The sequence below is a fragment of the Citrus clementina genome, unplaced genomic scaffold, assembly GCF_000493195.1.
Source record: "Citrus clementina cultivar Clemenules unplaced genomic scaffold, Citrus_clementina_v1.0 scaffold_8, whole genome shotgun sequence".
Lineage (NCBI taxonomy): Eukaryota > Viridiplantae > Streptophyta > Magnoliopsida > Sapindales > Rutaceae > Citrus > Citrus x clementina.
In genome coordinates, this window is record NW_006262022.1 from 6662306 (window position 1) to 6714817 (window position 52512).

The window sequence follows — 52512 nt, forward strand, 5'->3', positions numbered from 1 at the left end:
CTACAATGCAAAAAGAAGTTGTTGCTTGTAAGTTGAGTGACACATGTATCATTTGGCTTGTTTCCTAGTTTAGGAAGAAATGATGCTTTGATGCTTAGGAGAAGCAAAAGCTTCTTTTAGTTCAAATGGTCCACGATGTATTAAATGATTTATTCCACACACACAATAAACCCAAAATGTGCTATGGGGGTAATTATATAAAATGATGCCAAATTCGTCTCCAACAAGTTTCTGAGTCAAGTTATTTTAATTAATCTAGTATCAAAGTTAAGCCTCTCATAGAATTTTAGCGAATTATATATTTTCAATTAGCTTTCTTAAACACACTATCGGAGTTTGAATTATAAGAGAAGTAATTAACGAACTAAGAAATCAACTTCAGCTTTTCCCTTACAATTATAAAAAATAAAATTAAACCAAGACCTTGTGTTTTGAATAAATTCATATTTAGCTCAACTAATTAATTTTAAACCTATTAGATTTAAGTTTTTACCAAAGCATGTAGGTGCTTCTTCTCTCGGCCTTATGTACATATATATTTTATAAAGCAAATTTTATTTTTGAAAATTTTATGTGATGGATATGAAGGATACGTACTAGTTTAGACTTCATCAACTATAGTTTTACGTACTAAATATATATATATATATATATATCAAATTGCGTGCGATACTTGAAATTGTGAACCTATCGAAATCTTGTACGATCAAGATTGTAGTGAATGTGATGGTGATTAACTATGGTTTCCACTTACTAATTTTATACTCAATTAATTAAGCGATGATGCCGTATCCAGAGCCAACAATGAAAAGAAATATTATTCTTTGTCGACGCAGCAAGCTAAGTTTTGATTGTTGTGCACTACTGATGGAAGTGTCTTCCAAGAATCTGCAATCATCAAAGCGCAGTGGGATTGGGTCATCAAGTTACTTGAAACGATGGCAAAGTCATATCCACTCCCAGCAAAGAGAACTGTGTGTCAAAAAAGTTTCCTAAAGTTTTCCATTAATTGCTCCCTTACTTACAGGTCAAAGTTTATGCTTTACTCATCAACATATACATGCTGCCACACTATCAACCAATATACAGTTACAAAGAATTAATACTTTTTTAAATAAAAAATGAAAAGCATGATCAACCCATGTACAGTTGCAAAAGCGAAAGGAAAAAGAGATTTATTACTTCGTCAAAATAATGAATTGAAAACAGCTTCTGCAATTACACTCTTTATCCTCGCCCTTTCTACTTAGATTTATGATTTGATATTCAAGTTTTTTTATTTTGTAGCCGCAATATATATATATATATATATTCTAATCCAGAATCTTGGACTTTATTACTTTAACAAATCGTGCATCTTGAACCAAATCAATACTCTATACACACACATTTCCTTTTTCTTTTTCTTGTAAACAATTCGGACCATTGGAAAGACTTTTACAAGACGTCTCAATGAAGCAATATAATGAAAACATTATGCATGTTTTAAATTTTTTTATATTATTTTTATATATTGTCATAATTATTCAATTTCAAAGTCAAATACACGTGACAATATATAAAGTACGTGCAAGTAATAATTCAATTGATCTATCCAACTCCGAGCTAAGTCGTTCTTTGATGACAACATATATTAGTTTGAGAACTTGTTTTACACGATCAAGAGGGAGATAGAATAAGAAATAAATTCAATAATATCTCAAAACTTTTAAGGTCGTGTTTGGATGTTAGGATTAAATATGGGATTGGACTAATTTTGGAATTAAATTCTTATCCCATGTTTGGCAAGCTTAGTTGGATTGGACTAAGGGGACTAAATTTAAATTTAATCTTAAAATCATCGGATTAATAATCCTAATTTACACATGGGTTTAGTTGGGATAAGATTAAAGAAAAAAAAAGTCATCCATTTATGAGATTTTTATTTGTATCTTTTTTTTTATTTACACCTAATATTGATTGATTAATTAACTAATTAATTAATTAACTAATTTTTTATTAATTATGATTTACTTAAATTTTATTTTTATTTATTATATATGATCTAATTAAATTGGTACTTTTACTTCTACCAACTCTTGAGATTAAATTTTCATTACTTGTATATTTAATAATTAATCAATAAAATTAAACGTTTAATTATTTATTGCATTATTTGATTGTCTTAAATTTAATAATTACTAATATAATATTAAAAATAATCATGAAAATTAATAATACCATTAGTTAATTGATTTTATATAATATTTTTAAATATTTGATAAAATTTAATTAAATATTTAAATTTTTATTTATTTTTATTTGTTTGTTATATTGTGGCTACCCAATAACTTATTTGCAATATATTTAATTTTCCTAGTAATTACTTTTAAAATTTATTTTAATTATGATTATAAAATTCCATGGATAATTGTTATTTATATTAAAATACCAACTTAAATGCTATTCGATATTATTTAAATATAATTTAAAATAGTCTAATTTGGTATTGTACCAAATATAAGACTATATAATATAATTGTTGGTTAATTTTATACTAATGCTATTGGTGTCAATGTGCAAGTGTACACAACAAGTAATAAAGTGATGAGTATTCAAGATCGTCTCCACAGGGATTGATGTTATCAGATTTGCTACAGCAATCTTAACAGTGCATATTTTGTGTCTAAATTAAGATAAACAATTGATGAAACTAATTTACTGATTAAAATAAAAACACAATAAATAAAATGCAACAAAGTAAATTATCATGTCAATCTCAAGGATAAAAGCAATGGGAATATAAAGTAGTTGAGTGAATAAACTCTCTTAATGGTCTTGACTATTTTCTAATGGTTGGCTCGGTTGCTGCAGTATTTGCTATAGAACTGGGCATAATCCTTATGTATCCTCAGTCGTCTCATGTTGGATATCTTATATCTATATGCAACATAACAATGATCAGTTGCTATGCCAACATAAGATATAGCATTACACGCTTAGGTTCTATTTACCCTACAATGTGAATCACTATGTCTAGTTCATCACTAATCTTAAATCAAGCATGACCCTTTTGGGACTCAAGTAAAACTCAATCCGGGAAACTCAATTTAAGATCAAGTATTGTTCTGATATGTTCCACTAAGATAGGTCATTTTGCGGCTCTCTCCTAACTTGTATCATTAAATGGGTGATCAACCGAAATAATGAATAAAAATAAATATTATCAAAACAAACTGCTACAACAAACATGCAGCAACACATAAATTCTATCAATAAACCATCAAGATTGTTTATCACTCAACCACAAATAAATTTAGTTCATGGTTTGTAAAAGAAAAATAAAGAACAAAGTTTCAGCCATGAAACACATCCCCATAAATAAATAGAAAACGAGAAAGCAAGAGAAGAATAAGAATGTTTGAGCTCCCAATTGATCTCTGCAATTTTTCCTCTTGTTTAGCCTTCAATCTCTCTCTTGAATCTTGTTTTTCTTTTGTTTCTTTGTGTTTTTCTCCTTGGGTGACGGCTCCCTTTAATCCTTATGATGTGTGCTTCTTTTATAGTTGAAAATTAGGGTAAACGGAAGCCTAGGGCCGCATAAGTCAGATTAGGAAATTACATATCGCAATTATGCAAGTATCCCGCACGGAATTTTCTCTGTCGTTGTTCTAGGATTGCTACAGTAACGGCTACAGCAATGGTTGCTACAACAACGACTACAGTAACTGCACTGTTCCAAATTTATTTCAATTCTTTTATAGCCATGTTTTTTCCTTATTTTTGCAAGCCTATTGCATAGCATTCCTTCCATGAGTTATAAGCTTCTGGAAACCTACAATTATGCACACAATTTGAGCACAAATTACTTTAAATCGAGCAAAACTTATTAAGATTGACTAAAATGATTATTTATGCAAAATGTAACAAAAATGCAATAGAAATACATAATTTACTCTCTAAGTAGTATTGATCTAAATATAAAAGTGCCATGATAACTCTCATTTCATAGAGTTATCAGTAATCTAACTTAATCCAATTCAATATAATGCAATCCAATCCTAATAATTTAAGAGTTCGACTATTGGCACCCCTTCATTAATCTCACAAAACCCCTGTTATATTACAATCACTTTTAATGACAAATATAAATAGAATTAAGCAATTTATATTTTCTCTCTCTTTAATTTTATTTTCCTTACACAATATAATTTTTTTATTATCATTAAAATAATCTAAATTTAAGAAGTAATCCTCTAACCCAAAATAAAATTCTTGTAATTAAATATAACAACTTAATTAAGATACAACACAATGAAAAAACTAAACTAAATAAAATTTTATCCCATTGTAAATAATTTTTTAAGGATTCTCAAACTAATTGCTAAATCCAAAATTTATAGGTAGGATAGAATTGTATGTAGGATAGAAATGTATTAGACCCATAAAATATTCATTATTTTCTAAGTATAATGCTCTTCTTGCTTTTTTTCATTTAGATTTTTTTCTTTAGAAATTAAATAATAAAAAATGTTTGAAGAGAGGAATACAAATATTAAGTATGAAAGAGTGAGAAAATTATTAGAAACTGAAAATTCATAAATGAAAAGAGTGTTCATTTAGAAAAAAAAACATATTTTTGGTATTAAATAGGATATAATTAAAACAGGGGTTTTAATAGGAATCATAGGATCTTAGAGGGTGCTAATAGCCGAACTCATAATTTAATTCAATTTAATTATGCGTGCCAAATGTAATCTAACTTAAAAAACAATACAAAAATTAGAGTAATAATATAGTCATAAATTCTTGTACAAATTTATTTTATATAAATTGATGTGACATGAAAATATTTGTTGAATCACTTGGTCCACATGATTTGTTTTTATTATTTTATATTTTTATTCAACCAATGAATTAATGTCATGTTAATTTATACAAAATAAATTTATACAAAAATTTATAACTGTATCGTTACTCTAAAAATTATTAGGAGGACTTAATTGTTTACCATGCGGAGAATACAACAAGGGCAAAGCCATACGTCATACCTACTCCCAACGAAAAATTGTGCCAAAAAGTTTCATTAAGTTTTCAATTACAGCTCAATGTTTATACTTTACAGCCTTTGCTCGTCAACATATGCATGCTGCCAAAGCATCAACCAATATAACAATAAGAACGAATAAATATTTTTTAAAAAAATAAAAAATGAAAAGGATGGTCAACCTATGTACAGTTACAAAAGCAAAAAGGCCATAAAGAGATGTTTATTACTTTGTCAATAATAAAAGGGTTTTTCTATGATGCTGTAATTTTTTTACAGCATCAATAATATTTTTAATTGTGTACTATTGGATTTAATCAATGGTACACAATATTCGTAGTAAAAATAAAAAAAATAAAAAAATAATGGTAAACGGTTAACAAACGTGTAAGGGGTGGAGAATTCTATAAAATAACTATGAACATCCTTAGAGTTTGAAACAAGTTCACTTAAATAACATATTTTATTTAAAATTATTTTTCAATCCTCCTTTAAATTTGAAATGTGATAATCTTTTTTAAATAAATCTTCCAAAATCTATTACCATTAAGTATAAAATATAATGGTATGTTATTTAACACAAATCAAATAAATAAGTTGCAATTGTAAAATTTATATATGATATAATAGTAATAAATAACACAACTAAGTACATATACTTAAGTAAATGTCATAGTTACATCAATAAACTCATTGTTAAAATTGCTTGTAACATAAAAATTACTTGATCTCACATGTTTTAATAAAATTTAATATCGTATATTAAAATACTCATTATTTTATATAATATTAAGGGTCATTGTATAATTGATCATGAAGTATGTATTATTTTTATCACCCATTTAACATACTTATTCTCTAAACTTTATATTTATCTAACCATTAATATCCTTGCATGATAGGAATTTTAAGTTTTATAAGCCTATATGTTTTCATTTTATTTTCAAATATCACTTTGTTAATTTCACAAAAGTTAAATCTAATATATATTCCTAATGAGCTTTAGTTTATGAACCGTGAAAGATTATTTTATTGATATCCTTTGATTGTAATTATAAAATTTTATGTTATTAAGAATCATTATCTTTGTTATGATAATTAATAGTGACAATAAATAAAATATTGCCTCCCATAATATTTACGTGGAAAAAAAAGTGTAAGAAAATCATTTATATTTTTAGATTTTTATTGACATAGTAGGAAATTATCTCAGCCTTATAAAATTTAACTTTCACAAGCTTGTTTTCATTTTATTTTCAAATGTCACTTTGTTAATTTCATAAAAGTTAAATCTAACACATATTCCTAATTAACTTTAGTTTATGAATCATGAAAGATAATTTTATTATTATTCTTTGATAGTAATTATAAAAATTTTATGCTACAAAGAGTCATTACTTTTATTATGATAATGAATAATGACAATAAATAAAATATTACATCAAAAAATATTTAATGGACAAAATGAGGAAAAAAAATCATTGTATGTTTTTATATTTCCATTATAAAGATATGGTTTGGGATACTTTAACTTAAAATTTGGTACAATATTTGAGCCACTAATATCTCATAGTCTAATGGTTGATATTGAAGGTCAAAGCAACATTTCATAATGTTATATCCTTCACCATTGAATTGCATGAAATAAATAGTTTATTTTTTTGATAAAAATTTAAATCAAAATATTTCTCACTCTATAGTTATATAGACATATATATTTTTCAATAATAATTAGTGAATAAAATATTTCTCATTTGTTGTGACTCATATAGTATTATTAATAAAACACATATAAAATAGTTTATTGCAATACTTTCTATTATCATTAATGTTTAGGTGTTAATGGTTTGTAATTAAATTCATACAATACAAATTATTACAAGACTTTGTGTTAAATAACCTACTTGATATTATATTTTATACTTAATGGTAACTGATTTTGGAAGATTTATTTAAAAGAGATTATCATATTATAAATTTAAAGGAGGACTGAAAAGTAATTTTAAATAAATATACTATTTAAGTGAAATTGTTTCAAACTCTAAGGGTGGTTACAATTATTTTACAAAAATTATCCACACACTTAAACAATTACCATTGTTTTTTTAGTACAAATATTGTATACCATTGATTAGATCTAATGGTTCACAATTAATACATTATTGATGCTGTAAAAAACTTTACAGCATCATAGAGGAATCCATAATAAAATCATAAAACAAAATTTATATTAAAGTTTATAATCAAATGTAGTCATGCAAATTTAAAAAATTTAATAGAATGATTTAATTAATTAAATGAAAAAAAAATTATTAATTTATATTTTTAAAAATGTTGTGAACTCATTAGAATTATTTTTTAGAAGTGGGATTGTTGGGGGGACTTAGCATAAGATTTCTAGGTATCCAACCCAAAAGACTAGCCTTTTAGGTGGAGTGACCTACCACCTTATAAACCCAAGCATCTCCCCTTTACTAGCCAATGTGGGACACAACTCAACAATCCCCCCCTCGGACGAAACCACCGCCGGACTCCGGTCCTTTTGTCCGACACACCTGAGTTGTTCCACCACCACATCCCGGCTACTAGGGTCTAGCTCTGATACCACTTGTTGGGGGGACTTAGCATAAGATTTCTAGGTATCCAACCCAAAAGACTAGCCTTTTAGGTGGAGTGACCTACCACCTTATAAACTCAAGCATCTCCCCTTTACTAGCCAATGTGGGACACAACTCAACAAGGATAAATTTACAAAAATAGTGGGTGGAAATATTCCCACCCAAACTTTAAACTTAAGTTTTTTTAATTTTAAAAGATTATCAGTCGTCCACTAAAATGCCCTATTATAAAAAGGGTTCCTCTATGATGTTGTAATTTTTTTACAGCATCAATAATGTTTTAATTGTGTACCATTGGATTTAATCAATGGTACACAATATTTGTAGTAAAGAAAAATAAATAATTTAAAAATTATAGTGAACAGTTTGTTAAGCGTGTAAGGGGTGGAGAATTTTCTAAAATAACTATAATCACCCTTAGAGCTTGAAACAATTTCACTTAAGTAGCATATTTTATTTAAAATTATTTTTCAATCATCCTTTAAATTTGAAATGTGATAATCTTTTTTAAATAAATCTTCCAAAATCTATTACCATTAAGTATAAAATATAATGGTAGGTTATTTAACACAAATCAAATAAATAAATTGCAATTGCAAAATTTATATATGATATAACACTAATAAATAACACAACTAAGTATATATACTTAAGTAAATGTCATAGTTACATCAATAAACTTATTGGTGAGATTGCTTGTAATATAAAAAATACTTGATCACACATGTTTTAATAAAATTTAATATCGGATATTAAAATACTCATTATTTTATATGATATTGAGGGCCATTGTATAATTGATCATGAACTATATATATTTTTAATACTCATTTAACGTACTTAGTCTCTAAACTTTATGTTTATCTTACAATTAATATTCTTACATGGTATGAATTTTAAGTTTTACAAGCCTATAGATTTTCATTTTATTTTCAAGCATCACTTTGTTAATTTCATAAAAGTTAAATCCAATATATATTCCTAATGAGCTTTAGTTTATGAATCATGAAAGATTATTTTATTGATATCCTTCGATTGTAATTATAAAATTTTATGTTATTAAAAGTCATTACTTTTGTTATTATAGTTAATAGTGACAATAAATAAAATATTGCCTCCAATGATATTTACGTGGGAAAAAATGTGAAAGAAAATCTTTTATATTTTTATATTTTTATTGACATGGTAGGAAATTATTTGAACCTTATAAAATTTAACTTTCACAAGTTTGTTTTCATTTTATTTTCAAATGTTACTTTGTTAATTTCATAAAAGTTAAACCTAACACATATTTCTAATCAACTTTAGTTTATGAATCATGAAAGATTATTTTATTGTTATTCTTTGATAGTAATTATAAAAATTTTATATTACGAAGAGTAATAACTTTTATTATGATAATTAATAGTGACAATAAATAAAATATTACATCAAATAATATTTAATGGACAAAATGAGGAAAAAATCATTGTATGTTTTTATATTTCCATTATAGAGACATGGTTTGGGATATTTTAACTTAAAATTTTGACACAATATTTGAGCCACTAATATCTCATAATCTAATGGTTGATATTGAAAGTTAAAGCAACATTTCATAATGTTATATCCTCCACCATTGAATTACATTAAATAAATAATTTAATTTTTTGTTAAAAATTTAAATCAAAATATTTTTCACTCTACAGTTATATAGACACATATATATTTTTCAATAATAATTGGTGAATAACATATTTCTCATTTATTGTGACTCATATAGTATTATTAATAAAACACATATAAAAAAATTTATTGCAATGCCTTCTATTATCATTATTGTTTAGGTATTAATGGTTTGTAATTAAATTCATACAATACAAATTATTATAAGACTTTGTGTTAAATAACCTACTTGATATTATATTTTATACTTAATGGTAATTTATTTTGGAAGATTTATTTAAAAAAAATTATCATATTAAAAATTTAAAGGAGGGTTGAAAAATAATTTTAAATAAAATATGCTATTTAAGTGAAATTATTTCAAACTCTAAGGGTGGTGACTGTTATTTTACAAAAATTCTCCATACCATTATTTTTAATTTTTTTTTACAAATATTGTATGTCATTGATTAAATCTAATTGTATACAATTAATACATTATTAATACAGTAAAAAAATTACAGCATCATAGAGGAACCCTTATAAAAAATATTATAAAAATTTAAATTTATTCCTATTTGCCCTTATAATTTATCATGTATGCAACCGGCTACCGAAAATTCAAAATTACTCTTATACACCACCGCTGTAATTTATGTTTTTTTCAATAGAATGTCGATAAAAATTACGTACTCGTAAGTAGGCGGCTGATAATTTCCCATTGATTTTTAAGAATTTATGGCTGCATTTGATACATTACCTTTCAATGAACAATGTATAAGAAACAAAAATGTTACAAGTAGAAGGACCGTCTCTTATCATGCTTTAATTCAATATTTTTTTATGTAGCTTCTGCCCCGGACAAGAAGATAAGAATATTACTATTATCTATCAATTTCCTGGTCATCATTCGTCCCCCGCCCACTTTTGGGAATCCTGACCACTGCTAGTCTATTAGCTTACAAAAGCACTCTTATCAAAGCACTTTTACTTATTTATTTATTTCTTTTTTCCCCTCCCGTGAGCAGCTACCCTTCCCTCCACGCTTTTGCGACAGACCCTGTGCTGCTGGCTGCTGCAACTTGGCATCGGTTACCAGGTTACAAACGCCAAGACAAATGAGTCGTTTTTCGTTGCACCAAGAATTGATATTACACCAAACAGTGAACAGTTGACACCACTGATGTTTGGATTAAAAACTCTTTCCGGATCTGCTCATTTATCTAAATAAATATACTCATGTAACTGGTAATTGATAAATAAAAATATAATTAATAAGTTTGAATATGATCAGATCATAAAAAAATCATTTTCTCCGATTTTGTACTAAGTTTATCTCAAATAAATGGTCCTCTCGTTCTTACAGATTAAATAAATTATTTAGTTATTTTCTTTTTATTTTTATTTTTTCAAAAATTATTCTAAATATCCCTATTTGTTTCTTTTGTAGTTAATAGTTTAATTTTTAAGGGTTAGTTATATTTTTGCCTAATTAAATTGAAATTTTAAATAAATATAGCATTTGACAAGTGAAAAAAATGATAATTACATAATTTTTTAATGAAAACAGATAACAAAGATTTTTTAGTAACTGATAAAAAATAAAACTTGAAAAGTAATTTTTCAATAAATTAAAATAGTAATTAACAGTAATTACACAATTGAATGAATGGTATACGAGATTTTACTAGGTAAAGTCTCAGTACATTTAAATATTACTAAAACATATTCTTATTCTCATTTTGTATTACTAATTGTTTGGGGTATAGAAATATGGCTACTGGATATTGATGTCGTGAAGGTAATATGAAACATCAAGGAGAAATCTGATTGGTCGCACAAGCACGACCAGAATCCTTCGAGGAGACCAAAATTAGGCCGTTCGATCTTAAGGTCTTGGTTAATTCTCAGATCATTGAACTCCACTTGGAAATTCAGCCATAACGTTCAAGCACGTCTGGAAGTTATAACTGTAGCCCAATAACTACATAAAAACGGATACATTAACTCCTAATTCAAGCGGCACATTTAATCTAATAACGGCTACACATTGAAGAATATGCGATAATCACGAGTGCCTATAATAACCCTGAAAGATCCTGAAAATGGGACTTTTTTCAAAAAAAAAAAAGCTCTCTAAGAAAAGAAAAAGAGAGAAAGAGAGATCCATTAAAAACTAAAAAATAATAATTAAAATCATAAGAGGAGTAACATTAGTTCTTTACCAGAAACCCAATTACTGACTTGAGTGTCAGAGGAGTTTACCTAGAAAAATCCAGTGCCCCATGACAGTTCTCTGTTGCTGTAGATAATAACGAAGTTAGGGATGGCAAAATAACCCGGACCCAGCCCGGACCCGCACAAACCCGGATAATCCGAACCGGGTTCAACCCGCACCGGATACAAAAAAATCTGGAATCCGACAGTAATTTAATAAACCCGGATGTATCCGGGTCTGGATCCGGAATAGGCCAACCTGCATGTCCGGAACCCGGACCCGGATGTCTTTATTCTTAATATTATATTTTTAATTTTTTTAAAATATAAATAGAAAAGCAAAAAGTCAAAAATAAAAAGGAAACCCTAGTTTACACTTTACAACTTTTGCACTTTACAACTTTCTCTCCATACAGCCGCTACCCATTTTCTTCTTCTCTTCATCAATTCAACACAACCCCCAACTATTGACTTTTTCGTCATCGTCATCTTGCTGCTTTGCTGCCACCGCGGCTGTGTTGATCATTATCATCATCAGCTGCCATTCAATTTGTTGATTAGTGCCAAACTGGATTCAAGTGTGGTATCAATTACCAGCCTCCAACTGTTCGAGTGGTGATCTCGCGAAGGTGCAAAGGGCTGTGCGCATGACAGCGAACTCAACTAGTATTGCTAAGGTATTTTCTCGCATTGACGAAAAATTTGATTTGATGTAATGCTAAGAGGGCATAGAGAAAGGTGAGTTATTTGAAACCCGTGAGGATTTTGCAGCTTTGGAGAAGGATTATGAGGAGGTTGGTGCTGAATTTGACGAGGGTGAAAATGGATATGAAGGAGATGATCTGTGTTTGTAATTTTTTAGGCTTGTGTTCTTTTGATTGCTTCTTTGATGTAAGGTTAGATTCTAGTTGCATTCGTTCTCATTCTGTTGCTTTTACTTTTTTGGTTGGCTATGCAGCTGTGTATTTTTTTCCATTGTATCCATAGCCTGTTAGAGAATTGGAAAAGGGCAAAAAAATACAGACATCCGGGTTTGAAACCCACAATCCGAAAACCTGGATTTTTTCGGGTTAAACCCGGTCCGGACCCAGAGATAAATTATCCGGGTTTATATCCGGATCCGGAATACCAAATTAACATCCGGGTCCGGAACCGGAACGGCTAAACCCGGACCCAGCCCAGAATTTTCCATCCCTAAACGAAGTAAGATGACAATTTTGGTTCTATCAGAATAGCAGTTCCCTATCAAAACAAATCCAAGTGTTGATGAGGCAACCTCGTCAGTATAAAAAGCTCGACCGAATTTCGACATTAGCACTTTGGCGTCGTCTGTGGGATCGAACTAAAAGCTGCTGTTAACTAAATAAATTGAATACATAACAAACAAAATGAATACTGGAGGACAGCGGAGCCCGCATCATTGATTCTAGAGTAATTGAGCTTTCTGTTTCACGAAGGACAACAAATGAGGAAATGGAGAAGTTGACGTACAAGCGAATAGAGCAAATGGAAAAATAGATGATGGCTCTTACTGTTGTCCTTCAAGAGTTGAGGAAAGGGCAGAGCGGAGTTAAGGAGAAATCTCAGGTGGAGAACCCCGGTCTCTCTAGCCCTAGTAGTAGAGTTACTTGAGGAGAACAAAGTCAAGAGAAAGGAATTCGGCTCTATAGTGATCAGAATATTTGGGTGGAAGACCAGTTAGGAGGGGACTACGGATAATTAAACATTAAGGGAGGAGTAGGTTCTTAGAAAGGAGAATTGAGACAATAGTTGAATGATATTGAGCGAGAATGTGATCAGGTTGTAGCACGAGACCCTAATCGGATCATAGAGTTAGAGGGCGAGATGCGTAGATTAGCTCAGGTGATCGACGAGCTACAAGGGCAGCGAAAGGCATCAAGTTGGAGAATTATATTAGATAACAAGTCGCCTCTTTCAGAGGAGATCATGAGCACAAGAATCCCGTGGGATTTTTGGTTCCTTGACCTCAAATATTCAGGGAAGACTAATCCCTTAGTTCATATTGAGCATTTTAATAATATTAAGGTGATGCAAGGTTTAACGCATGCCCAGAGATGTAGAGTGTTTCCATTGACTTTGGACGAACGTGCGCAAGAGTGGTACTGAAAATTACCCTGAATAAGTATCCGAAGTTTCGAGTAGATGTGCTTGAACTTAGATTTGTTAGCTGAAAAAAGGAAATTAACCTTAAGAAGAGTAGTAGAATATCAACAAAGGGTTGCTCATTATTATAATCAAAATGTGCGAGTACGAAAATTCAAAATAGGCGATTGGGTGCCCAGGAAGGTAAATCAAAGCACGAAAGATCCCAACGACAGAGTGTTTGGTCTTAATTGGGAGGGACCATATAGAGTCTTGCGAGCAATTGGACTAGGGGCATACAAGTTAATTTACGTGAATGGACGAGAAGTGAAGAGGTCCTGGAATGCCGAGCATTTGATGAAGTATTTCCAGTAAGCTTCTTTATAAGGATTCAATTATTCTCTTAGCAGTATAAATTATAAAAAATTTATGGTATGTGATTTGTCAATTATGGATGAAGTTTAAGCATGGAAATCATATTTCTCAATTTACTTGCAATAAGAAATTATTTTATTAAAAGATTTAAAATCTCAAAGTCCACCCAAGGGGAGATAAGAATCAAAGACTGTTCGTGTCTGAATGAAAGACGCCAAGCAAACATCATCAAAAACTCGCATAGCAGATAAAAGGCACAAAGTCTCAAAGCCTGCTCCAGGCAAGGTGAAGGTCAAAGTATGCTCGTATCAGCTCGACTAAACGAAGTTGGGCAAGTAAAAGTTTGATCAGGTTAAATCAAGTAAGCGAACGAGTCAACGAAAATTATCTAAGTAAAAGACTCAAAGTTTCAAAACTTGTTCGAGGTAGCACAAGGTCAAGTTTATCAAAGATAATATCAATCAAAGACAACTTAGATTGGGTAATGACTAACAACTTATTATTAACATAAGTACTTCTTAACAAAGAAAAAGATAATAAGTAAGGCAAAAACAGAAGCCTTTAAACCGAAGTCTGTGGCCAAAAATATAATCTAGGCAAAGCCTTAAGGAGTCTTCGCAAGAAGGTCCACATCTGCTCCTTAGGACTTCCCCTCACCAGAATGGGCTGCATCTGTTGTAGTCTAAAGAGGCTCCTCTATTTCTCCACTTTTTTTATTCTGCTCGTCCATGTAAGCATTGACGCCAACATCGAGCTTGTTCATGTCCAGCTCTGGATATTTCTACTTTAGCACGAATATGATTCAGTCATAGCAGAATGATAGCCCTGAGTTGTACTCGTCAACATTATGCTTTTCTAAGGAATCAATCCTGCTTTGAAAGCGAGATGTTTCAACTTTAAGATGTTGCTCGAAAGCAAACCTCTGAGTGTTAAGATCTTTTATGGAGTTGATCAGCTCATCTCTTATCCTTGACAGTTCACACTAGAGCTGCGATGCTTTGAACTTAGATAGGGGAATCTTCTCCTCGAGCCTGTCAATCACAGTATTGAGTTTGGTTGACTACTCTTTCTCTTGCTCCAACTCATTCTTTAAGTTTTGATTTTCTACCCTCAACTTCGTATCATAGTTGGCAACTCTAGACCTGTAGATTGTAGAAGTAGTAAAAAGTTGGTATACACACCATTAGCTGGTAGTAAATAGCTTAGGTAGGCTACGGTCGTTCAGGCCGTCAAGAAACGTGTGTTTCATGTGCTTTACATAGTCCCTCTAGAAGGGGCTCAGAAGATCAGCCTCTTCGCTCTGTTGAAAAGGTCTCGATCGACTCTTTAAAAGAGCATAGACTACTAGGTCTTAAAGTTGAAGATTTCTCAACCAAGCCCTTAGACTCACTAGAATGATGAGGAATATGAAGAGCTCGAATGGGAAAAGTAACCTTAGTAACACCAGGCTTCTTAGGAGGATCAGATGAACTGCTCGGAGCACAGTCAGTACGACTGCATTTCTTCATCCGGCAAGAATGCTACTCATATCCTCAACCACATATATAAGATGGGAGTTAATTAAATAATCAATGGACAACAAATCTCTGTACGAGCTCACGTTAACCAAAGTCGTCTCAACCTGCAACTTTTGCTTATCTTTTATCTCGTATACCACACTTTAGGAAGTTGAAACACAAAAAGACATATTAGAAAGATAGTAAAAGCTATAAAAGAAAAAAGTAATGGATAGTGAGCAACCTCGAGTGCAAAAGGGAGAATGAACTCGAATTTCTCCTTTGGATGTAGAGACTATTTGACCCTAATTACCCCCAACAAAAAAAAAAATTGTTCCTCCAGTTACCCCATGAGGTGGGGAGATCTATAATGGATTTTGTTTACTTTGAGCTGCTCATGAAGTAGTACCAGCCAGCATCTTTCAGGCTACTTCTTGGCTGTATAGGTTCTTTATTTCCTCCATAGAGGGTTCACCTATTTCACATCTCTGAGTACATACAAACCAAAGAACTCTCTATCTATTGGGATTAAGTTGGCCGATGATACGTTTAACTTTCCCAATATCTTGGCGAAGTAAGGCTAAAGTGGCAGTTTAACACCAAGTTTAAAACACTCTAAATATAAGGTTACATATACCCTTAGAGGTCGGCTAGGAGTATTGACTTTACAAGGTATCCTAAGGTCGATATCATCAGGAATACCATATAATGCCCTAAGGTTGTCTAAGTCTTCCTAAGTGGTTTCATAATCCATGAGTAAAACTCGGCTTCAACCCTATAATTGGTTTTGGCTTTTTTCGTTGGTCGAGATTCTTCAGGAGAACTCTCTCCGCTACTCTCATCCTTACCAGCGCTCAGTGCTACATTAACACCAACACTCTGGTCCGGAACTGGATTCCTCCTCACCAACTTCCTTGTGGGATCTATCTTCTCTAGTTAAGGAAGAGATTTTCGAGGACAGTCTCCTAGGGTTTTCTCTAATCCTAGGTGGTCCAACCTCTTCTATATGAATTTGAGGATTAAGGTTTGACCTTTTAGAACGGTCGGGTAAAGCACCCAATTCCTCTCTATTATCAAGGTCTATTGTTGTGTGTTTTCCCTTAGGCACTACAGCAACAAGAACAAAAAATCCAAAAAAAAAAAAAACAGCAGCACGAAAAACAACTAAGTAAGATTAGGGCAACGAGTTTGGGAAAAAGTACCTAAAAATATTTGGAACCGGTAAGATAAGTACCGCAATGGTGGCAACAAATGGGGAGGCTCTTATTTGGAGATTAAAGATAGATCTTAGTCGAAGAATGAGGAAATAAGAGAAAGAAAAGAAAACGAAGAGAGAGATTATGAATTTATAAAAGAGAAAAAAGTGTGACATCGCGGCGATTTGAAGAGACGTGCTGAGAGAAACCAAAAGCCGCTACTTCGAAGTTTAAACGCTTGGCCAAGGTTTAGCCACATCACACATATTTAATGGGACAAGATGGAAGGTCAGATCATTGAGAATTCGTGAAGTTAAAGCCATCTCTTCTTAACTAAATTTATAGTTTCTAGTTTTATTTCATTTTACTTCAAATACTAGAAATTAGGGACTAGTGTTTGAGGTATAGAAATATAGCTACTGGATATTGATGTTGTGAAGGTAATATGAAACATCAAGAAGAAATCTGACTAGTCGTGTGTGCAAGTACGACCAGAATCCTGCGTGGAGACCATAATCAAGTCATTAAATCATGAGGTCTTGGTTAATTCTCGGATCGTTGAACTCCACCTAGAAATTCGACCATAACGTCCAAGCACATCCAGGCGTTATAACTGCAGCCTAATAACTACACAGAAACGGATACATTAACTCCTAATTCAAGCAATGCATTCAATCTTGTAACAGCCGCACATTGAAGAGTACGCGATAATCAAAAGTGCCTATAAGAACCTTGAAAAATCCTGAAAAGGGGACTTTTCTCTATAAAAAAAAAAAAGCTCTCTAAGAAAAGAAAAAGAGAGAGATCCATTAAAAACTAAAAAATAATAATTAAAATCACAAGAGGAGCAACATTGGTTCTTTACAAGAAAACCTAATTACTAACTTGAGCGTCGGAGGATTTTTGCCGGAAAAAATTCTGCCCCCTGAGAGTTCTCTGTTACTATAGGTAATAACGAAGCAAGGTGACAATTTCGGTTCTATTAGAATAGCAGTTAGCAGTTCCCCATTAAAATAAATTCAAATGTTGACGAGACAATATGGTCGCTATAATAAACTCGACTGGATTTCAGCATTAATACTAATTACCAATCAAAAATTTGTTTCGGTTCCGATTAAAGTTAAATGAAACCGGATCTTGGTCTTTTAAAAGAAGATAATTGAGATTAAAATAGAGAAGTTTTGTGGGCGTTTGTCCTATATCTTAATTAGCTTGGAATTAGCAAGAATAATTCTGCTCATGTGTCACATGTGAAACAATGAACAAGCATATTATCACAAGTTTATGTTTGGTAGTTGATTTTATAACATTACATGCAAAAGATGCCTAGATTCGAGAAGAAAAAAAGGACCACCATATGTAGAAATATGACATTTGATAGGGATAATTAGGATGAGGCAATTTGACTAAACTTTTGTCTTAACGTCATGTGGAATTGTGAATTAATGCAAGCATGATTTGTAAACTATGGTTGTTTAAAATATTAAAATATAATTATTCTAATAAATTAATTGATTGTATAAAATAAAATTGAACTAAAATAAATATTGATTTCTATTAAGAGAATTGTGAGGCAAAGGCTTTGTTGTCTCGAGTACAGAAAATTTATTGCTGTCCGTGTCTGTTGTGGGAGAGGTGAAAACCGTTTATAGTATTAATTGTATGTGGATAGATGTTGAATTTACTGGGATCCTTAGCATTATATTATATTCTAAAAAGTTGTATATTTTTCAAATTATTTTATTTCTAAACCATTATTTATTAGTGTAAGACATTTTCATCTTACTAGAAAATACCAAATTAGAATGGAAAATAAGTTCTCTTATATTTTTATTCGATAATAGTTAAAATTCTAATATAGTACTACACATTTAAAATTTTTTATTCTAAAAAAAATTACAAAATAATGTGATATTTATCAATTAATCGATAAGATAATATAATTAATTAACTTTAATTTTTAAAAAAATTATAAACTACTTATTAAATAACACATTATTTAAAATGAAAAATTTAAAATAACTATCAAAACTCTTTAATCTTATATCCCAACACAGAGGAGTAATGTCATAACCGACGAAATATTTATTGGACGCCTAATAAATGCACAACACATCAGTAAAAAAAAATAATAAATGAATAAAAAAGGGCGAACTTAATATCTGTATGCGGATTCAGATGGCATGAGAGATTGTCCTCGATTTCTACATGCCTCGAGTCTCAACTGCCCGCTCACTGAACCTAATACAAAAACAAACAATATAATGCACAGTAGTACTCAGTCTCAGCTCCCACTTTTCGATCACCAATTGGCTCATTTTTTGCAGGACCCCACCCCCAGTCCACCCCAGTCTCTCGATTTTGTCGAAGCATCGCTTCTATTTTCTAACTCTCTGTCTGTTAATTTGTGCACTCACATTTGAGCTTGCATGTGAAGTCTTTAACTGACAAACCACTTTCCACTATAAGTAGTGTGTCGGCACCACCCCTCCCTCCCCATTCCTTAGTGACACCCCCCGTCTCTTAAACACCCACAAGACCCACCGGCCACCATGAAGAAGAAGCTCCGATTTTCATTTCTATTGCCTACTCTACTCATCGCGGCTGTTGTTGGCCACGACTACGGCGACGCATTGTCCAAGTCGATCCTCTTCTTCGAAGGCCAGCGCTCGGGTTACCTGCCGCAGGACCAGCGCCTCGCTTGGCGTGGCAATTCCGGCCTCAGCGATGGCTGGACGTACAACACCGACCTGGTTGGCGGCTACTACGACGCCGGCGATAACGTCAAGTTCAATTTCCCCATGTCATTCACCACCACTCTCTTATCTTGGAGCATCATCGAATTCGGAGACTCCATGCCTCCCCATGAGCTGAGAAATGCACTCGTCGCTGTCCGCTGGGCCACTGATTATCTCCTCAAGATCGTTTCTCAGCCTAATCGGATTTTTGTCCAGGTCAGTCGCACTTTTGGATCGTTTTGTAATGTTTGTGAAATACTAGGGGTATTCTCGGGATTCTATCAGCCGTAGTTCAACTAATCCTACTTGTCACTTTGGACCGCATGCTGTAAATACTTTGTCTGTTTGATAATTCGATAAGCTCTTATTGGCTATTTTTTAGTGGAATTTTTGAAGATTAAATTAGTTATTTTGTAAAAATTTAAATTTTAAAGTAGAGGTTAAAAAGTATTATTTTAATGTTAAAATATTTAAAATATTTTTAATTTATTAAATTATTTTATTTTATTTTTTATAACACAATTTTAAAAAAATTAACGTGTTAAAGTAATTTTATGACTTTTAATAAAAATTTATATTAACAATTAAATAATTAAAATTTTTTAGATAAAAATTCTACTTAAAATAAAAATTCTACTAAGATAAATTCTAAATGAAAAGCAATGCGAAATGGAACCTTATGCGTCTCTTTATTTTTTTTAATAGATGTCAAGTACTTTAGCAAAGCAGAACATGTGAGTCTGAGTGAGATTGGAACATTTATACACTTTTTTTTTTCTCTCTCTTATATAAAGTCCGTGAGGCACATGGGGTCTACAAATTGTCCCTATCAATTTTAAACTAAATTTTAATCCACTGTAATTTTAAATTAATTTTAGGTGGGGGATCCTAATATTGATCACAACTGTTGGGAGAGACCAGAGGATATGGACACAGAAAGGACTGTGTATGCAGTTGATGCACCAAATGCAGCTTCTGATGTAGCTGGCGAGACTGCAGCCGCTCTAGCAGCTGCATCCATGGCGTTCCGGTCTTCGGACTCGGGATACGCAGAGACATTGCTGAGAAATGCTGTCAAGGCGTTTCAATTTGCAGACAGTTACAGGGGAGCTTATAGTGACAACCCTAATATCAGAGATGGTGCCTGCCCATTTTACTGTGACTTTGATGGATACCAAGTATGTTGTTGATACATTAAATTAAGTTTAATTGATGTAATGTAATGTAATTCAAAGTCTAATAATGTTTCAATTGGTTCTGTTCTGCAGGATGAGTTGCTTTGGGGAGCAGCTTGGTTAAGAAGAGCTTCTCAGGATGACACTTACCTTAATTACATTGAAATGAATGGCAAAACACTTGGTGCTGATGAGAATATTAATGAATTTGGCTGGGACAATAAGCATGCTGGCATAAATGTTCTAGTCTCCAAGGTCAGATAATCACGTTCTGCATATATATATATATATATATATAGCGCAGATTTTATTCATCAAAATGGTTTAATTTTCACGAAATTTAACATTTTTGGATTTTTTTTTTATGCTTTTTTCTTGTTCCAGGAAGTACTAGAAGCTAACAAGTACACTCTGCAATCATACAAAGCCTCAGCTGATAGCTTCATGTGCACGTTAGTCCCGGAATCATCCTCCTCCCACATCGATTACAGCCCCGGTGGCCTAATCTACAAGCCTGGTGGCAGCAATCTGCAGCATGCCACAACCATTTCGTTTCTGCTTCTGGTTTATGCAAATTACTTAGCCAAAACTTCACAATCTGTTAACTGCGGCAACCTTTATGTTACACCAGCTTCGCTTCGCTTGCAAGCCAAGAAGCAAGTTGATTACATACTAGGTAGTAACCCATTGGGATTGTCATACATGGTTGGTTACAGTAACAATTTTCCTCAACGTATTCATCATCGGGGATCATCCTTACCATCGATCAAAGATCATCCTCAGTTTATAGCGTGCAAAGAGGGTTCGATTTACTTTAATTCAACGAATCCTAACCCAAATGTGTTAGTTGGAGCTGTGGTTGGGGGTCCTGGGAAAGATGATGCATATAATGATGATAGAGTTGATTTTCGAAAATCCGAGCCCACGACATACATTAATGCACCGTTTGTTGGTGTGCTTGCTTACTTTGCTGCCAACCCTAATCCTAGCTAGCAGAAAGGTAAAGCTTAAATTGTATATAGATCAGCAAAAATTGTCTCTCATCTTGGGTGAAATTATTAACCGAGAGGGAAGAGGCTCAAAGTTTTAGTTAAGATTGGACAAAAACTCATTGTCACATTTTAGGAATTTTTTGGGATTAAGATGCTTAGAATTTTAAGGTGTAAAATCCCAAAATGGGTTCAAATTGATGAAAGCAAATGAGAATTTCAATATCCTTTCTTTCACGTGATCCAAAAGCTAATTAATCCAGATCACAACGACAGTTTTGGGAAATTGTTGCCTGTGGCATTCATTTTATATATGGGAGACATTCTGTTTTCAAATTAGAATTAATTAAGAGAACTATAATCCCTTCCGTGACTGCCTCTAAATCACAAATTACTTTCAATTTGCTCATTTGCACTAAGATAATTTTTTTTTTTTGAAACCTCTCTCAATAGTTTTCACTTGAGACAACAGAGTGTCGAACGCCACAAAAAATTTCGACTCTTAATACTATGCACCAATTGCCAATCAATTAAGATGATAGTCTCCAATCCTAGCTAAAAAGTGTCCAACCTCACATGTTACAATCAACGAACATTAAACCACTTGGGCTAAAGAGCCACTCCCTCACATATGCGAGGGAAGTGGTTCGAGCCTCCGCAGACGCATTACAGGGGTTTAATTTAAATGTCCTTTCTTGGAGTCTCAGAGCTTGAGTGAAGACAGTCTTTCTCCTAGGCTGGGAGTTTGACGTCCCTCGAATATTTGAGAGGGTTAAAAAATTTGAGCGGTGTCATATCAGCATTAATGTCAACAGGTCTCAGTATATATATATATATGATTGTACATATCAGTTATACTCTCATGTAATATGAGTTGTAATTTAAAAAATAATCTCATATCATCAAAAAAAAAATCAACGAACATTAGATATATTTATTAAACTAACCATAAATGATAAATTATGTCACCAAATTAGCTTTCAAAGACAGAGTAGTGACAGCGCAAGGAGGGGACTCTAATAAATCAACCAACACTTCCCTCTCGCTCAAGCAGTTGGCCAAACGTCATCACATTGATTTTCGGTCACCGGCCATAAATTTTGAAGGGCAAGCACAGTAATTTCACCTACCAAAATTTAATGGTTTCGTGAGCTCCGGCGCCGTATAAATCCGTAATCGGTGACATTTTTGTCACCTACTGGTACCAGCTAAAGTTTTAGTGGTTTACAATCATGATGGCCAAATCCAATCAAGGCAATGACTGACAATTTAATATTGCAACCTCCTTCTACTTCTTGTCATGTGACCTGTGTCTACTGTCAAAATTTCTAATTTGTGGGGGCACTTACCTATTTGTCTCCTTTGTAAATTTTAATTCCTCAAATTTGGAAGATTTCAAGTTTTGGGAGATTGATTTGTGGGGAAAAAAAAAATCTGTCGCTGCATCAGATAGAATGATTGAATCTAGTAGTGGATTAAAATGAATGATAATCATATTAAAATGAGTGTTCCTAACTCTTAAAAAGCCTAACCCTTCAAACTAAGGGTCAAGTTAGGGCTTTATCTAAGCCCATCCATAATTTTTTTACCTTTTTTTCTTAAATTTTTATATGCTTTTTTTGGAACATGAAAAGTCACTCTTTCGTGTTTTCTAAAATCTACTGTAAGATGTGGTCATTTAAAAAAAAATAATCAAGTACTAAAAATTTGTGCTTTTATTAAAAATACTGTAATATTTGAAGGGTATATCAATCGTCCACCTTATATTGTTAAAAGTTATCTGTCGACCACTAAATCGTTAGCTGCCTTTTGAAAGTTAATGGAATTATAGCAAATTGACAATTTTACTCTTAAAAATTATCACTTGTATACCCTTAAAATCTTTTATTATCACTTATATACCCTTAAATTATTACTTGTATAATATGAAAAGACCAGATTACTTTTCTGACGTCATCATATTTAAACAGCAACTAACGGTTTGGTAGAGCGCATGTACATTTTGTCAACTTAGGGTGGACAACTGGTATACCTGAAAGTATTGTAGTAAATTTAATAATAGAGTAAACTAAATGTATACAATTGATAATTTCTCATACTCAATTGTTTATGATCCCACAAATATGGATGGATATAATTTTTTTTCCTCAAATGTTAGTGGGAGCAAAATTTTGACTTTATCTCAGGAGAACTCTAGGTTGTTTATAATTATATTTATATTTTCATTAAATTTCATATTAAAGTATTAGCAGTTAGTAACAAATATTTTTTTAAAAAAGAAAACTAAGCAGGCTTAGTTGAATAAATAAGTTTGTAAATGTAATTGGTTCTATTATTCATTAGTTGATATTGCTTATAAAGACCGACTCTCATATTTATTGTACATCGTACGAATGATTTCTTATCTTATGTGTAGAGATATATTATTTATAACATAAAATTTCATATTCCCTAAAATTTTAAGTTCTAGGTTTGGAAAATAACGAAAATTGGTCTTAGAACTTCCGATTCCTCTCTTATTAAGAGTATTTTCATTGATAACTTCTGTTAGTAATTAATAAATAAAATTTTCCATTTTAGCCACGAATCCGTTGTAGTCTAGTTGGTCAGGATATTCGGCTCTCACCCGAAAGACCCGGGTTCAAGTCCCGGCAACGGAATTGCGCTTTTCCAGTTTTAATGATTTTATCGAACCTATTTTGCCAACCTCAATTTCAGACGTTGCCGTTTAAGCAATTCCCACGAAAGTTCTTATCCCCGAATTCAATCTATCAAATATCCAATACTCTGCGTGTTCAATCAAAATCTTCCCTTTTCGTCTCCAACAGGCACTGAAATTGAAATTAGGGTCTCAAATTTGAAAATAGGTACTCTTCTCTTTCTCACTCTCTTATTTTATCTATCAGTGTTTGGTTGCTTCGATTTTTTTATTCGCCCTCCCCCCCCCCCCCCCCCCCCCCTCCTCTCTCGATTTGCTTCCAGTTGTTGCTTTTTGAATTTCAATTTGGCAAATTTTTTACGAAAATTATTTTTATTAATTATTATTATTATTATTTTATCGGAAGTACTTTAGTCTTCGAATGATCACATGTAATTGTTCGTGTTATGTGTAGCTGAGTAACTTTGCCTGTATCATGCTTAAGTAGCAAAATGGTATTTTCGTATTTTGTCACTTCCTATGCTCTCATTGATTCCGAGAACATCGTTAATCCTGTTAAGTTTGGATGCCTCAAAACCTTGCCAGGGTAACTGCTGCAGTGTTTCCTCTTGGTGTGTATTGTGTCGCTTATTTCAATTATCTATTGGGCATTATGCTTCAGGCTCTTTTCTATTATGGGCTAATGGATTTTCAATAGAAAAGTTCCCAGTTTAGGATTTGTGTTTCTTTGTTATTATTGAGCTTGAAGTCTCGCTAACTTGCACGCGTATGAATGTTAGTGAGTTGTAGCCCCTGGTTTTCTGAATAGAGACAAGGAGAGAACTTTTGACTTTTGAGAGAGGGCCCATGCTGAATGATATGATATGTTTAATCTGGTTATATAGGTGGTAACTCTAACCCAAGCTTTCTGAAAGAATGAAAAATATAATGCAACAGGGTAGTATGATTTTCGTGGTTATCATTTGGGTTGAGGATGATTTGTCATCTCGCCAGTGAGGCATTTGCTTTTAATCTAGTGAGACATGAGAAGCTGTTATCTGGATGTCAGGCATAGGAAAATTACATGCGGTCTGTGTGTACATTTTATTTTAATGCATTATAGCCCTATGAATGGAGCTCAGAAATATTGAAATGTTTAAGTAAATATGTCAGAGGTATTACATGTGACTGATATATTTGGCCAACCTATTTACATTGCTTGTTCCGTATGGTATCCCTGCATTAGAATGCTTCTTGTGAATATTTTTGTGTTTTATCTGTTGTTTCTATTACGTGGACCCTGTGGTTTGTTTACTGGCCACGTTCAGTGGTATACTTTGATAAACCTCATTGATTTGCTGTAATGTGATTAGCTTGGATCACTTCCAGCTGCCCATTAGTAATTAATGATGAGGTTCTAGTTATTCTTTATTTGTGTTCTTTTGAAACAAAAATAAAGGTAAAAGTCTTACAAGTAATGGCCGGGTTGATGAACGTAACCTGTGTGTTTTTGTAAAAACATTGAATTTTGATACACGACACTTCTTTAGTTTTGATGAACAACAACAATAATAACATGTGTTTTCTTCTTGAATTGACATTTTCCCCATAATTTTCAGCTATGCCTGTAGAGGATGAAAAGATGGAAGGCTCTGTGTCTTCTCTTTTTACTGTATCTTTTGATTCAAACCTGAGTGGAGATGTGCTTTCCGCTGAAGATTTAGCCTGGGTTGATTCTTGCCTGGTAAAAGATCCTGAAGCACCAGATGGTAACTGGGATGCTCTGAGAGATGCCTTACTAGAAATTGTCGATGCTCTGCCTGAATCAGTTTCATATTCTTCATCCGGAATTGATGGTCCATCAGTTGGAACCGACATTGAGATGCACCGTCCTGATGAAGAGGCAACTGCACAGTCACAAAAAAATGATCATGATGTTGTTCCAGCCAACGAAGAATCAGAAACAAATAATGATAGTTATCCAACCAACAAGAGGACTGGCATTCCAGTTTCAAAACTTTTTGAGGGTGTTGATACCATAGACTCTTTTAAGGGAAATCCTTTTTTGCCGACTTACAAGGAAGGCGAGAGTGAGAGTGTGGGTGAAGCCATTGCTTTAGGGGCTGATTTGAATTCCTTGGCATTTGAGACCGAACCATTGTCTGAGAGAATCTTCAAGGTCTGGGATTTGGGCGTTCCTGATGAGGAAGATGAGCTCATTACACAATTGAACAAGGCCCTCGCAGGAACTTCCTCTTGGTCAGGACCATCAGGCTTTGATGATTCTGGGACATGGAAAGATAGGAAAGATGAGTCACTCAATAGCTTGATTGCTGGCATAGCTGATCTCTCTTTGGATCAAACTTCTTCCTAATTATGTATTTGTCATGCAATTTTAGAATTTGTCCTGCTCCAAACCTTTACTTTTTAGTGATTTGTAAGCTTTACTGAGGCATTTGAATGTTTCATCTGAACCAAATGAGTATGATGTGTTTTGTATAGCAATTGTGATGGGACCATAGGAAAAACGGCATCAAAACTCCGAATAATTGAATCCTACAGCTGTCGGAACCCCAAGTATGGCCTTAAGGCCGGGGACCGTGACAGCTTTAAAGGGTATGTTGACATCCCCAGAATGCAATACAAGCCTCTCTATTGATATTTGCGAGAGTCAAATGCATTTCTTCTAGTCAGCTGGACAAAACACCCAAGCACAGAGGGCAGGAAGCTAGGTGAATTGCTACTACTGGTTAGAGAAAACATAGGAATCGAGATCACGCGTCATTGCTAGCTGATGAGTTCTGAAATGGACCCCTTTGATGATTTGTCCAGATTATAGTCTAGGTGGAATGGGAAATCTCCAGTCATCACATGGAATAGCTTCTGTGTCAAATTTTCTACCGTTAACGAGCTCATCAAATCCTGTGATTAAAACATGGCCATTAATCAAAATGAAGCCAGAAACAAAGAAGCGAAGTTACATTACATTAGAGCCTCATACTTATTTTCCAAAATTTTCTCCCAAGAAGACTCTACACTAGGACTGAACTTGACACATTTGTCTATTTCTACTGACACTAGCAAAAAATCATGGTTTTTCTCAAATCAAATTGCCCATAATTTTCATTTTTTACGAGGTGGGTATGAAACCATCTGTTTCAACCACGCATGCATGCTGCCAAGTAAGCAAAAAATTATCACCCACACGGCAAACTCTCGTTGGTTGATTCATGAGAGCCTCAAATGAGACATCCGATGATGCAGTGAGCAACTATAAATATAGTGAAGTGATTTGCATGTGTGGTAAAGAGGCAGAAGAAAGATAGTGAAGATAAGATTATAAGTGCTATAAGCTAAGGCCTCTCGAGCTCAGAACCCACAGCAAGAAGAAGCAAAGAGGAAAATGGCCTCAGCCTCGGCATCTTTACTCAAGTCATCATCCCCCGTTCTTGACAAGTCTGAGTGGGTTAAGGGCCAGGCCATCCGCCAGTCTACTGTCTCAGTCCGCAGCCTCCCCAGTGGCCCCTCTTCCCTCACCATCCGTGCTGGTTCCTATGCCGATGAGCTTGTCAAGACCGCGGTATGTTTCAATGTTTTACATCATTTTACAAGCTTGCATGCCTTTAAATAGAGTACCCTTATGATAAAATATAGGACAGTTGTTGGAAAGTTTAAGTTGTTTGTATAGTTTGATTGATACCTAGATGAAACCATGAATGAGTATGTTGTACTTTTATGACAAAACTTAAATAAACTACTGCAAGTTTTATACGATAAGGTTGTTTGAGAGTTGTTGCAATAAAAAGTAGCTTTGCACTTTTGCCGACAGACTATCTTGAAATATAGTAAAAGTTGTAAAAGACCTTTGCATGCAACCCTATAGCTTGTATCAAGATGTAAAATGTAGATTAAAGTTGCAAAGAATGAAAGAAGATCATTGTTCTTGGCTGCCAATTAGTTGTCTTGTTATAGCTACATGAAATATTAATTAAGTTAATTTTGTTGGGCGAATAGAAAACTGTTGCATCACCAGGACGTGGAATTTTGGCCATGGATGAGTCAAATGCAACTTGTGGAAAACGCCTTGCCTCAATTGGGTTAGAGAACACTGAGGCTAACCGCCAGGCATACCGTACCCTCCTTGTTACAGCCCCTGGTCTTGGACAGTACATCTCTGGTGCCATCCTTTTTGAGGAGACTCTCTACCAATCCACCACCGATGGCAAGAAGATGGTCGATGTTCTTGTTGAGCAAAACATTGTCCCCGGTATCAAAGTCGACAAGGTAATTAAGCTAGTAAACTTAGATATTGTAATGAAAGTGCATGCACTTTTGTGTGTTTTTGTGACCAGAATGATATTCGTACATGTGCTTTGGATGATGAAAACAACAGGGTTTGGTGCCCCTTGCTGGTTCCAATGATGAGTCATGGTGCCAGGGTCTTGATGGCCTGGCTTCTCGCACTGCTGCTTACTACCAACAGGGAGCTCGTTTCGCCAAATGGTATATATGTTACTATAATTTGAGAAAACTTCACTAATGTCTGCCTTGGCCGTAACATTTTAACGTTGATTCAATTTGATTGATTAGGCGTACTGTTGTGAGCATTCCCAATGGCCCATCTGCCTTGGCAGTCAAGGAAGCCGCCTGGGGTCTTGCCCGCTATGCTGCCATTGCTCAAGTATGATAGCTCAACTACCAAACTTGTTTACGGCCAAGTAACTTTTTGTGTTTCTGATCATTGAAAAATTTTTGTTTCCTGGATCTTGTAGGACAACGGATTGGTCCCAATTGTGGAGCCAGAAATCTTGCTTGATGGTGATCATGGCATTGACAGGACTTTTGAAGTAGCTAAGAAGGTTTGGGCTGAAGTTTTCTTCTACCTTGCTGAGAACAATGTCATGTTTGAGGGTATTCTCCTCAAGCCTAGCATGGTCACTCCTGGTGCTGAATGCAAGGAGAAGGCCACACCACAACAGGTTGCTGAGTACACACTCAAGCTCCTTCACAGGAGAATCCCTCCAGCTGTCCCCGGAATCATGGCAAGTTTCCTAAAAGAAAACCTTCACTTTCCCAATTCTAAAGCAAATGCTTTTGCAAAATCATTGACTAATGCATTGAAACATGTCGTATTTTGCAGTTCTTGTCTGGTGGGCAATCTGAGGTTGAGGCAACCCTCAACTTGAACGCCATGAACCAAGGTCCCAACCCATGGCACGTATCTTTCTCTTATGCCAGAGCTCTCCAAAACACCTGCCTGAAGACATGGGGTGGCAGGCCAGAGAATGTCAAGGCAGCTCAGGATACTCTGCTCACCCGTGCCAAGGCCAACTCACTTGCTCAGCTCGGCAAGTACACTGGCGAGGGAGAATCAGAGGAGGCCAAGAAAGGAATGTTCGTCAAGGGATACACCTACTAAATTTGTTAGCACGAAGATCATAAGAATGGTGAAGAAATTTGAAATGAGTAGTCATCTCAAATGTGTTAATGCTTTATAGCCGTGCTTTGGAGACTATTTTTGTTCATGATTACATGTACTTTTAGCAACTTAATAAACTTCTTGCCAATGAGATGAGTTAGTGTGTATTTATGATGAGATTAAGTTCTCTGTACTTTTATGTGCATCGTATCTTATACTGCTTTAGTTTACAGTCCTCAACTATAAATTAAACCCTCTTTCTTTATATATTTACTTGAAGATAAATACAAAAAAGTTAGTATGTGACACGTGTGGATAAATGTGATAATCACATCACACCTTATAAATTTTTCATGACAATAACATGATTGATTTTACCTTATGATCTTTCATGTCATTTAGATTGTGAATCTGAGCAAATTTGAAGCTTCTAGCCAACTCAATTATAACCCACTTATGGGTTATGGATAGTGCTCTTCTCAGGCACATTTGTTTAATGCTCCTGCGCGAGCTGAAAATGTTGTCCTGGAAACTTAAAGATGGAACAAAGTTTAATTTGTTAAGCTTATCCAAAATGCTCAGGGGAAGCCTGTGAAGAAATAATGCTCAGGTTATAAACAAATTTAATTTGTAAAGCTTATCCAAAATTATGAGTTCGCTACCAACTGTTTAAGTTTAATTTATTCTGTGGTCATAACCATAATTAGACCTCATACTTAACCTTAATTTTTATAATAATTTAGAGACTTAAGACCCGTTTGAAATTGAGATCTTATAAATTTTAATCCGCAGTCGATGTCAAATGAAATTTGTATCGAAAATAGGAATGGAGATTGATATCTCTATTTTTGTGCCCTGAGTTAAGGGCACGTGACCACCCCTTCCTAGTTTATAGTTATGAAAAGAGTAGTAAAAATTAAGGGGGCGATCGGTACCGTTTTATGTTTTCTGTTTTTCAGAAATCAAAAACAAGAAACGTGTTCGGTGCCGCCATTTCTCGGCCTGTTTTTTCACCAGAGTGAAAATGAGTACAGCACATTTTGCACCATTGTCAAAGGAAATTTAGGACCCCACGTCTGAGAGCAAATAAAAAAAAAAACAGTAACCTTAATTCTTGTTTTTTTGTGTACAATCAAATTATTTGACCCCACAAACTGTAAAAGCAATAACTCAACTACTTGTACAGAAAAAAAAATATTATTTTAATAATCTTTTATTTATATTTTTAATTTATAATATAATAATATTATTTCCAGATAAATTACTAGACAAATTATGAACCAAATTTTATTGATTTCTTTCTTAAATATCAATTTACAAACAAGTTACAAAATGTGATTTTATATTCATCAATACATCTTAAAGTATTAAGTAAACACGCTGGGGAGCCACTCGTCAAAAGTAAAAATAGGTACAAAAATAATCTACAAAATTATTTTTGTAGTGTTTTACATCCTTGAATCCTCGACCTAAAGGTTGGATTCTCGTTGGGAAGTGCTAGCCTCATTACTTTTGGTACAAAGGTTGAAGTGCCATTAATCTGTCCATCTCTCTGCAAAAGTAAATGGTAAGAGACACGATCTAAGGGAGGAAATGTCTTAAGAGTTATTTTTAATATTTCACAACGGGTTCAGAGTTTACAAATCTTTACAACTGAAACTCAAACGAGGCACCGAAATGAGCTAGTGACTCAAAATTGATTGCATGGAAAAATGGTAACTTTTTTTTTTTTTTTTGAATGAAAGTAATCATTTCATAAATCAAACAACACTGTTTAATACATTCAATATCTTTGCTGGAATGTGATCCAGCCAGATGGCTGAAGTGTTTGCTCCTATAGCAAGTTTTGCCAAGGAATGGGCACAAGTGTTACAGGTTCTAGGAATATGTCTGAACTTGACCTCTTTAAAATTTCTTCGTTGCTCTTGGATGTCTGAGATAACACAGCTTATACCTGTTCTACTGCCCTTGGTGTTGTTAAGTAAGTCCACAACTTCTTTGCAATCTATCTCCATGATCATAGCAGATAGAGAGAATTATTTTGCTACCTGCAAGCCCCACTCCATCGCTTCAGCTTCTGCAAAGCTCACTGCCTCCCTTAGTGGAACTTGTTTTATGCCTGCAGCCACTATCTTGCCACTTGGATCTTTTATAACAGCTCCCAAACCTAATACTTGGTTCCTGCAATTTATTGCTGCATCCACATTAACCTTGAGAAAATTTCCAGGTGGGGGCTCCCACTTTTTCTGCACAACCCTTTTGACATTATGAATGTGAGATGCATCTGTTTTTCTAGCCCTGTGATAGGCTTCTAGAAGTGATTCGGCCTTTGCTGCTGAGGCTCTTGGGTTTGACTTTTTTCCTTCGAAAATCCTTTTATTTCTTGCAAACCATACTGCCCAACAGTAAGCTATGGAAAAATGGTAACTTATGGAAACATTCAACCACAATAAGTAAGAAGATCTACGTACATGAAAAATGGTCATTAACATTAAAAACGCGGCATCTGAGGAATCTTCTTATCCATGCATGTTAATAATCTAAAGGCCCTCACTGATTCGAGTCCTCTTCGAGGGACTTAAAAGTTGGGCAGAGGTGGACACCTTCCCTATTGGCATGAGTGGAGTAAACATCTCCTCAACATTTATAATAATAAAAATTTAGATTGTGTCATAAAAAACTTAATCTAAACTACTCCTGATAAATTTTTGATAATAAATGTCATAATACTTCTTATCGATGGTGTTTTTAAAAATCTACCTTCTAGTGTGATTTGTAGTAGCTCCTACTGAAAATTTCTAAACAATCTGCAGACTGACAATCTGATAACATTAGGGATGGTAAAAAAATTTGGGTTCGGCTCAAATCTACAAAGATCCTGATCTGAAAAAATATGGATCCGCACATTAAAAAATGCGAATTTGGAGTCTAAGAATTAAGATTCATGCAGATACGCATCTAGATGTAAGTGCATTTGAAAAGCCAAATATCTAAATCCGAATTAATTTTAAGGGAAATTATCATTCATATACCCTATATTTGCTCTGTTATCAAAAATACTACAACACTTTGACGGTGTATCAATCGTCCACCTTTAGTTGACAAAATGTATCAGCAGACCACCTAACCGTTAGTTGTTGTTTGAAAGTTAACAGAGTTACAGTGAATTGGCGATTTTACCTTTGAAAATTATGACTTGTATACCCTTAAATTCTTTTTTTATCACTTGTATACCCTTCAATTATCACTTGTATCATATGAAAAGACCAAATTACCCTTCTGACGTCATCATACTTAAACGGCAACTAACAATTTGGTGGTCAGCTGATACATTTTGTCAAATGAGGGTGGACGATTGATACACCCTCAAAGTGTTGTAGTATTTTTGATAATGGAGTAAACTAAGGGTATACAAATGATAATTTCCCTAATTTTAATTATATTATTAATTTAATCAAATTTGTATTGAAAAATATATAAGCTAAAATTGAAAAAAAAAATCCAGCAAGCCTAAAACAAAAAGTGCAAACAACAGACTCACTCACCATTCACATCTCACGCCTCCCCTATTTCCCACTGCTCACAAGCGATTGAAATCAGAAATCACCCCAAATCCCTAATCATCGAACATTGTCCACCTCGCAATCACTATCATTGAACGTCGGATGCATCACTTGAGTTGAGCACGCGTTGCTGTTCTCGAACACCGGCTGTGTTGCCTCACCTCACTCAACGCACTTCATTGTCATCAAACCCCGACAACCCACTGCATCACTGGCTTGCGAAGCACATCATACACAGTTGTCTTGTCCATTCTTTTCATTGTTGGTCACTATTAATACCAAAGGTGAGCACAGAAATTTCCAACAAATCAATTTTAGATTTTCAATGAATTAGTATGTATAAGCATAAATGCATAAATACAGTTTGTGCTTTATTAATTACTTTAATTTCATATTTACTTTAATTATTTTAATTAGGTTTTTGGTTTAATTACTTAAATTAAATGCATTAATTTTCAATATAATGTAAATGTTTAATCTTCTTTTTTTCACACATGCTAACTCACTTAATTAAGTATTTTAGTTAGGTTTTGGGATTAGTTAAACATGGCTGAAGAGGAACAAAGAAATAATTTTATATTCTCTCCAAATATTGTTAATAATGTAGATGATAGATTGGAGGATGTCCACGAACCTAAAAATGACAATGTTGTTGGAGTTGAACTGGATTTAATAGTTGTAAAAAGTGGTCGTGGTCGTGGTAGCTGTGGTCGTGGTCGTGCATGTGGTGTTAAACAAAAAAGAGGTCATGGCAATAAAGTTCTAGCAGAAGGATCTACATCAGGACAATCTAGTGGTGGTAGGCTAACTTCTTATGTATGAAATCATTTCAAGAGGTACAAAGATTAGGATGGGGAGTTTCAGGTAGTTTGTAAATTGTAGTAAAGTATTGACATGACATTACTAGTTGTTTGGGAAAGAATTTTAAAGATTTTGGCCAAATGCTTCTTGCCAAGAAAAACACTATGGATCTGTTACAGTTAAAAGTTGTTTTAAAGTAAAATGTGATATGGCGATGTTGAGGATTACTATTGCAAGAATGATCATCTTGCATGAGCTTCCACTTTCATTCGTTGAATAACAAGGGTTTCGTGATTTGATGAGGTTGGTTCAACCCGCACTTGATCCAATAAGTAGAAACATCATCAAGAATAAAATTTTGAAGCTTTATGATGTTGAGAGGTCGAAACAATAAATTTTGTTAGTTGCTTATAAAAGTAGGATTGCAATCACTACAAATATGTGGACGACTAGTAACCTTAAAAAGTTTTATATGTTTATTACAACGCATTATATTGACAACGTATGGGTGTTACGGAGTTGCATTATAGGTAACACTTTTAATATTTATATTATGATTATTTTAATGATTTTAATGGTTATGCTTATTTATTTTATGCTTGTTTTAATGATTTTAATTATATTGTTCTTTTTAAATTTTTTCTTTTGCGTTATTAGGTTTATATATGTGCCAACTCCACATAGTGGTGGAATAATAAGTAATGTTCTATATAATTTTTTGATGGATTGGAATATTGATAGGAAAGTGTCAACTATGATTGTGGATAATTGTGCTGGTAATGATGCAATTATTGGATAAATTTTCACCAAGTTCAATGATTTTAGGCAGGATAATTTTTCACATTTGTTGTTGTGCTCATATCTTGAATTTGATTGTGAGAGATGAGATGTCTATTATGGAGAAAGTTGTTGAAAATATAAGAGATAGTGTCAGTTATTGGACTGCTATACCTAGAAGAGTTGAAAATTTTGAGACTGCAATGCACCAGATAAGTATTAAAAAGTCCAAACATTTGGTTTTCGATTGTAAGACTTGATAGAATTTAACTTACTTAATATTTACTATTGCTTTGCTGCACAAAGATGTATTTGTTTGATTGAGTAAGCTTAATAAATGGTATAAATGTTTGCCTAATGAGTCAGAGTGGGATTTGGCAAAAGTTTTGTGTGACTATTTGGATTTGTTTTGTATGTTAACAAAAATTATTTTTGGATCTCAATATCCCACTTCTAACTTATTTTTTTCCCAAAATTTATGAGATTATATTATCAATGATTTCATGGAAGGTGTCGCCCAATGTCGGAATTATGCAAATGGTTGAGAATATGATTGCTAAGCGTAAGAAGTATTGAGATGTTATTTATGAAGTGTTGGCTATAGGGAATATCTTAGATCCTAGGTTTAAGAAGATGATGGTTGATGACTCTATGAAATGAAAGTTATCATGACATTTTTAGATTTAAACTAATATTACTTAGAGAACAAATGATGTGTTTTTATTACATTTTTAGTTACACTTTGCATGAGTATCTATTTTAGTTTAATTTTAATAAATTGATTGTCTTTTAGATCACTTTGTGCTCTGATCATGTGTATGATTTGTAGGTGACCAAAAAGTTCAAACTTTATGGATGAAATGCTACTGCAGCAAACTTGTAGAAATAACAAAAAACTTGTCTGCAGATAAACTAAAACAAGTTTGAATCAAAGAAGATGTTGCAGCAATCTAGAAGCAAATACAGATAAGACTACCCACGTGTTGACTGACAAAATAGAGACAGACAGCATAAAAAGATATGCAATCCGAGGTTCCCAAAAAAAAAAAAAAACATGTGGCTACATGCTTTTGGTTGCCCTAATTCCAAGATATAAAAAAAGCACACATGAAAAAAGAAAAAAAGGGAGTCATCACAAAAAGAAATAACAGAGAGAAAAAGAAGAGAATAAGAGATAGTTGAGGGCTGCAGTAAGGAATTTATGAGAAAAGGAAGAAGAGATCACACAAACCTAAGAGAGGGACGCATTGTATTAGTGGAACTCAATTCCTCATCTTTATTTGCTCATTTTCTTCTCTCTATGGGAATGTATTTGATGGCAAAAACGAGTATTGTTACTATTTTATTGTTTATCATAAACTAGACTTCGATGTAGTTGAGTGTTAAATAAGCTTAATGGTTATTTGACTTTTATATGTGTGTTGCTTAGAATCTGCCGTAGTATTTTGTCCTGAGTTTACTTATTGCAAATCTTTATTTCGGTTGATTACCCATTTAGTAGATACTAACTAAGAAGGAGCTTAAAAAATGTCCGACTTAGTGGAACAGATCAAGATAATACATGATTTTAGATTAGGTTTCTTAAGTTGAGTTAATCTGGATTTGAATAGGGTCATACTTAATCTAAGATTAATGAAGAACTAGACATAAAGATTCACCTTGTAGAGCAATTGGAATCTAGAACGCATAATGTTATATCTAATGTTAGCATAATAGCTGGTCACTGTTAGGTTGCATATAGATATAAGAAATCTAATATGCGATAGTTGAGGATACATGAGAGATTCTGCCCAAGGCTGTAGCGGATGTTGTAGCAACAATACCGTAATTAAAAAATAATCAATCCCATTAAGCAAGTTTAAGCACTCAACTACACATTTCCCATTAAGTATATCTTTGTGTTTGACTTGAGATTTTTCTTTTTGCATTTTGTTTATTGTATTTTTAATTTTTTTAGGTCATTAATTTCATTAATAATTTTATTTTTTATTAGACTAATATTGCACTGTTAAGATTGTTGTAACAAGTCCTATAACATCAATCCCTATGGAGACGATCTGGATACTCATCATTATACTATTTGTTGTGTACACTTGCACATTAACACCTATAGCAATACACATCAACAATGGTTCACCTTTCGTTTTTCCTTAAAATTTATAGAGATGGCACAACCTATCATGCTGAAAGGGTATTTAACCTTTCGGTGAAGTGGTGAAAGAGTATGAATCAAAGCATGCAACAAGTGAAGATGGAGGAGATTTTGAGGTGGGCAGTCTTCTCGAGGTATGTCACAAGCTCCTATTTTTAAGGATTCAAGTATGGTCGGTGAATGGGACTCGTTTGTTTCCAGAGAAGTCAACTATAAAAGCAAGCTAAGTATGAGTTGGAGACCTACTTAGATGAGAGAGTTTTGCCTACTATTAGCAATTTCAATATTTTGTCCTCGTAGAAGAATAATAAGGGCAAATATCCGATACTTGTTGAGGTTGTTAGAGATTTCTTGGCAATTGCCGTGTCTACTGTTGTTTCTGATTCCGCTTTCAACATCGAATGTAGGCATTTGAATACTTACCCTAATAGACTTTTATCAAAACATTGTGGAGGCATTGATGTGTACTCAAAATTGGCACTGGACTGAAATCAAAGGTAAAATCACTTATTTTATTTATTCATATATTTTAGTATTTTTATATTTTTTCACTAACAAAGCACTTGATGATTATTTTTTATATTTTCATTATTAGATCGTGAGCCGCTTAAATGGTTTGTAGAACAAATTATGAATGTTGAAGGAGTGGATGATCCCAATGATCAACGATATTGTGCCATGGCGTTTTGGATTGGCAGCTTGGAATTTACATGGATTTGTAATGTTTTTTATTTGTGGATTTTAATGGTGGTGTACTTGAACTTGTGTTATTTTTTATGTTTGTTTTATTTTGTGATATTTTTAGTTGTGGATTTATGATGTTATTGTATGTTATTCATATTGAATTGTTAATTGTTGGGTTATAATTGAATTTTATTTTATATTATTAGTTAAATTGTTGGATTTTTAAATTATATTTTAAATTTTTAAATTTTTAATTTTTGTGGATTCGAATATCCGAAATATCCACCTGCATCTGTTACGACACATTTTTTTGCAAATCCAGATGTAGATCCGACCATAGAAACGTAAATTCAGATCCGGATATGGATTTTGCCCACCTTACGCATAACATGAACTATAATGCATTACCCAGATTATGTGTTCCCAGGTCAAGTGACGAAAAGAAAAAGGAAGTAGCTCCATCACCAAATCATATACCAAAACTGGCTTAATTTGATGTTCCAATTTTCAACACCTTCATCTTAAAACGATATCAGTTGAATTCCACTATTGACTACGTACTTTGATATAATTAAAACATACAATGAAAAAAATAAAAAAGGAAAAATGACTCTTGATAACTTGAAAATCATGATATACAAGATCTTAGAAAATCGTACATCATTTTCAAACCAAAGACTGATAGAATGACCCCACAAATTTCTGCGATGGATCCTAGTCCATAATGGTAATTTTATCGACTAGAAAAAGCAACTGAAGTACAAGAGTAGCAAATATTCTCATTTGACTCGGAATGAAACATTACAGTTAACTTCTGCACACTTAACTACATTTTATTTCCAAATTTCTTCCTGGATTTTACAACAATCTGGTGGAAAAGGAGTAACTTTAAAAGTCGCGCTCTCCCTTGCAAGAACTAAGGCTTCTGTGCAATGTTCATAGAGAAGAGAGAGTGGCATTATCATTATCACTGTAGTTTCACTATCCACAGACTAGTACCCCACAAAATCCTCCCACTGATACCAGCTGCAAACTCTTGTAAATAACTAGGACATAAAGCCAAAACTTCTGACAAAAAGAAAATTGTCAAACTTAGTGAAAGTCTTAAGATAACCAAAAAAGGACTGAATAACAAGATGCATACATCAAATAACTGACTGTAGATCTTCACTGAAATGAAGCAAGCATGCGTATGAAAAGATAATTTCTTTTTATTAGATCTTCAAATGTCCATCCCAAAGGCAACAATCATCATTTATGCAGTTATAAGGGATTTCCTTTTAAAGCTAAAGCATACTTCCAACTCTACACTGGACATTCAGTTTCTAGAAAACAAACCAACTTAATTCTCTTAGTAAGAAGAATAACATTAACAGATATGGTGATTTGTGCATATATATATGTTCACAAATGGTTCATGAGAATCGTTTTCTCTTTTGTGATTTATCAAGTCCAACTGAAGAAAAATTCCATAGGTTAAAGGCTAAGCTGAGCAAATGGCCACCTTTCCACCCACAATAAGTGGGTGTTTTTATTTTCATTCCTCCTTTCTTTTTTTTCTTTTTCTCTCCCGAAAGGCACAAAACTGGGTTTAGACAAACCTAATTCAGGTTAAATTAAATAAGGATGTGCTGATCCAAGATATATGGGAACCAATCAAGAAACTAAATTGTAATGTGAAAAGCTCAACTGTTGAGATAGCTCAATAGGAGATTAATTGTAATGAATAAAAGCAAAAAATATTCCTCCAAATTCATGAACTACATGGCAGAATCAAAAGCAAATGAAACATTTCGGTAAGGATCAATGAGAGATATGGATTATACCTCATTCAATTTTCAGGCTCTCTTTTGAAGGAACCAACAGGAACCACACCAGCGGAATCATGATTAGTGCCACTCAGAACATCCATACCCTGTTAAAAAAACATTAAACTAGTTACAATATTTTGTTGAGTTAAAAGAATCCATATAGTTGTTAACACAAACAAAAATCTGGCCATAAAGGTTTAAATGTATAATTAGTACTTTCTACTAAAAGACCCACAAAACCTGATTATTTGAAGCTTGCCCCCGATTGGGCCTCGCATTGAGATCAATTAATTTATTGTCCACCTTTCCATCACCGTCAGCATTACCATCTAGCATTGGAACTGGAGAGCCCCTGTGATTTTGCTGGTTCTCTCTAGCAGTAATCCTAAATGGTTGAGTCTGGTCCCTCGTTATTTTGTTTTGATCAAGGGATTGCAGAGCCAGTTCCTCCAAACGACCAGCCTTGTCCCCTGGAAACTATAAAGAGAGTATCAAAGAAGAGTTTATTCAGAAGACCATTTACAGAAAGAAGAACACAGAACCTCTCTAGTAGAGAGACACAAACCTCAACTCTCTGCCTCAAAAGGAGATATCTCCCATGGGTTCTTTTACCACCAACATGAACAGTCATATCGCATTGCAAGCACAGGGAACTACCATCTATCTCACAGTAAAAGAAAGCTACATACACATTTCCAAGATAAGAAACAAACTTAAACCCCTCGTACAAAAGCTCAAAAAATGAAATCCTTGCAGAAGTAAAAAGTAATAAAACCTTACATACCAGGAGCATTTTCACAGATGTCACATCGTGGGACATCACTGGGGTTAGCAAGCCCTACCCTCACATGACGACTAGCAAGCTTATTGCACATATGGACCTGGAACCCAAAATGAAAAATGTTTTGCCATCAAAATTGTACCAAAACACAACGAGCAAATGGATCGTAGGAAGGGTAACTTTTTTTTAAAAAAAAAACTTTAGATTACAATTCACACCCATTCTGGTTTGGAATGCTTTTAATCCATCTAATTTAATCCGACAACTCAGGAGTTGATTGATTGAAGTCACCGCCAAGTAATATTTATTATCTAATATTACCAACTAACTAGCAGAGTAGTGCTACACTTGCAAAGCCAAGAAGTAATACATGTGGTGCTCATACGAATCATCACCAAATCGCAGTGAAATGATAAGATACGATAACCACACGACACTTTGTATCCCTCCAGAGACTTTGAATAATTGATTCTTTGGATGCACATCTTTCCGCTTCATTCTCACAGATTTCATATCAAGAATTTTGTTTTCAAGCTTTAATCATTAGGGCCCCCGGAAATGGATTGTTACAAAGACCAGCTACAGTCAACACAGAACATGTCCGTGACAAACGAGCAAATAAAAATCTATTACTATAAATGCACCAAAATAAGAGAGGGGGAAAAGATTTTTCCTTTCACAGCTATATATTGCTCATTCTAGATAAAGAGTCACAACCCCAGATGAAAACGGCATCAGAAAATGAACTGTGGTGATGATGATGATACCTTTTCGTCGCAAGAGCGGCAAAGAGCGGCCTCATCAGCAGCGCAGAAAAGAATCGCAGCTGCGCTTTCACACACGTCGCAAAGCGTTCGCATTTTTCTGTTTCTTTTTCTTTTGGTTCAATCAATCTATCTATTCTAATCTCTCTACTTTTTCATTCGAGCTATCTCTGTCTCGGAAACGACATCGTATTTTTCACTGGCGAAACCAAACTAGTGCAAAGATGATGATGATGAATCCAACAAGTTCAGAAACAGATTAGATTAGAGAGCTCGATTGAGTTAACTAACCTGAAAGCAAATTTTACGTATTATAAAAAAAAAGAAAAAAAAAGAAAGAAAACTGGAGCTTAAATATATGTTTGTTGCGCGTTGAATGGGGGGTGCTGTTGGTGTTGGATGGAGAAAGAGAGAGAGAGAGAGAGAGCAGTGAATGAAGGGAGACAAATTGATTCTGCTTTGATTTTGAGACTCTCGTAAGAACCGTGGAGAAACAAAAGCAAGAGAGAACACTGTGTGTGTTGTTTTGCTTTGGTCTCCCCTCACGCGCTGCTCTGTGTTTTATGTCCTACTCGCTCTATTTCGCCTATAATTATCACTCTAATTAATGAAAAATACAGTGTGCGTGTGTGTGTGTGTATATATATAGGGAAATTTACCAAATTAGGCATAGTACTTTAGGAAATTACAAAACTAACCACACAAGTTTTTTTATATCAAAACTAGCCAAACAACAAATTTTTGGACCACAATACCCTTGTCAATCTCACCCAAAACTCACCAAAACCTGTAACTCACCCACACTTCTCACCAAACGGAAGCACCATAGAGAGCCAAATCGGAGACCATCATCGGCGGCAATCTCACCGAAATCCCGTTCAACAACACCAATTCCACCAAAATCACGTTTAATAGCAATCAAAATCTCCAAGATCAACATTTGAAGTTTAAAAACCCTAGATTAGCAATTTTAAACACATGCTTTATATTGTTATTGTGTTGTGTTGTGATTGTGTGTTGTTGTGATGGTGTTGGTGGTGGTGGTGGTGGTGGTGGTGGTGTATTGTCGGATTGTGTTGGCAGCAATATGTTGCAATAGGTGCTGACCAATTCGTGAAAATTCAAAATTTTTGTGCGACAGGTGCCCGTCGCACCAAATTTTGTGCGACAAGCAAGCGTCACACAAAAAATCAGATTACACAATCTGAAGTTTTGTGCGACATGTTCCCGTCACACTAAATTTTGTGCGACTGCTTATCTGTCGCACAAAAAATCAGATTACATAATCTGAAATTTTGTGCGACATGTTTCCGTCACACCAAATTTCATGCGACTGCTTATCTGTCGCACAAAAAATCATATTACATAAAATTTAGGTTATTTTCTAGAGGTCATAATTTAGGCATATCCATTTTTTATGTGTAATATATCGTTTCAAAGTTTGCAACGAAATAAATCAAACCCACAATGTGTAACCACATTTGTTATTTTTTTTATATTTTGTAGGGTTAATGGATTCAATTTTGCTTCAATTGTGTTACGACGGTTGGTGGGAGACGTTGGCGGATGGGCGTATGGAGTACGTGAATGGCAATAATACAGCTTTTCTAATTCGAAAAGATTGTACGTTTGATCAGTTTCTGGCAATTTTGATCAGTACTGTCCGTGGCCACTAGTAAAATTGAGTTTGAGCTCGAACATTAAATATATCGTGATCATCAACATAAAAAAGCCGCAATCGCCACTACCAGGCTCTTGTTGCGGCACACCCTTACATATTTTGACATTTCAAGGGTCAGCATTTCGCAAGTCATGTCAGACGTTGTAAAATCCGACATCTTCTAACCATCGAGGGAATATGACTTCAAGTGGCTTGAATTTATCCTTGTACGTTTTATCATCACGAACTGCCACCAACGAGTTATAAATCCACACATTTTTCTTGCGAAGGTCCACTCGAGCTACTATCCAATGATCGCCGCCCAGATTCACAGGAATGAAAACCTACATACATTAATTAATGCAAGTTAATTGTTATGTTTAAGATCTTAAAAAAATAGAAACTATCTTGAATTGTGTAGCTATTCTAACCATATTGACGTCTGTGAAACGTTTCAACATGATTTCTTCTCGTCCATCAATATTGCTAGAAACTAATCAAACGTACAATCTTTTCGAATTAGAAAAGCTGTATTATTGCCATTCACGTACTCCATACGCCCATCCGCCAACGTCTCCCACCAACCGTCGTAACACAATTGAAGCACAACTGAATCCATTAACTCTACAAAATATTTAAAAAAAACATAACAAATGTGGTTACACATTGTGGGTTTGATTTGTTTCGTTGCAAGCTTCGAAACTATATATTACACATAAAACATGGATATGCCTAAATTATGACCTCAAGAAAATAGCCTAAATTTTGTTTAATATGATTTTTTGTACGACAGATAAGCTATCGCACAAAATTTGGTGCGACGGGAACCTGTCACACAAAATTTCAGATTATATAATCTGATTTTTTGTGCGACAGATAAGCAGTCGCACAAAATTTGGTGTGATGGGAACATGTCACACAAAACTTCAGATTGTGTAATCTGATTTTTTGTGCGACGCTTGCTTGTCGCACAAAATTTGGTGCGACAGGCACCTGTCACACAAAAATTTTGAATTTTCACAAATTGGTCAGCACCCATTGCAACATATTGCCGCCAACATAGTCCGACAATACACTACCACCACCACCAACACCATTACAACAACACACAACCACAACACAACACAAGAACAATATAAAGCATGTGTTTGAAATTGCTAACCTAAGGTTTTTGAACTTCAACTGTTGATCTTGGAGATCTTGATTGCTATTAAACGTGATTTTGGTGGAATTGGTGTTGTTGAATGAGATTCCGGTGAGATTGCTGCCAATGATGGTCTCCGATTTAGCTTTCTATAGTGCTTCCGTTTGGTGAGAAGTGTGGGTGAGTTACAGGTTTTAGTGAGCTTTGGGTGAGATTGACAGGGGTATTGTGGTCCAAATTTTGTTGTTTGGCTAGTTTTGATATAAAAAAACTCGTGTGGTTAGTTTTGTAATTTTTTAAAGTATTATGGCTAATTTGGTAAATTTCCCATATATATACCGACATTGCTGAGAGTCTGAGCCAATCACATCGAGTTTTAGTAATTTTTGGAAAATTTACAAAATTAACCTAAAATTTTTTTATTTTTCACATTTAACCCTTTTAATTTTTTCCTATCATAAGTAGCCAAACTTTAGTTTTTTGCCCCAAATTACCCTCTTTATTTCAACCCAAACTCTTCTCTCTCTTCACCAAACCGTAAGCAGTTTTTCTCTCTTGAATCATCATCGATAACGGCGAACAGCGATGACAAAAGTGAATTCCGATCAAATACACCCGAAATTGTATCCAGCATCAATCCGACACAATTCTAACAAATTAAATTAGAGCCCAAAACCTAGGTAAGCTAGCTGAAAGGAATTTGGTTTTGTAGAATTATTGCACCTTAATTATTCGATGAAATGTTTCTTAGATTGTTTATGTTTTGCTTTTGTATAACTAAATGTTAAGAAGCGTTTCTTGAGTTGAGGGGTGTTTGTGGTCGATTTGGTGCGAGAAGACAATTTCGGTCCCACTATGTCTTGGTGCGACATAAAGAGTCACTTTTGATACAATTGTCTTTTACCAAATTGCTGCAATATGGTGCTTATCACACTTTATCTACATGTGATAAGGCGTGCCTATAGCCCAATTTAGTACAACGGGCAACCTGTCTCACTAATATATAGTTTCTTTAATTTTTTTAAATGTCGTTAATTTATTATAAATGTAATATAATACTGTTATATAAAATGTGCCGCATATTCTTTTGATTATGTTTTCTAGTGTGTAATTATATTTGTTTATAATTTCAGGCTTGATAGATGATAGTTGGTGGGAGGCATTGGCAGATGGCCGGATGGAATATGTGAATGCGAAGAGTACAACTTTTTTTATTCGGAAAAATTGTACATTTGATTAGTTTCTTAATAAAAAGTAAGTATTAAATTTGTATATACTTAAGTACTTTTAGGAAAAAAAAAATTCATACATCAACATTCGAATGGCTATAATGGCTTACAATCTAATATCACCATTAAATATATCCACTGCAATCTTCTTCCTAAAGCACTTCCCATGACTATTGTTAAATGCATTGTCAATATTGTCATGTATCGTTTCCCACGACAAGCGACCCCATAGACGATTTCAAAAGTGATATCAATCATCTACCTGTTAAGCAATGAGAAATTGATTTGACAATGATTTTTTTTTCATTTAGTGCACTGTCTAAAAATAATATAGCGCGATTTTTAGTGCATCAATGTCATCTATAGTCTTGAAGTCCAAGTCCTCAAATCTTGAATCGAATTGCGTAAGATTGATGTTGTTAAACAAACCATCAAAATACATATTAAGTGACATGTGCGCTGTTTTTTACTTTTTTAGTACGGCATCTTCACCATAGGAAAGTCTCATAACTAGGCACCACTCTCCAACTGATAAGCGTATCAATACTCATCAATTTAAAATCATAACTGATCTTTCTCCTCGCATTCTCCATGGGCCACTTGTCTAAGCAACACATTATGCAAAATTATGCCACTGAACAAAAAGCTTCGGCACTCCAAGAAATACCAAAATATGTCTTGCCTGAACAGTTACAACTGCCGTTTTGTTAAGTTTTTGTGGATGACTTTTACTACTGTAGCTAATTTACACATACTCGAGATACGCCTTAGGAAGTGATCGGTATAAGCTAACTTCATCATGCCCAGTTCATGTCTCGATCCTGTTAGATCAGGCTTTGTTATTTTAGATTTCGTTATGTATCTGTTACATTTATAATATTATTATATTACATTTATAACAAATTAATAACTTAAAAAAATTTATAACTTGATGCAACATGCAGCCTGTCGCACTTGATATGCGCTACAAGCGTGGGCCTGTTGCGTATATCAGGTGCAACAAGTGCCTGTCGCACCTGATCAGGCTTGATGGGTGCCATGGCCGATAGCCCATTGCACGAATTTTGTCAAGACACACTAAATTCATGCGATGGGCATCCTGTGACCCACACCAACAACCTCACCCACACCACCAACATCACAAACAATTCAATCTTCCATCACCATCACCATCACCAACACAACACAATACAATAATAATAATATAAACACACAATAGCATATCTAATTAAATTTAGGGTTTTTGAACTAACCGTTAATTTAAGATCTTGGCCGTGATTTTGGTGATATTGGCCATCGAGGATGGACTCTAAGATGCTGTGGGAAGTCGCCAGCAATGAGTGACCGATTTGGGTGAGAGAGATCGTCCGGTTAGAGAGAGGAAGCTTTGTCAAAATGAGAGGAGTATTTTCATGACTTGATGTGTTGTTTGGCTAATGTTGATAGAAATAAATTCCAAGAGTTAATTATAAAAAAATACAAAATATTTGTGGCCAATTTTGTAAATTTTCCGAAATTTTTTGTAGGTCGGGCTAGATTAATATAGGGATGGTAATAGGCTTGTGAATTTATCATTATTAAATCTGTACCTATAAAAAAATTTAAATTAATAAATCCACCCGTAATTTGTAGTGGATTTTTATTTCTTAAAAAAATCAACTAGCTGCGAGTTTTAACAATTATCATTTAAAATCACAAATATTAAAAAAAAAATTTAATACTACATAAAAAATTAAAATTAGTTTATAGTCTCTACCTTTCTTTACTATATTCCTATCTATCTACAAAACATTGATATATGTATATGTAGACACACACACACACACATGCATATACATATATATGTAGTGAGACAAATTAAGCTTAATAATAAAGAATTTTAACTTACATATATTTATGATTAATTTTTTTAATATAATTTGTATGATTAAAATTTAAAATATAAATAATTAAAATAAAGAATACGGGTTGGCAGATACTCACGCAGATATCCAATGAATTTTTTCTTAATATCAATTTCATTCGCAGCCTGTAGCATTTTTTAGTTTAAAATATTAAATCTGCCCGCAATCTGCAAAATTAAAATATAAATAATTAAAATAAACAATACGGGTTTGTGGATACTCGCGCGAGTATCCAGTAGATTTTTTCTCAATACCAATTTCACCCGCAACCTGTAGCATTTTTTAGTTTGAAATATCAAATCCGCCCACAATTCCTAAGATTACTAGCAGTAGACAGGTTTTTGTGGGCGATTTGGGTGGATTTGCGGGTTGGCGAGTAATATTGCCATCCCTAAATTAAAGGCTTATTTATTAAATGTTTAAAGTCTGAAATTTTATTAAATTTAGAATTTTTTTAAAAATTATGTCTGAATTGAAATAGATAGATTTATTTTTGTGACTTTTATTTTAAGGAAAATAGGTATGGAACATCTCAAAAATTATATTCGTTTAATATACTTATTTCATAAATTATAAAACTTAATCTCTTATTTATTTTGATTTATAAGGATGTAAATAGCAAATGATCTTGTTTATGATTTTTTATTTATAAAAACAAATAATATGTCACTTAATATTCATTTAAGAAAAAGAAACATATCATTCATATATGTATATTTGATCTCATTCGGACTTCAATGAAATTTAGATATATTTAAATTTTAGACAAAAAAAAAAAACAAATGTTATCTAATAAAAGGAGAATCAAAATCACTATTGATTGAATTGTATTATTTAACTCATTTCAAATTGACTAAGTTTAAATGAATGTTTAAATTGAAATTCATTGACCTAAAGGATAAATAAAACTTCGATTAATTTAATTTTCTTTTCTTTCCAAAAAAAGATAATTTTTAGTAGTAAAACATTTTATTTGGAATAATTCGACATTTTAAAATATAATAATAACAGTAATAATAATAATAACAATAACAAAAGACACCTACCGTAAAAAAAACCAACAAATTAAGATTATATTTGTCCAGTTCGATAAATATATTATAAAAGGATAAAAAAAAATCCCCGGATGGAGTGACTTAAAATCAATTAAATATTATCCACATCATTATCCAAAAGCGTTAGTTGCTCTACATAACAATTTTCAGACATTCTTTTACAATTTATTTTTCTGGCGCGTGCTCATTTCCTGCGAGTTGGCTGAACCTTAAGGTTGTGATTAGAGGTGAAAATTTGGGCGTAAAAGTAATCACACGCGTTCTTAAGATGTGTGAAATCCACGTTCGGTGTTGATGCCACAAGCGTCGGCTTTCCAGGCAGGTGGGTTCCACTCATGCAGGGAAGGCAACTTGGTTTAATATCATCGGCGAAGAGGGAGTTAACGGTGTTCTTCTTCTATGTTTTTGAGTGGGGGCAAGAAAATCAGGAGTACTAAAAAATGCTCGTACATTACACGGTACCTCCTCTAAAACGTCTTAAAATACATTTTTTTAACATTTTTTTAAAACTTTTTTAAAGAATTCATATAAAAAAAAAATTGAAATTTTTTTTATAAGATAAAACTATTAATTTAATTATTATAATTTAATAAAAATAACGATATTGTGACTTAAGTATGTTATGTTGTGACTTAAATATATCCTATAATATAATGTAATAATTAATAAATTTTATTAATTTTTGTTAACTTTGTAATAGTATCTCAAATGGAGTACTACTATAGTTGCACCCATTAAATAAAACAAGTTTGAAAAAACCCATAACTTATGTTTGGTTTTTATTTTGTATATAATCGAAATCCTTTGGTGCAAAAATAGTAACATAGATTTGTTTATTTTCAATATTATATTAATTTTTTTAAACGGTAAGGGTTGGCTATAGGCCTAAGTTATTTTTAAAATATTATATATAATTATCTAAACAAGCATATTTTATATCTTAAGAAGAAGAAGAAATTAGCTACAAAATTCTATCTTTAGAGTACAAGTCTGAATCTATACTCCTCCTAAAGAAGAATTCTCTCCTTGATTCAGAGACTGAAATGATTAATCGCAATAATGAATTAACAAGCTAAACCCAATGAGCATTAGGCACTTAGAGATAAAAGGGGGGTCCACGAGTCATTCGAGAAGCTGTGGTGCCAACCTAAAATTGGATAATTTGGTAAAAGTGGGCCCAAAACTTAAAATCCACAAATTTTTATTTAATTTTCTTTTGGAAAAAAAAAGGTTTATATTTTATATTTTATTGAAAAAAAAAAAGGAAAAGGAAACGAGTGAGAGAAAAAGAAAGGAGAGCCTTAAGGTTACGGATTTCTGGGTAAAACAAGTTATGTGGTGCAGCCACTTCAACCATCACCACTAGCTTTCAAAAAAATGTAGTGAGAAGAAAGATCGATAGGGACTTGCAATTGATTTTTAGCCACCAATTTCAATATCTGCCCTTGACCCCACTCTAATTGTTTCAAGGCCATTACTTTAGTTTTTTTGCCTTTTTTCTTTTCTTTTTTTTTAATTTTCTCCTCATTACTTTCATGTCTCTCTTGAAGTTTCTCCTCTCCTCCTTGAGAAGAACGAAGAGTCCTTATGTGTGGTATATTTAAAATCCAAGTGAGTGATTCTTACTTGCAAATTCCAAGTGAATTATCATGTGTAACCCCAAATATATCATGGATAAAAAAATAAAAAATAAAATAAAAATATTGAAACCTTTATCCAAAACATATGGTAGATATGGAAACAACAGAATCGGAATCTTCAATGGCTTCATCTGCGTGAACAGTAGCTTTTACTTTTTAGGGATCAAAATATAAGATAATTATTTTAAAGGCTAATATCTGATGTGTCAATTGTCATCTATGAAATGAATGATAGTGGCTATAGTTATTTCTTTTACCACCCCATAAAGGCATTAAGAAAAATACAAGGCCTCCACTACACTTATGTTGACCCTTGATTGAGTTTGTCAAGCCCAATACTAAGCCCAACGCCTGAAGTTGGACAGCACTCTAATCGGATGGCTTGTGTAAACAGGCTTCACATTTGTGGCCCATGAGGATGTACTCTTTGATGGGAGATGAGTATTTGAATTTAGGCTTTGAATAAATAAAAATAAAATCGACTTTCTAGAGGGCTTTGAATAGAAATTTTTTTATAGTTTGTAGCATGGAATTCAATGTCTACTTAAAGGCCATATATTAATTATGTCAACCAGAAGTTATTAAAAAAATTAACACAGCCATGATTGATTATTGAAGTGGGCGGTTGTGTTGATAAAGGATTGTATATTGTTGATACATGGATAACTTGTTTGACAATTGAGTTTCTTGGTGGTGGAAGGGAGGATCATAAAATTGTATTTAATTTTTTTACTTGTTTGTGATATGGAGAGTTGTTTAGACAATTTTTTTAGTCAAAGAGGATATATTATTAATTAGTTGGAGATTATTTGATTAGTATTTTTTTTTTTTTTTGTGGATATAGAAGTTCACATTTTTATAAAAGGCAGATTTTAGCCAGTTATATGCAATCAGGTACAAAATAATAAAAAAATCACAAAATATAATACAATATTTTAATTGTGTCTTTGCAGCACGTCACAGACAAAGTTCACAATTTTTTTTTTTGTTTTGTAATTAGTTACTGACAACTAATTGAAACGAACATTTTACAAAATGCAGATGTCTACACCTATAAATGATTATTGATTTGTAATTTATTTTTTGAAATTAAAATCCAACTATTAAAGCTCGGGTGCATAAAAAAGATTAGATCTATTAATTTGATTAATCAAGCACTCTCGGATGGAAACATATATTTATACTTTCTTTTTTCTTTAATCATTTAGGAGTGTTGGTTGAGACGTCCCTTTGGTCATACAGTGTAAAGCTTTGAAATTTTAATCATGCTTACCTTAATTGTTTGTCAAAAGGCTTGAAACTTTTGAGGAATGAGAAGAAAACAAAAGGGTATAAGTCACAAGTCTTAAATTAAATGTTATCATTAGATATATTGACTAACATTTTCAGAAACAATGTATGGCATAAGGAATTTTTTGGGTGAGTATTTAAAAAATGAAGCCACGCTATTAATAAGGGAAATCAAGATAACTAATAGAAGAACTCAATTAAGATGTTTAAGGGTTAAGAGAGGAAAGAAGAAAAAGAAAATTATAATAATTTCATAAATTTACACTCGACCAAAGCATAATTAAGATCTCCAATTTTTTTTACCAATATTAATTTGTGGCATATCATGAATTAGAATTGCTTTAAATATGATCATTATAGAAACTTTGAAAAGAATATTCACCCACTTCCTTTGTACTTAATAATGGGCTTGATATTGATCATCTGTGGGACCTTTGTCACTATAGTTTATAACTATAATATAATATGTCACTACTTTTCACCGCTCAAAGTCATCTTTCAAGAAATGCAAGGGTAATGATAGCATAGAATTATGTAAAATATAATTGGGGTATCTTCGGGGTTAATTTCGGTTTATCCTTGATAAATTGAATATGTTCAAATTATTATAAATTTTAATTTACTTTTAATTATCTTTTTTTTTTCTCCAAAGAGGGGTGTAACATGAGAACTTTTCAAGAGGTCATCTATCCTATTATTAGAGCATCTCCAAAAAGCTCTTTAAATTTTACTCTTTAAATATCTATTTGCTTACCTATGTAGCAAATAGAAGAGTGAAAAAATATATTATTCTCTAAAAGACTCTTCAAATATAAATGAGTTAATATATTTCAATTAAATAACTATTTTTTTTAAAGGAAAAATCAATAGTAATTAAAGCACCTCTATCTTTTTCTCCAACTAAAAGTAATAAAATATAAATTGAAGAGGTAGAAAGTAACTCTCCAAACTTAAAGAGAGAGAATCATTTCTTATTTGAATAATTTTAATTGGAGTGTCTTTTGGAGCCTTAAATCACCAAAAGACTCTTCAAATAAGATTTTATTTTAATAAGTAATAAAATCTTATTTGAAGAGTCTTTTAGTGATACTTTTACTCCCGCACAAGTATTTTTAATTGTTAAGTTTTAATGATATTCGGCATGTTAGTATGAGTATGGTCACACCGAAAATGGATCATAAATATTTGTTAGTGTCTGAGATTGTTCAAAAAATAAGGATAAATATGGACATGTTGATGAAAAAATTATCTTCTTAACAATAATTGGGGCTAGGTCGAGATTTACAATAATTAAGGATATTTTGAATATAGTCAATGTATTAGCAAGTTGATTGAAATTAACTATTTTTTTTAACAAAATTATAATTTAGGTCTGGATATATTCCCTCCCAAATATTTGTGTAAATAGCTATCCACTTCTAAAAGAGATTTTTCTAAAAAGTTCACATTATTTTAAATTACTACAAATTAACAATACAATTTTTACAATTAATGGATTAAATCCTTCTTTTAACTTTTTTCTTGTTTATGTTTTTTTAGCTATCTTTAACCATTCAAGTTGACTTAATAATTTCTATTTAACTATTTTACCCTTTTGACGTAAAATGAACAAATTACTCCCAA

At 33.1% G+C, this 52512-nt stretch overlaps 4 protein-coding genes and 1 non-coding gene across 6 annotated transcripts; 4 read left to right on the top strand and 1 right to left on the bottom strand.

The window, feature by feature from the left end:
• Positions 1 to 18829: 18829 nt before the first annotated feature.
• Positions 18830 to 21630, top strand: LOC18035044 (endoglucanase 24). The gene is made up of 4 exons (XM_006423412.2): positions 18830 to 19629; positions 20292 to 20591; positions 20682 to 20843; positions 20973 to 21630. The coding sequence occupies exons 1-4, from the start codon at positions 19228 to 19230 to the stop codon at positions 21579 to 21581; spliced, it is 1473 nt and encodes a 490-aa protein (XP_006423475.1). The 5' UTR covers positions 18830 to 19227; the 3' UTR covers positions 21582 to 21630.
• A 2534-nt stretch (positions 21631 to 24164) lies between these two features.
• TRNAE-CUC lies at positions 24165 to 24237 on the top strand. Its single transcript has one exon. It is a non-coding gene; the product is annotated as a tRNA-Glu (tRNA).
• On the top strand, positions 24227 to 26720 carry LOC18034973. Its single transcript, XM_006423413.2, has 2 exons — positions 24227 to 24444; positions 25835 to 26720. The coding sequence occupies exon 2, from the start codon at positions 25837 to 25839 to the stop codon at positions 26587 to 26589; it is 753 nt and encodes a 250-aa protein (XP_006423476.2). The 5' UTR covers positions 24227 to 24444; positions 25835 to 25836; the 3' UTR covers positions 26590 to 26720.
• Positions 26721 to 27506: 786 nt separating this feature from the next.
• Positions 27507 to 29870, top strand: LOC18034756 (fructose-bisphosphate aldolase 1, chloroplastic). Its single transcript, XM_006423415.2, has 6 exons — positions 27507 to 27795; positions 28230 to 28499; positions 28609 to 28718; positions 28806 to 28896; positions 28988 to 29257; positions 29356 to 29870. The coding sequence occupies exons 1-6, from the start codon at positions 27619 to 27621 to the stop codon at positions 29632 to 29634; spliced, it is 1197 nt and encodes a 398-aa protein (XP_006423478.1). The 5' UTR covers positions 27507 to 27618; the 3' UTR covers positions 29635 to 29870.
• An 8332-nt stretch (positions 29871 to 38202) lies between these two features.
• LOC18033594 (B-box zinc finger protein 19) lies at positions 38203 to 41510 on the bottom strand. Of its 2 annotated transcripts, none has more exons than XM_024179554.1 (6): positions 40971 to 41510; positions 40207 to 40303; positions 39988 to 40103; positions 39663 to 39899; positions 39438 to 39526; positions 38203 to 38676 (listed from the first exon to the last, which is right to left on the bottom strand). In XM_024179554.1, the coding sequence occupies exons 1-5, from the start codon at positions 41061 to 41063 to the stop codon at positions 39443 to 39445; spliced, it is 627 nt and encodes a 208-aa protein (XP_024035322.1). In that variant the 5' UTR covers positions 41064 to 41510; the 3' UTR covers positions 38203 to 38676; positions 39438 to 39442. The 2 variants fall into 2 exon arrangements, with proteins under 2 accessions (XP_024035322.1, XP_006423480.1); XM_006423417.2 differs by having other exon boundaries at positions 38203 to 38679.
• Between the last annotated feature and the right edge of the window lie 11002 nt (positions 41511 to 52512).

What these genes read in the sequence shown, in the direction of transcription:
- LOC18035044 (XM_006423412.2), top strand. Translation starts at nt 19,228, where the DNA reads ATGAAGAAGAAGCTCCGATTTTCATTTCTATTGCCTACTCTACTCATC. An exon ending in GTGACTTTGATGGATACCAA is followed by an intron (nt 20,592 to 20,681) that starts GTATGTTGTTGA and finishes TCTGTTCTGCAG; the next exon opens with GATGAGTTGCTTTGGGGAGC. An exon ending in TAAATGTTCTAGTCTCCAAG is followed by an intron (nt 20,844 to 20,972) that starts GTCAGATAATCA and finishes TTCTTGTTCCAG; the next exon opens with GAAGTACTAGAAGCTAACAA.
- LOC18034973 (XM_006423413.2), top strand. Translation starts at nt 25,837, where the DNA reads ATGCCTGTAGAGGATGAAAAGATGGAAGGCTCTGTGTCTTCTCTTTTT.
- LOC18034756 (XM_006423415.2), top strand. Translation starts at nt 27,619, where the DNA reads ATGGCCTCAGCCTCGGCATCTTTACTCAAGTCATCATCCCCCGTTCTT. An exon ending in ATGAGCTTGTCAAGACCGCG is followed by an intron (nt 27,796 to 28,229) that starts GTATGTTTCAAT and finishes TTGGGCGAATAG; the next exon opens with AAAACTGTTGCATCACCAGG. An exon ending in GGAGCTCGTTTCGCCAAATG is followed by an intron (nt 28,719 to 28,805) that starts GTATATATGTTA and finishes TTGATTGATTAG; the next exon opens with GCGTACTGTTGTGAGCATTC.
- LOC18033594 (XM_024179554.1), bottom strand. Translation starts at nt 41,063, where the DNA reads ATGCGAACGCTTTGCGACGTGTGTGAAAGCGCAGCTGCGATTCTTTTC. An exon ending in GCCGCTCTTGCGACGAAAAG is followed by an intron (nt 40,304 to 40,970) that starts GTATCATCATCA and finishes TTTGGGTTCCAG; the next exon opens with GTCCATATGTGCAATAAGCT. An exon ending in CATCTGTGAAAATGCTCCTG is followed by an intron (nt 40,104 to 40,206) that starts GTATGTAAGGTT and finishes ATGTGTATGTAG; the next exon opens with CTTTCTTTTACTGTGAGATA.